The sequence below is a fragment of the Phaseolus vulgaris genome, chromosome 10 (assembly GCF_051622355.1).
Source record: "Phaseolus vulgaris cultivar YP4 chromosome 10, ASM5162235v1, whole genome shotgun sequence".
Taxonomy (NCBI): domain Eukaryota; kingdom Viridiplantae; phylum Streptophyta; class Magnoliopsida; order Fabales; family Fabaceae; genus Phaseolus; species Phaseolus vulgaris.
The window spans coordinates 27,392,219-27,464,307 of record NC_143507.1 but is presented as its reverse complement, the minus strand read 5'-3'; the positions used below and the strand labels follow the sequence as shown (position 1 = coordinate 27,464,307).

Below are 72,089 nucleotides of genomic sequence, written 5' to 3'. Positions count from 1 at the left end.
GTGTTTCTTCAGATGAAGCCAATAAAATTATATGGCAATGCCATAATTCAGCATATGGAGGACATTTTAATGGGGAAAAAACAGCTGCAAAAATTTTTCAATCAGGTTTTTTATGGCCTTCGTTGTTTAAAGATACACATGCATTAGTAAAAAGATGTGATAGGTGTCAAAGGACATGAAGCATTTCTAGAAGACATGAGATGCCATTACAAAATATTCAAGAAATTGAAGTCTTTGATTGTTGAGGCATTGATTTTATAGGGCCTTTGCCATCTTCTTTTTCAAATGAATATATACTAGTGGCAGTTGAGTATGTTTCTAGATGGGTGGAAGCAATTCCAACACAACATGCAAATTCCAAGACAATCATCAAATTTCTTAAAAGGAATATTTTTTTGCAGATTTGGCACTCCAAGAGTATTGATAAGTGACGGTGGGTCTCATTTTTGTAATACCCAATTGAAGAAAGTGTTAGAGCATTATGGGGTTAGTCATAAAGTAGCATCAGCCTACCACCCACAGACAAATGGGCAAGCAGAAGTTTCTAACAGAGAAATCAAGAAAATATTAGAGAAAACAGTGGTTGCATCAAGGAAAGATTGGTCAATCAAAATTGATGAAGCTCTGTGGGCGTATAGAACGGCATTTAAAACTCCTACTGGCCTTTCCCCATTTCAGCTGATTTATGGGAAAGCCTGTCACCTTCCGGTGGAATTAGAGCATAAAGCATATTGGGCATTAAAAACACTAAATTTAGATGCTAAAGCAGCTGGGGAAAAGAGAAAACTGCAAATCCATGAACTTGAAGAGATGAGGTTAAACGCATATAGTTCCTCAAAGCTTTATAAGGAACGCACAAAGAAATATCATGACAAGAAGATTGTGAAAAGAAATTTTTACCCTGGGCAATCTGTGCTTTTATTTAACTCTAGATTGAAACTTTTTCCTGGAAAGTTAAAATCTAAATGGTCAGGTCCTTATGTTGTGAAAGAGGTAAAGCCTTATGGAGCAATAAGTTAGAAGAACCAAAATCACACAGAAGTTGGGTTGTAAATGGTCAGAGGGTAAAACCTTACTTGGGTAATGAACAGGAAAAACTCACTACGGTAATTCTTTTAGATGACCCATAAAAACATAGGCGTCAAGCGATATGACGTTAAAAGAGCGCTTACTGGGAGGCAACCCAGTCCACATTTTAGTTTTATGTTGTTTTATTACCTTTGCTGATTTTATATAAAAAATAAAAAATAAAATCCTATATGCCTCCTAATCATTTTGCAGGTTATGTATTTTTGACCAGGGGACAAGTTCTATTATTCAGGGGACAGATCCAACAAATGAAGCCAGACTATAGATAAAGATTTTATCAAAAAGCTGGATGACTTCTTAAGAAGAGAGAATTGAGCAAAAATATGGTTTTATCTTTCTAATTCTCTTTTCTTTTCAGTTATTTGAATTTTGTCTTATTTTATTTATTTTATTTTTCAGTTATTTTGTTTTCTGTTTATTTGCTTATTTGTTTAGTTTGTTTTTATTGTTTATTTTGAATAAATTTCCTGTTTTGTTAGTTTTAAGTCTTGAATTATCTTTCTTGAATAAATTTCAGTTTTAATTTGTTTGTTTTCTAGTTTGTTTATTTTTTCAAAGAAAAAAAAAGAACTAAAATATTAATTTTGAATTGTGGAAAAAAGAATTTGTGTTTAAATATTAAATAGTGAGATGAATTAGACATAGGTTAGAAAAGAAAATATGATTGAATCCCTATTCAAATGTAGTTCAAATTATGATACATGAAAATTTAATAGGATGATTGATTAGGACAGATAATGACAAGACAAAAAGTAATGAGACCATTTAAACCAAGTGAGTGTGTGAACCATAAACAGTTTTGAGAGTTTTACTGATGAATTGACAGTTGTGGTTGCTTAATTTTTATTTTTGTTGCATCATAAAAGAGCATGAAGATGATTGAGGCATTTGTTTGTGATAATTAGGAGCCAGGGCCAAAAAGCCAACCTTTATATTAGAATTCCATTTTTTTTATATCCCCTTTGGGCCAAGAAATTTTTTGTTAATATTGCACCTTAACCTTTATTGATATAATTTCCTACCCTTTAGCATGTTTAAGGAAGGAGAACATAGATGCAATACATATAGAAAAGGGAATGGTTGGTTCTGATTGTGAAAGTCAAAAGGTTGAAAATAGGAAGAATCTTTTCCTATTATTGAAAAGAAAAAAAAAAGGAATAGAAGAAGAAAAAGAAATAGAAAAGAAAGATAGAAATTTTTTTATGAAAATCATGAAAAGTCAGAAAGAAAATGAGGGAAAAGGTGACATCGTAAGAAAGTGGTAATTAGATAACATATATGTTCTCTATAATTGAATTGTAGTTATGTTCTTTGATCCTGCCTGTTGACTAGAACGTTGGAACTTGCCTCGTCAAACTTGGATCAACGTGTGCACTGCTTCAATCTCCGTCCCTCGTCGCGATCCACCTCAAGAACCTGCAAAAGAACAGAGCGGCGCCGCTGCGGCCGATCGCACTCCAACGCCCAAGTCAGTGACCGAACCACCAAATACTAAGAGCAAAAACACTCAAGAACTCTCAAGGAACCGTGCAATGTTCTCTCTCACAGTATGCTCAAGAACTCGCAAGCGTAAAGAGTATAATCTGAACGTGCCTACCTCGAAAGTTCGTTGAGAAACCCTTAAATACCTGGTCACTTTCTCTCTCCTGGCAGTTACAGACCTGGACACGTGGCTCGCATCCAGTCGTACACGTTTTCATTACGGCTCCTTGACATGGGCGCTGCTTCTGACTCTCTTCTGGCTAAGTTACTTATGCATGGTACTGCCCAGTGCATAGCTAACTTGGGAGCGCGATCTCTACTGGAATTGGCGAGTTAGGGTGCCTTCGTACACCTTCCCTGTGGTCTCGCCGACCGCCTTCATAATCTGCACCACCTTCATCTTCGGCGATGTGCTTGCTCTGGCGATCTCCAATCACTTGGTCGCCTGAGTTTACACCTGGCGACTTCATCTTCAACTGGGCGATCGCCGGTCCTGGTATGCTGGAGATCGGAGCACGCCAACTTAATAACTGGCGACTACACGAGCCCCTCGACTTCCTTCCCTTCTGCAAATCTGGCGCCTTGTCAACACGCCTACACTGTAGCTTGGTGCCACGTCATCACTTCCGATTACCAGGGCGGTACACAAGCCCCCCAGTCTTAAGCGAAGACTTGTCCAGCGAAAAGACTAAAAGAGTCACGCCAATACCGATCTATGTGGCACTGACACAGAATTCCAAGCGGTTGTACTTTCTGCTTCTCTGACGCTCCACCAAACCCCTCACCCATCGCTCGACACGTGGCTTCATCAACGGTTACCTTCAGTTAACGTTTGCGCTTCCCAAACCCATTTCGAAAAACCCTTAAAATCACTTTTGCTTCACTGTTCCATCACTTTCTTCGTATTCTCAGACGCTCCAACTCTCTTCTGCAAAAAAGCTCTCAGCGTTCTTCAACATTCTGAATCACCAACATCTTTCATCGCCTTCCCGATCATAAAAAGGTACTTCCTTTCCTTCTTCTGCTGGTTTTTCCTGCATTTTAACCAATTCGCATCATCCTTTAACTGCCTGGTGCATACGTTGTGGGTTGTTTTTGCTATTTCTCCTTCTTCGTAACTTAGGGCTTCGTTAACGTTCACAACGAACCCTTCTGCTTCGTTTACACAACTTTATTCAAGAAGGTGAAACTCAGGTTTCCCTTCACTCGCTTTGAGAGGGAGCTTCTCACCGAGCTCAACATCGCCGCCGCCCAGCTCCATCCCAACAGCTGGGCGTTTGTGCGGGCGTTCCAAGTCATGTGCGACCACTTAGGGCTGCCAGCGTCGGTGGATGTTTTCTTGTTTCTTTTTGAAGCCAAGCACCCAGGAGACCGCCTGTGGGTAAGCTTGAATGGGATTGCTGGGAGGTCGATCCTCTCCATCTTCCAGCAATCCTATAAAGACTAGAAGGGAAAGTTCGTCCAGGTGCGCCCGAACGACAGGGACGCTTCCTTGCTCGACGGTTTCCCCTTGTACTGGGTAAACAAGGGGAACAAAGAGTCCAAAAGCAGCTTCAGGAGACCCAGAAGTCCTGATAGCATGGGTGCTTTGGACAGAGATCTCTGCTTCTTTTGGAAGAGTGTGGCGGACGCCAACATCACCTTCCTCACCACCACCCTCATCTGCTTCAAGTTCTTCGAGGACCAACTCGAAATTCGAATAGGTTAGAACATTTAAGTTCTTGCTCTAATACTGCTTCTGTTAACTATTTCTGGGCGTCTTGTGCGTTGTGCGCAAGACTTTGGTTTTACTCTTCTGCACTATTTGTCTGCTTTGTTGCATACTGTCTTATGCATTTATTTCCTTTCTGAGCTAACCCATGCATTTTCGCTCTATGCAGATAACATGTTGGGCCGGGGCAAGCTCGCTGAATTGAGGGCGCTCGCCCGAACCCACGGGTTGGCAACGGGCTCCCAAACAGTGCCAAACTCTGTGGTGGAGATCGCCGCTGCTCAAGGCAGATCGCCACCCAGGGGCCCAGCTCCTTCCGATGTCCAAACCGTCGCCCAACGCAAGAAGCTTGTCCTCAGGAAACCCAAGAGGAAAGCCCCCCAGGTAGTCCACGAGGAGGAGGAGGAAGACGACGAGGCAACTGAAGATGGCCTTGTCACAAAAAGCAAGAGGGTGGCACCTTCTTCACCATCTGCACCACCCCCTCTTCCAACATCAACGCCTCCATCTACGCCTGCTCCTCCTCCATCATCTCCACCCCAACCAGCTCCTGCCTCACCAGTCCAAGCCATTCCATTGGCAACTGCGCCACCTGCGGTTGAGGCCCCCGAGCAAAACTTCATGGAGGACCCCCCAAGCGCCTCCACGCCTTTTGTATCAGCTGGAGGGGGTCCTCCTTCAAATGCCTCAACCGCCAACGTCGCACCAATCGGGGATGAGGTTGCCCACAACTCTCCAATTCTAATTACCGAATCCCCGACGTCGCCACCACGCCCAGAAGCGCCTGCTGAACAACCAACTAAAGAGGGTGGCGGCGAAAACCAACAGCAAACCCTCCCGGTGCCTCCAACAGCAAACCTCTCTCTTGAGGTCACAAGGATGTGGGAGCCTTTCTCTGCCAAGTTGAAGATGATGGCAGAAGACTTCCCCACCATTATCTCTAGAGCTGTGGAGAGCTCCACCAGGAAGCTCCAGGACGACCTCTACGCCCTTCGAACCGAAAACAGCACTATAAGAATCGAGGCGGAAAAGTTGTCCTGCAATCTGACACTCGCGGAGATTGAACACTCCCGAGTAGAAGACGCAATGAGCACCGAGCTCCGGGTGGCGCGCAAGGAAGCTACCGATCTCCGCCATAAGGTACAACTCTTGGCTCAAGAGAAAATCGAGCTGGAGAGCAAGATTGTGCCTTATCGCGTCAAGGTGGCTGACCTGGAGGCCCTCATAAAAACTGACGCCGCCAAGGTGAAGAAACTGGAGCAAAGGTCAGCCGACCGAGAGGTCTTCCTTGGAAAGGTGGAGAAAGCGAGGGATGACGCCATGGCTGAGCTTGCCGAAGCCAACAAGGAAAAAGGGGAGATTGCTGCTGAACTGGGCCAGGTGCAAGCAGAATCCAAGAAGGTTGTTGAAGACCTTCTCCAAGCTCAAGAAACCAACGAAAAACTCAAGAAGCAAGTTGAAGAGCTGGAGCAGCAGAACAAGGGGCTGAAGGAACAAACTGAAGAACTCAAGAAGCAGATTGAAGAACTTAATCTGAGTTCTGCCCAAATTCTGGCTGCTGGATTCGAGGTTGCACGGGAACAGTTCGCCTGCTTGTTCCCCGATCTGGATCTCAGCATGGTGTCCCTTGACAACGAGGTAGAGGATGGGAAAGTGGTTCCCGCTGAAGACTGATCAATTCCCTCCATCCACTACCTTTATGCTTTTCTCTTTGTATATAATTTGTAATAAACTTCATATTTTCTTGCACATGCGTTCTGAACTGACATTTACTTTTAATGACAAAGTCTTGGCATTCCTTCTCATAACCTCTTTAGCTGCTTTAACTTTTCTTGCACAACTTTCTTCAAGAAATTAACTTAGCGATTTTGTAAGCGCGAGCATATACTTAACTGCTTCGAACCACTTCGACTTCAAATAATAATCACTTTAACAACTTGTAATCTTAAGGCAATGAACCTTAGCGTAAAATCACTCTTCAAGCAGCGAACTTTAACTCAACTACTGGCTTAAAACATCGCTTCACCCGATCTGCTTCATCAAATCGGGTCTTTAACTTTCTCGCCACTGTTTGAACTTTTCCTGGTCGCCAAAGACTCTTGGCGATATCAGCTTCTTTCTGGCTTCACCTTGGCTATTGTTCTTTTATCTGGGGGTAGAGGCGCCTTTCGGATCCTTCTCTACCTTCCTGAACTTCAGAACAAAAGACCGGGTGGCTAGGCGTTCTCTTCGAACCTACCTTAACCACCTTCCAAACTTCTTCCGCCCTTTACACCATACCTGAACTCGTTCGAGACGAGAAGGATTTTATCTTGCCTGAACTCGCTCATAGGCGAGAAGGTCTTTAACTCGCCTGAACTCGCTCATAGGCGAGAAGGTCTTTAAATCGTGCCTCTACATTGCCCCAGGGGTTACATCTCCTCCCCCCCAGAAACACTGAGGACTTTTGTTGGTGCCTCTACATTGCCCCAGGGGTTACATCTTCTCGCCCCCAGAAACACTGAGGACTTTTCACTGGTGCCTCTACATTGCCCCAGGGGTTACATCTTCTCGCCCCCAGAAACACTGAGGACTTTTTACTCTTCCTCGCCTGCACTCGCTCGACGGCGAGGAGGTCTTTATCTCGCCTCAGGACGCGCGAGGGCGTTGAGGTCTTTTAACTGGTGCCTCCGATTGCCGAAAGACGATGAGGACTTTAACTTTAACTTGTGCCTCCGATCGCCGAAAGACGATGAGGACTTAAAACTTTAACTTACGCCTCCGATCGCCGAAAGACGATGAGGACTTAAAACTTTTTAGAAAGCATGCAATATATCTTTACTTGCCTTAAATCACATATAAGTGACAAGGTCTTTCTTCAAAACTTTCTGAAAACAACAAGCACGCAATCTAAAACACCTTTGAACTTCGAAAACTCTTCTTTTATTGGGTAGCCTCATTAAAAACCCTCCTTAGGGAAAAAAGAGTGCCCCCTTCAAACTGTTTTAACAGAGACATTGTAATATAACTTTTGTGTTTGTCTTTACTTACAAAGCTTCTTAACTGTAATACAACTTCAGGTGCGTGGCGTTCCAAGTGCGAGGAATCGCCCCTCCTTCCAATGTCTCTAAGCGGTAGGCGCCGTTCCCGAGCGCCTCGGTTATTCGGAACGGCCCCGTCCACTTGGGCGACAGTTTATTCTCCATCTCGTACTGGTGGGCTTTCCTCATCACCAGGTCGCCTTCTCTAAACTGTCTCGGCATCACCTTCGAGTTGTATCTTCGTTCAATCCTTCTCTTCACCGCCTCAGCTTTCAATCTCGCCTCTTCCCTGACCTCATCCAGTAGATCCAGGTTCAGCCTTCTCTCTTCATTCGAGTCTTCCTCTACGAAGTTCTGGAATCTCGGCGAGCTCTCCTGAATTTCTACTGGAATCATTGCATCACACCCATAGACCAAGCTGAACGGGGTCTCATGGGTTCCTGACTGTTCGGTGGTGTGGTACGCCCAGACTATACGGGGTACCTCCTCAGCCCAGCTTCCTTTGGCTTTCTCTAGCCTTCTCTTCAATCCTCTCAGCAACACCCGATTAGCTGACTCTACTTGGCCATTTGTCTGAGGGTGCTCGACGGATGCAAACACTTGTTGAATTCCCACCCCTTCGCACAGCTTCTTCAACAGGTGACTTGCAAACTGAGTCCCGTTGTCCGACACCAGGCGCTTGGGCACACCAAACCGGCACACAATGTTCTTCCACACGAAACCTTCGATCTTGTGTGCGGTGATCTGGGCCACTGGTTCTGCTTCGATCCACTTGGTGAAATATTCAATCGCCACCACCAAGTACTTCATCTGCCTGATCGCCTGCGGGAATGGTCCCAGGATGTCGATTCCCCAAGTATGAAACGGCCAAGGGCTGTAAATCGACTTCAACTCCTCGGGAGGCGCCTTGTGCTAATCGGCGTGCTGTTGGCATTGTTTGCAACACTGCGCATACTTCTTGCAGTCTTCTCTCATCGTTGGCCAGTAGTAACCTGCACGGAGGGTCCTTGCAGCCAGAGCTCGACCCCCGACGTGGCTTCCGCATATACCTTCATGGAGCTCTGCCATAATCCTCGTGCATTTCTCACCATACACACATTCCAAGAGTGGGTGAGTGAACCCAAACCTGTACAACTCGCCATCGATCATCGTGTACTTGCTAGAATTTTTCTTTACCTTCCTAGCTTCTGTCGGATCCAGTGGGAGAAGGCCATCTGCCAGGCACCGCTTGTACTGTGTTATCCAGGTGTCTGGCTCATGGATAGCGCAGACCTGCGTCATGTTCACCTTCTCTCCTCGACATGCTCTAATTCTCGGCGATCTCAAAGTTTCTTGCGTCAGGGACTTATGACTTCTCGCTGCTTTCTCCGTCGACTTGCTTATCTGAAGAACCAGGTGATCTGCTACAAATGCTTTTGGCGTCTTCAAAGTTTCTTGAATCATCGTCCTCTGCCTACCCCCCTTGCCTGAACTGGCGAGCTTAGCTAGCAAGTCAGCTCGGGCATTCTGCTCTCTGGGCACATGCACTACTTCAAAGGAGGCAAAGGAACTCTTCAATTCCTGCACATACTCCAGGTAAGCCGCCATTTGTGGATCTTTAGCCTGGAACTCGCCTGTTACTTGACCTGTGACTAGCAGCGAGTCACTCTTAGCCATCAACACCCTGGCTCCCATCTCTTTGGCCAGCAAAATCCCGGCGATCAGCGCCTCATATTCTGCTTGATTGTTATTGGCTTTGAAGGCAAACCTCAAAGATTGTTCGATCAGCACGCCGTTGGGTCCTTCCAAAATGACTCCAGCACCGCTACCCTGCTGGTTCGACGATCCATCCACTGAAAGCACCCAGCGGAAGTCGTCCCGTTCAACTCGTGTCGCCTCGGATGAGAGCTCGACCACGAAATCTGCAAAGATTTGCCCCTTGATCGGGCCTCGGGGCTCATACTTAATATCAAACTCTGACAATTCTACTGCCCACTTCACCATCCTTCCCGCAACGTCAGGCTTCTTCAAGACCTTCTGATGTGATTCCAATAGCCACATAGAACAAGATTCTTGACATTTTTAGGAATCACCTTGAGCTGGAAAATATAGAGGCACTTTTCTTAGAGTTGGATCATGGTTCTAAGACAAGAACTCACCAATAACTAGTACCAAATCCCAAACTCATTTGGATGAACCAAATATTGTCAAATTGAATCAACAAAGATATTAAAACTGGAATTGACCGAACAGAATTGAACAATTGATCAAATGAACCGAACCAAAACAGAAATTAAAAACAAAAACAGAACATAGTGCTGGAAAATAGAAAAACCGAAACTAAACAACTCAAGAACACAAGGCAACATGAACAATTGAAGAAGAAGAAAGGAAGGAGAAGAGAATGCTCATGAAGATGGAAGGAGGATGGATGATCTCGCCACTAGAAATGTGGAATGCTCCTAGATGAGAGTGATGACGCCACTTGAGGACTCCATTGATCCATCAAGATAAGACTAGAGAAGAAGGCTCCAAAAGCTCTCCAAAGGTCACTCAAAATTTGAGTAGAGTTTTCTTAGATTAATTCCAATCTGAATTTTACAAAGAGAGCACCTCTATTTATAGCCTAAGGTGCTGAAATGTAAGCTACACAAATTCAAAAAACTCCCTCCCAAAAAGCTTCTAGAATTTGCGCCTAAAACAAAGCATGAGGAAGGTGTGATCCTTTCTCTCACTTTGGCACCTCCTTATTTACTCCTACACCTATCTACTAACACCCCCCCCCTAAGACTCTTAACTAAAGACTAAAAGATGCTTTAACAATAGAGGTTTCTAATGTTTCCCTCTAAGCACCTTTCTAAACAATATTTATTTAAAACTTGGCTTTGCCCTTCATGGGATGGTCTTTGGGCTTTTGTGGACTTTGGCCTTCTTGGGCTTGGGCTTCGGCTTGGGCTTTATCTTTTGCAAAGATTAACAAGAAAAACTTTAAATGTGAAGGCAAATGATCTTGTTCTTCATTATAAAAAGCCACCTTTAGTTGATTCTCATCACCTTCTGGATGGGCAGGTCAGTCATCACCAGTATGGTGAAGCTATGGAAATAGTGGCGCAACCTCCTCGCCGAAAATACCACAGCCAGCGCAGCCTTTTCCAGGGCCTGATATCTCGTTTCGGGGCCCTGCAACACCTTACTAACAAAATAAATAGGCTTCTGAACCTGATCTTGATCCTGGGCGAGCACCGCACTCACCGCCCTCTCAGTTATAGCAAAATACAACCTGAGAGGGGTTCCCACCATCGGTTTACACAAAACCGGCGGGCTCGCCAGATACTCCTTCAGCTTGACGAAGGCTTCCTCGCACTCCTTCGTCCAAGCAAACTTGTTATTGCGCCTTAAGCACTGAAAATAGGGATGGCCCTTCTCTCCGCTAGCTGACACGAAGCGAGACAGGGCTGCCATCCGACCTGTTAATTGTTGAACCTCCTTCACCGTAGCTGGGCTCCTCATCGCCAAGATGGCGGCACACTTATCTAGGTTGGCTTCTATTCCTCTTTCAGTCAAGAGAAATCCCAGGAATTTTCCAGCCTCCACGCCAAAGATGCATTTCTCTGGATTCAGCTTCAGTCTGAACTTGGCGATCGTCGTGAACAATTCTTCCAAGTCTGCAACGTGCTTGGTTTTTTCCGGCGAGGTCACGACCATGTCATCGACGTATGCTTGCACGTTCCTTCCCAGCATCGGTGCAAGTACTCGATCCATCAACCTCTGGTACGTGGCCCCCGCGTTCTTCAGCCCAAACGGCATCACCTTGTAGCAGTAGCACGATCTCTCCGTCATGAAGGCTGTCTTCTCTTCGTCCATGGGATGCATCTTGATCTGATTATACCCCGAGAAGGCATCCAGGAAGCTCAACAACTTACACCCTGCAGCACTATCTACCAGGGCGCCTATGCTTGGTAAAGGATATGAATCCTTTGGGCAAGCCTTGTTCAGATCAGTGAAATCGACGCACATGCGCCATTTCCCATTACTCTTCTTCACCAGCACGACATTTGCCAACCATTCAGGGTACTGAACTTCCCTGATGTGGCCTGCAGCGAGGAGTTTCTGTGTTTCGTCCCTGATCGCCTGCCTCCTCTCCTCGTTGAACTTTCTTCTTCTTTGTCGCACTGGTCTCACCAAGTTGTCCATCGCCAGATGATGGCACAAGAAGTCGGGATCAATCCCGGGCATGTCCGAAGTGGACCATGCAAACGCATCCAGATGTCGCTCTATCACCTTGGCGATCTGGTCCTGGAGCTCAACCTCCAGGGATCTTCCCAGCTTGAAGATTTTTCCCCCGATTTCTCTCTCGAGCCACTGCTCGACGGGTTTTGGTCTGGTTTCTCTGGCGATCACCGCCCTGGCGATTCCCAGTTCCCTCGCTTCCTCAGGGCGATTCCTTGCCTCTTCCTCCTCCAGACCAGCGTTCCCCTCCCCCAGCTCAGCGTCCACCATCTCCACGTCCCTTCCGGCGGTCTCTTCTGTTACCGTCGATCTGGGCTTCACACCAGGAGGCGGGGTGGTCGTTACGTAACTCACCGATCTTTTGTTTTTCAGGCTATTCTCATAGCACTTCTTCGCTTCTTTCTGATCGGATTTGATGGTGATCACCACCCCCTCCATAGACGGCAACTTCACCTTCATGTGCCGGGTCGACGGTATGGCACCTATCCTGTTGAGCGTGGGTCTTCCCAACAGGATGTTGTATGCTGAAGGAGCGTTTACAATAAGGTATTTGATTTTCTCCGTTCTTGAACCTGCCACATCTGTAAACGTTGTCCTCAATTCTATGTACCCCCTGACCTCCACCTGGTCACCAGCGAAACCATACAAACACCCTCCATAGGGCCTCAGCTGGTCAAGGGGCAGCTCCAGCTGCGTGAAAGTCGACCAGAACATCACGTCTGCCGAGCTTCCTTGGTCCACCAGTACCCTGTGGACCTTTCTTCCTGCTGTTATCAACGAAATTACTATGGGATCGTTGTCATGAGGCACAACATCCCGGAGATCTTGCTTGGTGAATGTAATATCCACTTCCGGCGAGTGGTCTTCAAACATATCCACCGTCATCACAGACCTCGCGTACCTCTTCCTCTGTGATGCGGTGCATCCACCTCCTGAGAAACCCCCTGCAATGGTGTGGATTTCCCCGTGCGTGGGCATCTCGTGCTGCTGAGCCTCAGCACCTGCAGGCTGGGAGCTCGACGCTCCCCCCGTCCTCCTATCCAGCAGATAGTGATTTAGGAAGCCGCTCTTAACCAGATCGTCGAGCTGGTATCCTAAAGCCAAGCACGAATCCACTGTATGGCCAAAGCCCTGGTGAAACTCACACCAGGCGTCTGGCTTGGGTCCCAGCACCTTGTCGCCCACCTTCTCTGGCGCCTTCAACCTAGCAGATATATTGGGAATGGCGATCAGGTCCGCCAATCCCATGACAAACTTGTGCTTAGTCGGGCGATTGTATTCCCGGCGTGCCGGTTGCTGGCGTCCTTGGCCCCTGCCCTTGTTCTTCCTTGGATCATAAGGATGGCGAGTCCTCTGATCCCTCCTGGCCGCCGCTGTCTCCAGCACCCTCTGTGGCTGGATCCTGGTCTGGGCGCGTGGCCTAGTGGGAGCCACGCTTCCTCTCTTCTCGGCGACTTCACTCTCGTCGGCGATGTGGGCCACCGCAAGTCGCCTAACCTCAGCAAACGTGGCGGGGTGAGCCCTGATCAAAGCCTCGCAGAATGGTCCCGGCAGCACGCCCTTCTTAAATGCATAAACCAGCACTTCCTCATCCTTGGCCGGCGATCTGACCATCTGCGCTCCAAAACGATTTAAGTAGTCCCTGAGGGACTCTCCCTGATATTGCCTTATATCAAACAAATCATAAGACACCCTGGGCGGTGCCTTATTCACGATGTACTGCTCGACAAAAATCTTCGAGAACTGCTGGAAATTGGTAATGTGACCGTTAGGCAGGCTCACAAACCACTCCAACACCGTTCCCTGGAGTGTGCTCACGAACATCTTGCAGTATACGGCGTCTGACCCTCCTGACAGCATCATCTGCGTATGGAAGGTGGTTAGATGAGCCTCAGGATCCTCCACGTCGGTAAAAACAGCCTTAACAGGTACCACACTCGTAGGAATAGGCGTGTCAGTGATCGCCTGAACGAAAGGCATGGGGAAAACACGAGGCGGCGTTGACGGCGCGACCTCCTCAGCAACGGGACGCCCTTGCTGCTCCTGAAGAGCTTGACGCAGCTCCTCGGTCACCTTGCTGAGCTCATCATTCCTGGCCCGAGAGGCGGCCAGGTCCTCATGCATTCTCGCCTGTTCTATGCGCGAGGCTTCCACAGTTGCCTGCAACGAGCGCATAATCTCCACCATCTGCGCCATGGTCATGGCGGCGGCGCCTTCAGCAGCGACGGGCGCAACTGGACTTGAACGATTGCTTCTCATTTTTCTCATGAAACTTGACGAATCACAGAATGCAACGAACAACACTTCCTTCAGCGATGATCAACTCAGCGATCGATCGGTCGGAACCTCGCAAAACTTCGCAAGAAACTCAAGAACACTGAAAACCTCCACAGAAACCTGCAACTCCACCAGAAACCACCGCTTCTTCCACGGAAAACCAAACAAACCAAAGAACTCAAAACTTCACCGAACAAAATTCGCGCAGTCCGCAGAGAACCTCACTTCACCGAACAAAACCTCAAACGAACGGTGGAAAACGTGAAAACACCGAGCAAAACTAGATGAACAGTGAACTACGGTTGCACCAGCACACAACCAGACAGAAAATTACGAAAACCTCCAAGAACTCACGCTGCGGATGGGAACAAGTTTTACACGGCCCCACGGTGGGTGCCTGATGATCCTGCCTGTTGACCAGAACGTTGGAACTTGCCTCGTCAAACTTGGATCGACGTGTGCACCGCTTCAACCTCCGTCCCTCGTCGCGATCCACCTCAAGAACCTGCAAAAGAACAGAGCGGCGCCGCTGCGGCCGATCGCACTCCAACGCCCAAGTCAGTGACCGAACCACCAAATACTAAGAGCAAAAACACTCAAGAACTCTCAAGGAACCGTGCAATGTTCTCTCTCACAGTATGCTCAAGAACTCGCAAGCGTAAATAGTATAATCTGAACGTGCCTACCTCGAAAGTTCGTTGAGAAACCCTTAAATACCTGGTCACTTTCTCTCTCCTGGCAGTTACAGACCTGGACACGTGGCTCGCATCCAGTCGTACACGTTTTCATTACAGCTCCTTGACTTGGGCGCTGCTTCTGACTCTCTTCTGGCTAAGTTACTTATGCATGGTACTGCCCAGTGCATAGCTAACTTGGGAGCGCCATCTCTACTGGAATTGGCGAGTTAGGGTGCCTTCGTACACCTTCCCTGTGGTCTCGCCGGCCGCCTTCATAATCTGCACCACCTTCATCTTCGGCGATGTGCTTGCTTTGGCGATCTCCAATCACTTGGTCGCCTGAGTTTACACCTGGCGACTTCATCTTCAACTGGGCGATCGCCGGTCCTGGTATGATGGAGATCGGAGCACGCCAACTTAATATCTGGCGACTACACGAGCCCCTCGACTTCCTTCCCTTCTGCAAATCTGGCGCCTTGTCAACACACCTACACTGTAGCTTGGTGCCACGTCATCACTTCCGACTACCAGGGCGGTACGTTCTTCTTCTTTAATATGTGTGCATTTTGTTATCTAAGAAAAACCAATATTTTTGGGAAGCCCAACCTCATTACAACCCTGGAAAAGACCTCAAGATTTATGTTTCTAATATGTTTGTGATTTGTTATGATTCAGTGAAAATAGAGAGAAACACTTACCCGTGAGCATATGAGAAGATATTCCTTGATGAATTGTCATTTATTTGTTTTGATTTGATCCTGGAAATTGAATGTGTCTATATTTTTCTATATTTGAATTTGGAAGCATCATAAATTTCTAATTTGATTTGTTGTTTAGTGAATTAAACTGTTTGATATTTAAATTCAAATATATTCATTTACTTTGCTTGAGGACAAGCAAGATTCTAAGTTGGGGAGAGTGATAAGTGTCTAATTTAAGTAATATTTCATATTAAAATATAAACACTTATGAGGATTTATTGCTAATTTACATATAAAATAATCCCTAATTTATGAATTTATACCTTTTTACATTTTTATGATCTTTATTTGATTAAAAGTATTTTATTCCCAAATTTGGTGTTAATTGCAGATTTTTAGGGACGATTGAAGATTTGGAATAAAGGAGAATAATTTGAGCTAAAAAAAACAGTTGGAAGGTCCCAGAATGGAAAAATATGCAAATAAAGATTGGGCCTTTTTTATGTTTTATCATTTAGCCCATTAGGGCGACACAGCAAGCCACCTAACCCTAGAAAATTAGGATAAATAGGGGGCTAGAGGTTCAATCCTAGTGTGCGAGATTGAGAGGAAAACACCATAGAGTGAATTGTAACCCAATTGGGAGAATGGAAGGTGATAGAAGTATGTGTGGCTAATTCTACCCTTTGGGATTGGGAGTAATCTGCTCAAACTCTTATGTATTGAGGTGATATCTTATATATTAATATTCAGTTCTTGATTGATTATTGGTATTGTTGTTTTACTTTTAATTTTCCGTGACAAATTGAGAATCTTAAATCTAACCGGGAGGTATTTTTAGGGTTCGGACCTAAACAACAATACTTAACATATTTGAGTGCTAGGAATAGACTTGAAATGTTAATTGCTATTAAATGTCTGAGCTTCGTTTTAAGTTGTTCTTATAATTATGCGAGGGATCGATAGTTAGGGAACATTCTTAAGGATTTTATATGCGAGGAATCGATATAGATGTACGGGCATCAATTTCAATCAAAGAACTTAATATTGACATGCTAATCAAAATACATGAGAGTGAGAGAGATGAAACCTAATCCCTATTTTTCCAATTGAAACAACTAATTCTTTGTCTGTTTTCATTGCCAACACAACCACTTTCAATACACTTTTAATTGTTTTGTTCTATATTTAGCGATTATTGTACTTGATAATTCACTGTTCCTTGTGGGATAGATATACATCCTTAGGGACAATTATTACTTCTGACAAAGCGGTGCACTTGCCGTAAAAAGTCATCACATACTCTTGCAGCTCCACAACATCCCTAATATCGTAGTTCAGTCCATTCATAAACCTAGCCATGATTGCTTCGTTTTCTTCATTCATTCTAGCTCTAATCATGGTTACCTCCATCTCTTTAAAATACTCTTCCACACTTTTATTTCCTTGAGTCATTCTCTGGAGCTTGAGTTGCAAATCCCTATTGTAGCTTGCTCGAATATATCTCGTCCTCATAATCCTTTTCATTTCTGTCCAAAATTCTACCATGGGTTCTTCATATCTAGTTATGTCCCTTTATCTTCATTCCAATCTTCATCGCCGTTGTGAATACCTGAAATAGAGAGACAAATGGGCGCCCTTGTGGCCGTTTGCACTCCGACGCTCAAGTCAGTAATGGCAGAAAATACCGTTGCACCTCTATAACAGAACACCACAAACACCGTGTTCAAGGAAGCGTGTAACTGAATCGTAACTGAATTCTCTCTCGTTCTCAGATTACTTGTGTGCAAAGTGTGAAAACGTACCTTAGCCCGCTAGCGACGAGAGCTTATATACCTTTCCGGTGCTTCTGCCAGGTGTCTTCCTCTGACTTAAGCATATCTCTGCATAGGTGACCTTACGACACTGTAACCCAACTTGGGAAAATCCCAGTAAGAAAGACCTTGGAGGATGTCCGCATCACTTAATTAGTTATCCCATTAAGAGAAATTCAAACTTATATTTGTTTATGTAAAATATTTTTTTCTAGAAGTGTTAATTATAAGAATAATAATTATATATCTCCCCCAAGTGTTTCTTTATTAATTTTCTTGATAATTTATAAAATAACCCTTTTTGAAAGCTAAAATTATTTAATATCTTAGAAATTAAAAAATTCTAATATGATTTTGATTTGATAAAAAGAAAATATAAAACTGCACAATGTAGATTTATGATAACTAAACTGGTGTAAACATAAATGAGCTGCATGGCAATTGAATTGAGAAACGACGGAATTGATACTTCATTGCTGATAAAAAAATTAAACTTCATTTAGTGAAGAAGCAAAGACGGTGGTTTTTGTTGATGCACGTGTGTATGTCTGTGCGTGTATGTATACATGGGTTAGCGATTTAATTGATTACTGATGCTTCTGTGTCAGTGTGACGCTGTGCTGGGTATGCACAGCCAAACTCACCAAAACGAAAACATCTAATGATCCACATCACGTGCCTGTCAAAAAATATAACACGTATAATAATAAAATAATAAGAATAATAATAATTATTATTATCAATTTTCCTATAGACTCGGGAATCACGGGTTTTGTTTCTCTTCCCTGCTTATTTAGTTTATTAATTTAGTAATTTAAATTTATTCTGTGTTAGTAGTTTTACACAAGAACTATTTAATTAAAATTATTTTCTGAAACTCTGTTTTTTGTATGATAGAATTTCCCTTTTGTTTTGCTTCTCTCTGAATGAGTTGTAAGCAGGAGACAGGTCTCAAGAGATATCATTGTTTATTGTTTGCCATCACTACGATTGGTACATTGGAACTTACGGTAAGCATGCATACTATTTGAAGTTTGTTTTATGGGTGTTTCTATATAATGTTTTCATATTTTATATGGAAGACCATACTATATAGCTTTTGTTAAATCTATACCAGCACAGTATAATGGTACTATGCTGTTATTTGTATTCCTGAACTTACTCTATGGTACCGCGTCATTTCAGATAAAAAGATGAATGTTTTCTTTTACAAAAGCTTTTCATCAATGTAGGGATTATTGTAGAAATTAGGATGGAGATGGTTTGAGATTACAAGTAGACTAAACATAAAGTCAATCTAATATATAAGGAGAGATAATTATCACCTTATTAAGTTTATTTAGTAAAATTAAATTAAACTTTAACTTACTTTTTAATATAGTATTAATAATTACAGTGAAGTTTGTTTAACTTTTTCTTCTTTAACCATTCATATATATATATATATGAGAAAGTGTGTTTAAAATTTTGCTTCAATTAGAAAAATCAATCTATATTATATAACTTAAACAATCACTAGTGCAAAATGTAAAAGCAACTACTATTTATTTAATGCATTTTCATAGTCAGACGCGTAATCTTTTAAAACGTGTTGGCATTTTTTAAATTAAGTTTATTTACGAATGCGGCTGTTTGTAATAGTCTCATTCTTAAATGAAAGCATATGATTTAAGAATGTGGTTATTACAAATATTCGCATTCTTAAATCATTTTTTACCGTAACTCTGAAGCGCACCACTTACGCTTTTATACTTTCTTTCTCTTTTTTCTTTTCGCGTTTGCTCTGTTCCTGCTCTTTTGTTCCTCTCTTCTTGTGTGATCTTCTTTTTGTTGTCGTGTCATTGTAAGTTTGTTCGAGCTCTGTATCTTCTTCACCAATGGTTTATAAATCTTTTTCGTTTTCTCTTACATTGTTTGTTTTCTTGTATTGCTTGAAGTATTGTTTCATTTCCTTCGCACTCCTTGTGTGTGTTTTTCTTTGCTCGGTTGTTGCTGCCGCCGTTGTTGTTGTTGGTCTCGTGCCACTCTTCACCAACTTTGCCTTGACGCACAAGGTTGGGTGTTTTAATTTTTCTGAAATTTTTAAATGTTATTAATTTTGATCCTGCCGGTTGACTTAGAGCAAGAGCGTTGCCTCGTCACGAACTCCCTCACCAGCTTGACACCACGTGCCCTCCAAGTCCACACCACAGATAGCCTCTCTGGGAACCTGAAAACACAAGGTGGCGCCTCTGCGGCCGGTGGCGCTCCAACGCTCAAGTCAGTAACAAGAACACCCAAAAATTGAGAGAAAACTATACTCTGTAGAACCGTACTAAAGTGCACTCAACCCAAAACAACGAGCCGTAATGAAAACGTACCTCTGCAAATTCTGTTAAGTTTACCTTTATAGCTAGGTTTTTTCTCTTTCCAGGCAGTTACGCTTTGGACGCGTGGCTCGCATCCAACAGTGCACGTGTCACCATCTGGGCTGGGGTAGCAGGTAGTACCCAGCCCTACACGTGTCATCATCTGACCTAGGATAACTCGAGCGTCATTTCTCTATTGCATCCAACCCTACACGTGTCATTATCTGGGTTGGAGTAACAGGTAGCATCCAACCTTACACGTGTCGTCATCTGGGTTGGGGTAACTTGAGCGTTATTTCTGTGTAGTAACCAGTCGCGCGGCTAAGTCTCCTACTCAATGAGTAATCTAGCATGTAATATGCTCTGGAACACCACCTGACAAGGCGAGTATCGGATGCAACAAAGTGCACCATCTCTGTGATATTGCTTGTCGCAAGTGGCACCTTCCTTATTGCTACGCCATGTGATCCTGCCAGTTGACTTAGTGCAAGAGCGTTGCCTCGTCACGAACTCCCTCACCAGCTTGACACCACGTGCCCTCCAAGTCCACACCACAGATAGCCTCTCTGGGAACCTGAAAACACAAGGTGGCGCCTCTGCGGCCGGTGGCGCTCCAACGCTCAAGTCAGTAACAAGAACACCCAAAAATTGAGAGAAAACTATACTCTGTAGAACCGTACTAAAGTGCACTCAACCCAAAACAACGAGCCGTAATGAAAACGTACCTCTGCAAATTCTGTTAAGTTTACCTTTATAGCTAGGTTTTTTCTCTCTCCAGGCAGTTACGCTTTGGACGCGTGGCTCGCATCCAACCGTGCACGTGTCAAAATCTGGGCTGGGGTAGCAGGTAGTACCCAGCCCTACAAGTGTCATCATCTGTGCTAGGATAACTCGAGCGTCATTTCTCTATTGCATCCAACCCTACACGTGTCATTATCTAGGTTGGAGTAACAGGTAGCATCCAACCTTACACGTGTCGTCATCTGGGTTGGGGTAACTTGAGCGTTATTTCTGTGTAGTAACCAGTCGCGCGGCTAAGTCTCCTACTCAAGGAGTAATCTAGCATGTAATACGCTCTGGAACACCACCTGACAAGGCGAGTATCAGATGCAACAAAGTGCACCATCTCTGTGATATCGCTTGTCGCAAGTGGCACCTTCCTTATTGCTACGCCATGTGATCCTGCCGGTTGACTTAGCGCAAGAGCGTTGCCTCGTCACGGTCTTCCTCACCAGCTTGACACCACGTGCCCTCCAAGTCCACACCACAGATAGCCTCTCTGAGAACTTGAAAAACACACGGTGGCACCTCTGCGGCCGGTGGCGCTCCGACGCTCAAGTCAGTGACAAGAACACCCAAAAACCTGAGAGAAAATATGCTCTGTAGGACCGTACTGAAAAGCACACGACCCTAGCAGAATGAGCCCTAATGAAAACGTACCTCTGCAAATTCTGTTAAGGTTACCTTTATAGCTAGGTTTTTTCTCTCTCCAAGCCGTTATGCTTTTGGACGCGTGGCTCGCATCCAGCCCTGCACGTGTCGCCATCTGGGCTGGGATGGCATGTAGCACCCAGCCCTACACGTGTCATCACCTGGGTTGGAGCAACCTGAACGTCACTTTTGTATAGTAGCCAGTCGCGCGGCTAAGTCCTCAACTCAAGGAGTAAACTAACACGCAACATGCTCTAGAGCACCACTCGACAAGGCGAGTATCGAGTGCAGCAAAGTGCACCATCTCTGTGATATCGCTTGTCTCTAATGACACCCTCCTTACCGCTGCGCCATGCGTGTTCTGGCTGAGGAAACCTTGCCATCAACGATTGTCCACTCTGGGAATCCCGTCGCTAATAGGCGAGCTGTCCCCTCAACCCAAACACCCTTCACGCCCCATGCTGGCGCAACAATCGCCTCACTGGAGTTGTACACTTGAACTTACACCTTTGGGCCTTCACCAGCTTCAATCTGAGCTTGTCGGAAGATCTGGCAACGTGCTTCCTGCGGCGACGTCGAGCTACACGATCGCCAATCGCCAAATACGTTGATGACGAGCTAACCTGGCGACAACCGGGCATGTTCATCGCAGAACGCCAGTTCCATGAACCGGCGACCACGCTGACCTCTGAACCATCAATCTTTTCTTGCCTGCGTGTTCCACTGAGCACGCCCCCACCTAGGCACGTGCAAGACACGTCATCACGCCCGATGACGTGGTCAGTACACCATGCATGCTCTAACTGAGCAAACCCTGCCACCAACGAATGTCCACTCTGGGAATCCTGTCGCTGATGGGCAAGTTGTTCCCTTTAACCCACTCGACCTTCACGCCCCATGCTGGCGCAACAATCACCTTACTGAACCTACACTCTTGAACTTACTCTTCTGAACCTCCAACAACTTTAACTAAGTTTACTGGGAGATCCGGCGATGTGCTCCTTGTGGCAATGTCAGACCACCTGATCTTCCCTTATCTACCAAGTCGATGACACACAACCCCGGCGACAACCGACCATGTTTACTATAGAACGCTGGTTCCACGAATCGACGACTATGCTCACTTCTGAACTATTCATCTTTCTCTTGTCCACGTGTTCTACTGAGCACGCCCCACATAGTCACGTGCTAGACACGTCATCACACCCGATGACCTGGTCGGTACATAAGCCCCCCAGTCTTGAGCTGCGACTTGTTCAGCGAAAAGACTAAAGGGTTGAATTTTCGGCGACCTACGTGGCCGTGCGCGTTGGCGCTCATACTGTTCACTGATTTGACACTTCACCAACCCCTTCGATCATTCGACACGTGGACTTATCAACGACCATTATTCGTTGCCGTTTGCGCTTCTCGCAACGTTCGAAACTCTTAAACACTTCGCGCCACTCCACTGTTTCATTATCTTCCTCCTCACTCCAAACTCTCGAAACGCTTCAGTGAACGCTTCGAGTCCTTCAAACATCCTTTACTGAACGCTCTTCTGATCATCAAAAGGTAACATTTTTCTCACCCCCACTGATATTTGCTGCATTTTAATCGGTTTGCATCATCCATTAATTGTCTGGAGCATACGTTGTGGGATGTTTTTCTTTGCTTCGCTTTTTTCTGCGCTTAGGGTTTCTAACCCTTTCTCTGCGAGCCCCCCTTGTTCTTTCTGTCTCCTTCTTTTCTGTTGAGTCGTTCCGTTTATAAACTCTCATCTCTTCCCCTTTTCGCCTTCTTTGCAGCTCTTCTTATGGCTCGCTCCAAAGTTACACCAAACCCTCCTCCATCTCCTCAAAACCCTCCGACGAAAACTCGTAGGGCCAACCCTTCCTCCTCCCGCGACCCACCAAGGGATCCTAACGTCCCTTCGACCCAGCCAACCGCAACCAAACCCACCTCACACCGGCGCGGTTGTGAGGCCCCTCCCAAACTACAAACAACTGTACCCTTGGGCTTCTTCAACTTTGATGGGTGAGACTTCCTCCATTAACTCCAACCACGACATCCTCTGCCTCAAGAAAGGTGACCAAGCTCACCTTTCTTTCAGCAAAGAACACGATGACAAGGTATCTGTGCGTCCTTGTCCTCCCGGAGAGCCTATTTGTACTGATAACCAGGGGAGCAACAGCGACCCATTTTGCTTCGTTTACGCCACGATGTTCAAGAAAGTCAAGCTCCGATTCCCTTTCACCCGCTTCGAGAGGGAGCTTCTGACTGAGCTTGACATAGCCCCCGCCCAGCTTCATCCCAACGGCTGCGCGTTCGTCCGAGCTTACCAAATCATCTGTGCGCACTTGGGACATCCAGCTTCGGTGGATGTGTTCCTCTACCTGTTTGAGGCCAAGAACCCGGGCGAACATAGGGTTAGCCTCAATAGGGTTGCTGGGAGGTCCATCCTCTCCATCTTTCAGCAATCCTATAAGGACTGGAAAGGGAAGTTCGTGCGCGTCTGCTGCAACGACCAAGACCCTACCCTCCTCGACGGATTTCCCTTGTATTGGGTGAACAAGGGAAAGAAGGAATCTGGCTTCAGGAGGGCTAGGGGGCCATAAAAGATGGGGGAGCTCGACAAAGACTTATGCAACTTCTGGAAAGGAGTTGCCTCCTCCAACGTGACTTTGGCCACCTCCTCCATCATCACCTATGAGTTTCACGAAGGCCAACTGGATGTTCACATAGGTTTGTCTTTAAGTCCTAGCTCGAATTCGCATCACCCTGTTTTTACTTTGATGTCGCTGTTCTGATTCGCGCATAGTTTTAACTTATTCCATGCATTAACTTACACTGCTTATTTTCCTGTGCATCATCAACTCTCGAAATCTCTGTACTGGTTTGTAATTGTTGGCCTCTTTATGCAAATATGATGCTGGGGATAGGTAGGATGGCTGAGCTGCGCTCCATAGCCAAACTCCACAATCTGGCGGTGGGCTCTCAAACCGTCCCAAACTCCGTGCAGAGATCTCCGCTGCCCAAGGCCAGTCTCCGCCAGTTGGACCATCCAACGCTGCTGCTCTTCCTGCCCCTGAGCGGAAGAAAATACCACCCAAGAGGGCGAAGAGGAAGCCCCCAGGGTTGTATCGGACGACGAAGCGGATGAGAGCACCGAGGACGGGCTGATCTGCAAAAGAAAAAGGGGAGTTGCAATTGAACCACCAGCAGCTGAGGTCGCCCTTCCCGACTTCGTCGAGAACCCCCCCAGCGCCTCCACGCCCTTTGAGTCCGCTGGGGACGTTCTTGCCTCAAACACCTCGGCTGCTAAAGCTGTGCCTGAACAGCTTGCTGACACGCAAGCCTCCTCCCAAGCCGCAACAAAACTCCCCGCCTCACCACCACGCCTCGAGGCTCCCCTCGCCATCCAACCTTGCGAGGGTGGTGGTGAGCACCAACCTTCAGCTCCTCCCTCAACTCCAGGCCTTCCAGCTCCTCTCCAAGAGGCCTTGAAGTCCTTCACCGTGCATCTGAACGCCATGGTCGACGGGTGTCTTCCCCAAATCGTCGTTGAAGGGCTAAAAGACTCCTTGGACAAGTTCGAGCTTGACAACCGCGTCCATCAGGAGGTGGCGAGCACCACGAGAGCCGAAGCTGAAAAAGTCAAGTGCGACATGATGATGCAAGGCTTAGAGTTCTCGCAGCTCGAAAACGCTCTCAACAAAGAGCTCCAAAGTTTTCGTAAGGACAAGAAGGAACTGCGCCAGAAACTGCACGACAAGCTTCAGGACGCCGTCGAGCTGGAGAGCAAGCTCGTCCCTCTGAGGGAGAAAATTGCAACGCTGGAGGAGGCCCAAAAAGCCGACGCCAAAAAGATGGCCAATCTGGAGAAAAGGTCAACTGAAGGGAGACCCTTCTAGGGAAAGTCGAACAAGATCGGGACAAGGCCTCCAAAGAACTGAGCGAAACTGCTGCCGAGCTTGCCCAAGTTCGCGAAGAGAAAAGCGGGTTTAAGAAGAAGGTCGACGAGCTCGAGCTTGAAATTACCGAAGTTCGTGAAGAGAACAGTGGGTTCAAGACGAAGATCGACGAGCTTCAGCTTGAAGCTGCCCAAGTTCTTACCTTCGGCTTTGGAGCGGCTTTGGAGCAGTTCGCCTGCAAATTTCCCGATCTTGACCTTTCCGAGTTTTCGGTGTACAATGAAGTGGTGGATGGCAAGATCATGCCTCCGACTTAACTGTTGCTCCCATCTGCCACTTCAACTTTACCACTTTTGAAACTCTTGTACCTTTTGAAACTCTTGTATTTAATTTTGACTCGTATGTAATAATTTTCATTCTGCTCAAAGTGTTTGATATACATGTGTATATATATATATATGGTCTTCTAATTTATCTGTTGTGCGATCATCTGGTATGACTGGCTGGTTTTTACTCAACCCAACGCACTTCGCACAAATTGGTACTTAATTCTCTATAAATCACCTTAACTTAAACAAACGGTTAGTCTGTAGTAATAACGTTTAACACGAAGTCACTTACTTGGCAGTAAAGGCGTAAGTCTATCTTAGTATCTAAAATCTTGCTCGCCCGATCTGCCAAAGGACAAGCGTATTTCTACGTTATCGCCCAAAACTTCGCCGATCTGGCTCTTGCCGTGCGATCCTCTTTCTATTTCGATCTCAAAGCCGTGGGTTTTCGGCGACGCCATTTTCCTTTAACTGAAAACGTCCCCTGCGGGGCCACCTCATGACTTCATCTTTGCTCATCAGGAAGGAGAGCTGCCTTTTGGACCTCCCTCTGCCTTCCCCGAGTCTTTAACCTGAGATAGCTTAAACCATTGTCCCCTCATCTAGGGATAGAGCCGCCTTTCGGATCCTTCTCTACATCCCTGAGTTTTAGAACAATGATTTAGGCGGTGAGGTGTCCTCTGCGAACCTCCCCCAACCACCTTTTAACCTCTTTTTTAACTGGTCTTACTAGGTCAATATTGATGTTTCACTCAAGGGAAAAGGCGTCTTCTATCGACCTTCCTTTTTTATACTTAAGATCATTAACACCCCTGACTTTTCAGTTTCATCTTGCCTAAACTCACTCGAGGGTGAGAAGGGCTTTCTCTGGTGCCTCAACTTGCCCAGGGGTTACATCTCCTCCTCCCCCGGATGCACTGAGGGCTTTCAACTTGCCTCAATTTGCTTACGCAAAGAGGTCTTGTAATCTGCTCTTGCTTGCACTCGTTCAGGGCGAGGAGGACTTTAATCTTTTCTCGCCTGCGCTCGCTTGAGGCGAGGAGGTCTTTTTAATCTCTTTCTCGCCTACACTTGCTCAAGGCGAGGAGGTCTTTTCAATCTCTTTCTCGCCAGATGGCGATAAAAAAGTTTTATACTTGTGCCTCCGATCGCCAAGTGGCGGTGAGGACTTAAAAATCTTATGCCTGCGCCTCCGATTGCCATGCGGCGATGAGGACTTAAAACTTTAACTTGCACCTCCGGTCGCCGGGTGGCGATGAGGGTTTTAAACTTCATACTTTTAAAAACTTGTACTGGATGCATGCGATTTGAATTCACCATTGTTTAAAACTTCACAAAAGGCGATAAAGTCTTTTTCTAGAAACTTAAAGAAAGATGGGCATGCAAACTTAATAACTGGGAAACTTTGATAAACTTCGAAACCTTCTTTATTGGGTGTCCTCGTTAAAAAACCCTCCTTAGGGAAAAAGAGTGCCCCCTTGAAAAACTGTTTAAACTGAACATCTTAAACTGTTCGAGTTAATTGCTACTTACAAGGCCTTAACTGTAATAAAACTTGAGATGGGTGGCGTTCCAAGTGCGAGGAATCGCCCCTCCTTCCAGCGTCTCCAAGCGATAGGCGCCGTTCCTGAGTGCTTCGGTTATTCTAAACGGTCCTGTCCACTTGGGTGACAATTTGTTCTCCATCTCGTACTGGTGGGCCTTCCTCATCACCAAGTCACCATCTCTGAATTGCCTCGGCCTTATTTTGGAGTTGTACTTGCGCTCAACCCTTCTCTTTACTGCCTCAGCCTTCACCCGTGCTTCCTCCCTGACCTCATTCAGCAAATCCAAGTTCATTCTCCTTTCTTCGTTCGAGTCTTCCGCCACGAAGTTTTGGATTCTCGGCGAGCTCTCCTGGGTTTCAACTGGAATCATCGCGTCACACCCATACACCAAACTAAACGGGGTTTCGTGGGTTCCCGATTGCTCAGTGGTATGGTACGCCCATACTATACGAGGAACCTCTTCAGCCCAAGACCCCTTGGCCTTCTCCAACCTCCTCTTCAACCCTCTCAACAAGACCCGGTTGGCTGACTCCACTTGCCCGTTCGTTTTTGGGTGCTCCACAGAGGCAAACACCTGCTGAATCCCAACATCCCCTCACAGCTTCTTCAGCAGGTGGCTTGCAAACTGAGTCCCATTATCTGATACCAAACGCTTGGGCACGCCAAATCGGCACACGATATTCTTCCACACAAACTCTGAATCTTGTGTGCGGTGATCTCGGCTACTGGTTCCGCTTCAATCCACTTCGTGAAGTACTCGATCGCCACAACCAAATACTTCATCTGCCTGATCGCCAAAGGGAAAGGTCCCAAAATATCGATTCCCCACGTACGGAACGGCCAGGGGCTGTAAATCGACTTTAGCTCCTCCGGGGGCGCCTTGTGCCAATCGGCGTGTTGTTGGCATTGCTTACACGCTGGGCATATCTCTTGCAATCTTCCCTCATCGTGGGCCAGTAATAACCTGCACGGAGGGTCCTTGTTGCCAAAGCTCGACCCCCGATGTGACTCCCACAGATCCTCTCGTGAAGCTTAGCCATGATTCTGTCCTCTGTCAAGTCCATTGGGAGCACGCCATCCTCCATGTAGCGCTGGTAGGGCGTTATCCATGTATCTGGCTCATGGATAGCGCAAACTTGAGTCATCTTCGTCGCGCCCGTTGGATGTGCCCTAACTCTCGGCTCCTCAGAGTCTCCTGAGTCAAAGATCTATGACTCCTTTCCGTCCTTTCCATCGACCTGCATACTTGAAGAACCTGGTGATCTGCCACAAACACTCGATGTGTCTTCAAAGTTTCTTGTATAACGGTCCTCTGTCTGCCCCCCTTGCCCGAACTTGCGAGCTTGGCTAGCAAGTCAGCTCGGGCATTCTGCTCTCTTGGCACGTGCACCACTTCAAATAAGACAAAGGACCTCCTCAACTCTTGCACATACTCCACGTAAGCTGCCATCTGCGGATCTTTGGCCTGAAACTCGTCGGTTACCTGCCCAGTGACCAACAACGAATCACTCTTAGCCATCAGCACCTTCGCTCCCATTTCCTTTGCCAACAGAATGTCGGCGATCAGAGCCTCATACTCTGCTTGATTGTTGTTGGTTTTAAAAGCGAACCTCAGAGACTGCTCTATCAACACACCGTTGGGTCCTTCCAAAATAACTCTAGCCCCGCTACCCAGCCGGTTAGACGACCCATCCACTGAGAGCATCCAACGAAAATCATCCCCGGCGTTTTGCACTGTTTAAGAAGACAGCTCGACCACAAAGTCAGCGAAGATTTGCCCCTTGATCGGTCCCCGGGGCTCATACTTGATGTCAAATTCCGACAACTCCACCGCCCATTTCACCATCCTCCCAGCTACATCCGGTTTCTTCAAAACCTTCTGGATGGGTAAGTCAGTCATTACCAACACCGTAAAGCTCTGGAAGTAATAGCGCAGCCTCCTCGCCGAGAAAACAACCGCCAGAGCCGCCTTCTCTAAGGCCTGATATCTCACCTCTGGGCCCTACAACACCTTGCCAACAAAATAGATGGGTTTCTGGACCTGATCCTGATCCTGGAAAAGCACCGCGCTTATCGCCCTCTGAGTTATGGCAAAGTACAACCTGAGGGGCGTTGCCACTTGGGGTTTGCACAGAACCGGCAGGCTCGCCAAGTATTCTTTGAGCTTCACAAAAGCTTCTTCACACTCCTTCGTCTAGACAAACCTGTTATTCCTCTTCAAGCACTGGAAGTATGGGTGGCCCTTCTCTCCACTGGCGGATACGAATCAGGACAACGCGACCATCCGCCCCGTGAGCTGCTGCACCTTCTTCACAGTGGCAGGACTCCTCATCGCTAGAATGGCGGCACATTTGTCGGGGTTTGCTTCGATTCCCCTCTCCGACAAGAGAAAACCTGTTCCGTCCGGTTGACCGGGACGTCTTCGTGCACGACCTCAACTGTCAGCTAGGGACTCCTTCCCACTGGTTATCTTTAGATTCCTGCAAAAAAGAGGACAGAGAGGCGCCCTAGCGGCCGTGTGCTCTCCGACGCTCAAGTCAGCCAGCAAGAAACACCAAAACTGTTCACCTACGTCTCTGAGCACCGCGTATGGCACTCTGAAGGTGATAAAAAGAACTGTGTGTATGTGTCCTTCAGGCAAAAATATTTCCCAGTCACTTGTACGTAACCTTGAAGCACGAGCAAGCAACCAGAGAGTTCTCGTAAATTTGCCAAAAGTTCCAACCCCGTTTCCAACATTCCCCGCGCTATTTTAACCTCCCAAGCATTTAAAGCGCCTTAAAGCGCTTTTAATCACAAACGTAACGCACTCATTAAAGCGTTTAATTAGAAAACGTAGCGCATTTAAGACGTTGAAACGCTTGGGAGCCATCATAGTACCTGAACGCTCGAAACGGAAACTGTATTTAATGACTTTAATTACCTGGCACCTGACCAAGGGGTGTTTCCATTCTGATATGGCTGTTGTACACGTGGAGAGCCTCACGACGCCGTGACCCCATCTGGGGGCGCTTCTGCCCACCTAGGGACGTTTCTACGTGTGAGTCCTCCTGCTGGGAGTGCTACTGCGCTAGGGGTGACTTTTTGGGTGCCAACTCATGCCCCCAATCATCTAGTCACTTACTCTGAGAGCGTATCTGCCTTCCTCTCGTACCCTGCACCCGGTTACCCTGGGCGTGACCTTCCTCTTGGGTCGTATCTGTCCCGAAGGCGTCTCTGGGGCGGCAGGGGTACTTCACGAGTCAGGCTGCCCAACCCTGATGTTATCACTATGGCCTTGAAGCCACCTTTTCCTTCTCTTTATCATTTTCCCGAGCTATCGGGACCCGAGGCCTTCCCACAGTGTCGCTCCCTCCATGGTCTTTCCCACCCATGGGTATCGGGGAACTACACTGTAATTGCCTTGTTTTTACACTGTTTGATCTGGCGACACCCTGGCTAGGCGACGCCTTCCCCTAGGCGACGCCTTCAACTAGGCGACGCCTTGCCTCGGCGACGCTTCCTCTTGGCGATGCTGGCACTTGGCGTCTCTCCACCTAGGCGACGCCTTGCGTTGACTTTGACTCCCCAGCCGTTGACTTTGACCTTGACTTAGTCAACGCCCGGATACGGGACGGTACAAAACCTAAAAAAATTCCTGCCTCCACACCGAAAATACACTTATCAGGATTCAGTTTCAGCTTATACCTGGCTATCGTAACGAACAACTCCTCCAGATCAGCGACGTGCCCGTTCTTTTCCAGAGATGTTATGACCATGTCGTCAACATATGCCTGCACATTCCTCCCGATCATAAGGGCAAGCACCTTGTCCATTAACCTTTGGTACGTGGCCCCCGCATTCTTCAGCTCGAAGGGCATCACCTTATAGCAATAGCATGACCTTTCCGTCATGAAGACAGTCTTTTCCTCATCCATGGGATGCATTTTAATCTGGTTGTATCCTGAGAAGGCATCCAAGAAGCTGAGCAACTTACACCTTTACGCGTTGTCTACTAGAGCATCTATACTTGGCAAAGGATAAGAATCCTTTGGACAGGCCTTATTCAGATCTGTGAAGTCAACACGCATCCGCCATTTCCCACTGCTCTTCTTGAACAGAACGACATTGGCGAGCCATTATGGATATTGGATCTCCCTGATGTGGCCTGCTGCAAGGAGTTTCTGCGTTTCGTCCTTGATCGCCTGTGTCTTTTCCTCGTTGAACTTTCTCCTTCTCTGGCGGATTGGCCTGACTTGGGGATCCAATGCTAAACGATGGCATAAGAAATCGGGGTCAATCCCCGGCATGTCTGAAGCAGACCATGCAAATGCACCCATATGTCTACTTATCACCTTGGCGATTTGGTCTTGTGTCTCGCTGTCTAAGGTTTTCCCCGATTTAAACGTCTTGCCATTGATCTTCTTCTCAAGCCACTCCTCCACCGGCTGAGGCCTCTTCTCGCTGGCGATCAGCGCCCTCGCAATACCTGACTCCCTGGCGACCTCCGGGCAGGTTCTCTCTTCCTCCACCCGGGCGGCGCTTTCGGACCTCGCCTCGATATCCTCCATCGGCACATCACCCTCGACGGCCACCTCTAACCCCTTATCCACAACTCGCCAGTTTTCCCGCTCAGGCTCCATGCCAGGGGGCGGCGTTGTGGTTACGTGGCATACAGATCTCTTGTTCTTGTTGTTGTTTTCATAGCACTTCTTCGCCTCCTTTTGGTCAGAACAGATGGTGATGATCATCCCTTCCATTGATGGTAGCTTGACCTTCATGTGCCTTGTTGAAGGCACAGCTCCTGTCCTGTTGAGTGTTGGCCTTCCCAACAGGATGTTGTATGCCGACGGAGCGTTCACGACAAGATACCTGATCTTCTCTGTGCGCGAGGCCAAGCCATCTGTGAACGTCGTCCTTAACTCAATATACCCGCCGACCTCTACTTGATCACTGGCGAAACCGTACAAGTAGCCCCCATATGGCCTCACCTGGTCAGGGGATAGTTGTAACTTTTCAAAAGTCGGCCAAAACATCACATCTGCCGAGCTTCCTTGATAGACCAACACCCGATGAACAGTCCTTCCCGCCGTAACAAGCGAGATTACAATAGGGTCATTGTCGTGAGGCACGACATCCCTAAGGTCTTCCTTGGTGAATGTGATGTCCACGTCGGGCGAGTGGTCTTCAAAAACCTCCACAGACATCACCGACCTGGCGTATTTCTTTCGCTGTGATGCGGTGCACCCGCCACCCGAGAACCCACCAACTATGGTGTGGATCTCGCCGTGAATGGGTACCTCGTGCTGCTGTCCCTCGCCGCCCGCCGGTTGGGAACCTGATGATTGGCCCGCTTGCTTCTCCAGCAAGTAATCCTTCAAGAACCCACATTTGACCAACTCGGTGAGTTGGTACCCCAAAGCCAAACACGAGTTGAGAAAGTGGCCAAAGCTCTTGTGGAACTCACACCACGCGTCTGGTTTTGGTCCCAACACCTTGTCTGTTGTTTTCTCAGGCACTTTGAGCCTGGCTGCGATGTTTGGGATGGCGATCAGGTCAGCCAACCCCATCACAAATTCATACCTTGGCGGGCGATTAGTCTCTCTGGGCTTCCCGGGCCCCTTCCCCTTACTTTTCTTTGGGTCATAAGGGTGATGCATCCTCTGATCCCTCTTCCCCACCGCCGCCTCCATCACCCTCTGCGGTTGGATCCTTGTCTGGGCGCGTGGCTTAGCTGGGGCCACATTTCCCTCTTCTCGGTGACTTCGCTCTCAGCGGCGATGTGGGCCACGACACGTCGCCGGATTTCAGCGAACGTGGCGGGGTGACTCCTGATAAGCGACTCACTAAAAGGCCCAGGCAACACGCCCTTTTTGAAGGCATGTACAAACATTCCTTCATCTTTAACTGGCAAGCGGACTATTTGAGCTCTGAATCTATTCAAGAAATCCTTCAGGGACTCCCCTTGGTACTGCCTCACGTCGAACAGATCGTAAGACACCAACGGCGGTGCCTTGTTCACTATGTACTGTTCGACGAACATCTTGGAAAACTGCTGAAACGTGGTAATGTGGCCAGTAGGAAAACTAACGAACCAGTCTAGCGCTGTTCCACTGAGAGTGCTCATGAACACCTTACAGTAGACCGCGTCTGACCCCCTCGAAAGCATCATCTGAGTGTGAAATGCCGTGAGATGAGCTTCAGGGTTCTCCACATCGGTGAAAGACGCTTTCACCGCTACCGTGTTTGCAGGGACCACCGTGTCCATGATCTCCTGACAAAATGGCATGGGAAAGCTATGCGATGGGGATGGGGGTGCAGATCTGTCCCCAACCGCGCGCTCCTCCCGTCTCTGAAGAGCTTTACGAAGCTCTTCGTTGATCCTGTTGAGCTCTTCATTCCTAGCTTGTGAGGCCACTAATGCCTCGTGCATTCTTTCTTGCTCAGAACGCGATGCAACTACGTTCTCCTGCAACGTCCTCATCATCTCCATCACCTACGTCATAGACACAGCGTCCTCATCGGTTGACGGCGCGATTGAACTGGATTGCGTTGTCCTCATCCTTTCGCAGCAAACTCAGCAACTCAAAGGAACTCCAAACGATCGGTGAAAACTTCAAAAACCGACTGCAACAGCAAGCAGTCAACAGAAAACACCAAAACTTCAACAAACTCAAACTAAGGTTGGGAATCACCTTTTATACGGCCCCACGGTGGGCGTCAGATGATCCTGCCGGTTGACCTAGCGCAAGAGCGTTGCCTCGTCACGAACTCCCTCACCAGCTTGACACCATGTGCCCTCCAATTTCACACCACAGATAGCCTCTCTGAGAACCTGAAACACACAAGGTGGCGCTCCGACGCTCAAGTCAGTAACAAGAACACCCAAAAATTGAGAGAAAACTATACTTTGTAGAACCGTACTAAAGTGCACTCAACCCAAAACAATGAGCCGTAATGAAAACGTACCTCTGCAAATTCTTTTAAGTTTACCTTTATAGCCAGGTTTTTTCTCTCTCCAGGCAGTTACGCTTTGGACGCGTGGCTCGCATCCAACCCTGCACGTGTCACCATCTGGGCTGGGGTAGCAGGTAGTACCCAGCCCTACACGTGTCATCATCTGAGCTAGGATAACTCGAGCGTCATTTCTCTATTGCATCCAACCCTACACGTGTCATCATCTGAGTTGGAGTAACAGGTAGCATCCAACCCTACACGTGTCGTCATCTGGGTTGGGGTAACTTGAGCGTTATTTCTGTGTAGTAACCAATCGCGTGGCTAAGTCTCCTAATCAAGGAGTAATCTAGCATGTAATACGCTCTGGAACACCACCTGACAAGGCGAGTATCAGATGCAACAAAGTGCACCATCTCTGTGATATCGCTTGTCGCAAGTGGCACCTTCCTTATTGCTATGCCATGCATGTTCTAACTGAGGAAACCCTACCACCAACGAATGTCCACTCTGGGAATCTTGTCGCTGATGGGCAAGTTGTTCCCTTCAACCCACTCGACTTTCACACCCCATGTTGGCGCAACAATCACCTTACTGAACCTACACGCTTGAACTTACTCCTCTGAACCTCCAGCAGCTTTAACTAAGTTTACTGGGAGATCCGGCGATGTGCTCGTTGTGGCGATGTCAGACCACCTGATCTTCCCTTATCTACTACGTCGATGAGACACAACCCCGGCGACAACCGACCATGTTTACTATAGAACGCCGGTTCCACGAATCGGCGACTATGCTCACTTCTGAACTATTCATCTTTCTCTTGTCCACGTGTTCTGTTGAGCACGCCCAACATAGTCACGTGCTAGACACGTCATCACACCCGATGACCTGGTCGGTACAAATTTATTTAATTTTTATTTATTATAATTCGTATTTTTTTAAATTTATATTATTTAGTATTTATTATAATTTGTATTTATTATTTGTTAGTTGTTATTTTAGAATAGAATTATCGTGTTGGTATTGAGTCTGAGGGTGTTCGACGATCGACATTTGATACATGCTAGTATTGAGTCCGGGGGTGTTCAACCCTCAACAAACGCGTGAGATAGAACACTTATTAGAAAACACCTGAATGACTATTACAGAATATAATGGATCGAAATTGGATTAATTTTTTTCGCATAAGTGATGAGTACGAAAGAGGAGTAGAAGAATTTATACAATTTACGCAATGTAATGCAAATAATAGTGGTCATTGGAGCAAAGATGAAGTGTCTGTGTGTTAACTGTTTGAATGGAAGGATACTAGATGTTAAGATAATCAGGGAGCACCTTCTATGTGATGGATTTTTTCGATCTTATACAACTTGGAGATGGCATGGTGAATTATTAAATTTACCATGTGGGGTCCGACATGGATGATGCAGTACATGATGATGTAGATGGTGATCGAATGGAGGACATGATTCGTGATGTGGGAACTGAGTCTTTTGCATAAATGCATGGATATGAAAGTGTACCGCCCTGGTAGTCGGAAGTGATGACGTGGCACCAAGCTACAGTGTAGGCGTGTTGACAAGGCGCCAGATTTACAGAAGGGAAGGAAGTCAGGGGGCTCGTGAAGTCGCCAGTTATGAAGCTGGCGTGCTCCGATCTCTGGCATACCAGAACCGGCGATCACCAGTTGAAGATGAAGTCGCCAGATGTAAACTCAGGCGACCAAGTGATTAGAGATCGCCAGAGCAAGCACATCGCCGAAGATGAAGGCGGTGCAGATTATGAAGGCGGCCGGCGAGACCACAGGGAAGGTGTACGAAGGCACCCTAACTCGCCAATTCCAGTAGAGATCGCGCTCCCAAGTTAGCTATGCACTGGGCAGTACCATGCATAAGTGACTTAGCCAAAAGAGAGTCAGAAGCAGCGCCCAAGTCAAGGAGGCTCCCGATGATGGCACGTGTATGACTGGATGCGAGCCACGTGTCCAGGTCTGTAACTGCCAGGAGAGAGAAAGTGACCAGGTATTTAAGGGTTTCTCAACGAACTTTCGAGGTACGCACGTTCAGATTATACTCTTTACGCTTGCGAGTTCTTGAGCATACTGTGAGAGAGAACATTGCACGGCTCCTTGAGAGTTCTTGAGTCTTTTTGCTCTTAGTATTTGGTGGTTCGGTCACTGACTTGGGCGTTGGAGTGCGATCGGCCGCAGCGGCGCCGCTCTGTTCTTTTGCAGGTTCTTGAGGTGGATCTTGAAGAAGGACGGAGGTTGAAGCGGTGCACACGTCGATCCAAGTTTGACGAGGCAAGTTCCAACGTTCTGGTCAACATGCAGGATCAGGAAGTATGTCAAGCGATGCAGAAACTCCATTGTACCCTGGATCAACTAACTTCACACGGTTGTCGGCGGTGTTAAGATTGATGAATTTGAAGGCAATAAATGGATGGACTGATAAAAGCTTCAGTTGATGAAGGATATGCTTCCAAAGGGAAATAGTCTACCTAATCGTAATTATGACGCCAAAAAGATTCTTTGTTCAATAGGTATGGAGTATAAAAAGATACATGCATGTCCTAATGGTTGTATATTATATAGGAAAGATTTTGAATTGTTGAAAAGTTGTCCGAGGTGTGGGTTATCACGTTATAAGTTGAAACAAAAAGATGATGATACTATTGAAGAGATAGAAAAGCATGGACCCTCAATGAAGGTTATGTGGTATCTTCCCATCATTCCAAGGATGAAGCGTTTGTTTGCAAGCCTGAACGATGCTAAGAATCTTAGATGGGGATGCCGATGAGAGGAAATATGATGGCATGTACCGACCTCCAATTGATTCTATTCAATGGAAGAAATTTGATGATGAGTTTCCAGAGTTTGGTAAAGAATCAAGAAATATCTGACTTGGTTTAGCTACAAACGGAATGAATTCGTTTGGTAATATTAGTATGAATCACAATTGAAGTATTAGATGACATAAATGTTTATCTAAGTCCCCTAATTGAAGATTTGAAGTTAATGTGGGATCAGGGCATTGAAGTATTTGACGGATTTGCTAACGAAACTTTCAAGATGCATGCCATGTTATTTTACACCATTAATGACTTTCTGGCATATTGTAACTTATCAAGGTATAGTGTTAAGGGTCATAAAGCATGTCCAATATGCGAAGAAGACACCGCTTCTCAACAATTGAAACATGGAAGGAAGATAGTATATCTTCGGTATCGAAGGTTTCTTAAAAGTCATCATCCTTACTGAAGGTTGAAAAAAGCCTTTAATGGACACCAAGAGACTAGTAGTCCACCAACTCCATTAACTGGTGTTGAGGTTTATGAAAAGGTAAATAACATAGACCACACCTTCGGTAGGTCGGAAAAAAAGTCATTTGTGACAAACATTTGGAAGAAAAAATCAATCTATTTTTGATCTTCCGTACTGGTCCAGGTTAGAAGTTAGACATTGTATAGATGTGATGCATGTTGATAAGTGTATCGTCCCGTCCCTGGGCGTTGACCAGAAGTCAAAGTCAAACACATGGTGGGACCCCTCAAGGGACCCAGGGAAGAAAAGTCAACAGGTCGACCGCTTGAGGCATCGCCCAAGAGAGACATCGCCCGAGTAAGACGTCGCCTAAAGTAAGACATCGCCGAGGAGAGACATCGCAAGGAGGCTTCGAGCCTCGACAGTCCAGAACAGTAGAAAGGAGAAGAGAAAGGTGGCTTCAAGGCCATAAGTTTAGCACCAGAAGGGGATATCCTGACTTGTGAAGTATCCATGCCACTGTTGGGAGACCCTGGTACAGATACGACCCATGAGAGGGCCTGATGGAAACCAAGTAGAGGATGCTCTAGGCCATGAAGCCCAAGCCCAACAAGGGGCCCAAGCCCATCAAGGGGTCCAAGCCCAACAAGGGGCCCAAGCCCAACGAATTACTAGGAGCATGGCAAGAGCTTTGGGACAAGAGTATAATAAAATGGGTCTTCTTATTTCTTTTGTAGAATAGGGGTGTGAATGTAATAAAAAGGTGTAAGTAGTAAGGGAGTCTAGGGGGGAGTGTTGATAGGAGCCTAGGGGGTGCCAAACCGAATTTCATTGCATTTGTGTGCCATTTAGCTTGCATTTTCAGCACCTCTAGGCTATAAATAAAGGTGCTTAGCTTGTACAATTCAGATTGGAATTTTATAGTAGAGAGACTATACTCAATTTGGGAGAGAATTTGTGAGTTTTTGAGTCTTCCTCTTCTTTGCCTTATCTTGTGAGCTATGGTGAGCTTCAAGTGGTGGCACTCCATCACTTATCTTGGTTCAAGGTTCCAAGTGGCGTGAATGGCTTCTTCCAATCCTCAAAATCCAGCAAGCATCTTCATATAAGTGTCTTCTTTCCTTTCTTCAATTTTCCATTCGGTAGTTTCATTTCCTAATGTGCTTCCTTCATTTTCTACCGTTTACATTCTGTTTTCCAGCTTTGTTCTTTGTTTCTTTTTCGGTTCAGTAGCTAGTTTCTTAATTCTGTCCAGTTTTAATTCTTGTTCTTCTTTCCTTTTGTTTTGATTCAATTTGACAATACATGGACTTCAATATGAGTCTTGGTTGGTGCTTAGTTTTGGTGAGTTCTTGAATTTAGAACATTGATCCAATTCTAAAGTAAAGTGCCTTTCAAATCCAGCTCAAGTTGTTCCTAAGAATGTCAAGAATCATGTGTTCTTGTAGTTACATTCACATCATGTGGTATCTAGAGTCTAGGCTTGTTTTTGCTTAATTCTTGAGTTGTATGCACTTTACTTTCAAGAGCTCTTTAATTCAAGTTGTTTACCATTCTGTTTTAGGATTTATTTTGAGTTTTCTTGTTGTTTTCTTTTGTTACACCATGTGTTTGTGAAAAGGACTCTAGCACTCATTGTTCATATGAGTATGGCTGCTCTTTTGGAATGGCATTCTCCTTCCTAGAGCTGACCTTAAGCTTCCTTTCACTTGTGGTTATATCTTGTTATATGTCTTTTAATTTTGTAATCATGTCAAGTTTTGTCTTAGTCATGTTATTCCATAATTGTCATTACTTCTAGTAGTACTTTTATTGCTTTAATTGTTTCTTGCTTTGGTTTACTTTCTGTTTTTTGAGTTTATTGCTTGATCCTTTGTGCATTTTCCTTTTTAGATTTGAGTTCATGCTTGTATTTTCATTCTATACAAGTTCCTTTACACAATTTCCATTATGTCTTTGCTAGTTCATCATACTGTTTTTCATTCCTAAATAGGCTCCTCTGTTTTCTTACAAACATGCTACTGTTTTCAATTTACTGCAATTAATTGGCTCATAGGAAATTTCTGAAAATTTGGATTTACATACTTCAAAGTGTTACAAAAGCATAGAAAAAAGAATCACTCAAAAATTCCAAGTACACAAAAAATGATAAATAAAATACGAAAAGTGTACAATACTGCCGAAAAGAATACGGTAATTGGGCAGCAATTTTGAAAAAATTATTTCTCTCAATTGGCTTACTGTTTTTACCTCATTCCTAAGCCATTTTTGAGTTAAGACATTGAAGTTTCTGTGGTTAATTTTTCACATTCCAGTTCGCTTTCAATCGGTACAGTTAAATCTGTAAACATAGCACAGTTTGCTTTAAAAAAAAAAAAAAAATTTCCAGTAGCTGTTTTCTGTTTTCTTTAATCTACTCTAGCACTTTTCTTTAGGACTCTTTTTGTGTGCCTTCTTTATTCATTGAGTTCCTTATTTTTCTTGATTGTCTTTCATTCATATTCTTTCAAGTTTGTCATACATTACTCTCTGTTTTTGGTTTAGCTTTTATTGTTTACACCTTTTTCTTGCTTGTCTTTTTGTTCTTCTTAAAAGTTGTGTGGAGACTTGTTCTTAAGTAAGTTGGTTTGCTGTAACATATTTCACTTGAAGCTACTCCATTTCACAAGCAAGGCTTGGTTGAGGACAGAATATTTTCTTGGAGTGGTTTGAGTGCTTTCTTGGGCATTTTTCCAGCAACCTATATCTCACTGTTTTTAATTGTTTAACAAGTTTCTTTCACTGTTTTGTTTTCTGTTTTTGTGTATTTTCTGCTCATGGCTCATTTCTCTAGTGGAGAGTCCTCCAAACCGTGCTCACCACAAAAGGCAGCCCTTTATGAGGACTTAAAGAATGCCAAACAATCCAATGCTCACTATCTTGAGGTGATAAGGAAGATGGAAGCACGGCTCCAAAGTTTGGAGTTAAACCGAGAGGAAATGCATCAAAGCCGTGAGCAAAGAACTCCTCCTCCTAGTCGGCATTCTTCAAGGCACTCCCATGGTTATTATGAAGACAATCCAAGGCCAAGACATCATCACCATGAAGAGAGGCGCCAACATGTGGCTGGCCCTTGTTCTCCAAATGTAAAACTTCCTAGTTTTAGTGGTGATAGTGATCCCAATGTATACTTAGGATGGGAGGCTAAGGTGGACCAAATTTTTGATGTAAATGGGGTTAGGGATGAGCATAGGGTTAAGTTAGCTTCTTTAGAATTTTTGGACTTTGCCATGCAATGGTGGCATCAATACCTCATGGACATTGACCTACACAAGAGGCCGCCCGTGGTCTCTTGGAACGATTTGAAAGCATGTTTACGCGCTAGATTCGTACCCCCCCACTTTAGGAAAGACCTTATGTTGAAACTCCAACGGTTTCATCAAGGCGCGCTAAATGTGGATGATTACTTTAAACAACTAGACACGCTTTTAATTCGAGTTAATATGGATGAGAGTGAGGAGGCTAAGATAGCTAGGTTTGTGAGTGGACTTCGAAGGGATATTCAAGACGTGGTAGAGTTACAAGAATATTCTTCTTTGGAAAATGTGGTGCACCTTGCTAGCAAAATTGAAAATCAACTTGCAAGGAAAAATGCTTTCAAAAATTCTTCTAAAGATAACTACTACCACTCTTCTTGGAAAAATAAAAACTCTTTTTCAAACATCCCTTCTAAGGACTCTACTTTCAAACCTGAGAGTCTAAGCCTTCCACTTCCAATGCTAGGCCTAAATCACCACAAAAATCGTCTAGTAAGAAGTGTTTTAAATGTTTAAGCTATGGACATATTGCTTCTAATTGCCCTACTAAACGAACTATGTATATGCATGATGGGGTAGATAGTAGTGAGCATGGGTCCGAATCTTCTAGACATTCCTCACCTTCTAGATTCCCAAGTGAAAGTGAAAGTGAAAGCCCACATGAGGGTGACCTATTAGTAATAAGACGCATGCTTGGACAAGTGTTAAAACCTTTTGATGAAACTCAAACAGAAAATATTTTTCATTCAAGGTGTCTTATTAATGATAGAGTTTGCTCTTTGATTGTGGATGGAGGGAGTTGTGCAAATGTGGCAAGCACGAGAGTGGTAGACAAACTTGGATTGCCTACCATCTCTCATGCCAAGCCCTACAAGTTACAATGGTTGAGTGAGGTGGGTGAGATAGTGGTGAACAAACAAGTCCTCATTACATTTTCCATTGGCAAATATAAAGATGAGGTCTTGTGTGATGTTGTTCCAATGGAAGCTACTCATATCCTTTTAGGTAGGCCATGGCAATTTGATAGAAAAAATTTTCATGATGGCTTTACCAACAAAATTTCTTTTAACTTCCATGGACACAAAGTCATTCTCAAGTCTCTCTCTCCAAAGGAGGTACATGAGGACCAAGTCAAAATGAGAGAAAAGAGAGAGAAAGAAAAAGAAATTAAAAATTCCAAGAGAAGCCTTCTCATATCTTCCCAACAAGTTGAAAAGGTAATAGTTACTCACAAGCCTATTTTTTTAGCTATTCCTAGACCTATTGAATATGAGTCGGCTAAGGATAGTCCCACATGTTTGGACCATTTGGTAAAGGAATATGAAGATATGTTTCAAGATCCTTCTAAAGGCTTACCACCTCTAAGAGGGATTGAACACCAAATAGACTTCATGCCCGGGGTTTCTTTACCAAATCGCCCTGCATATAGGACCAATCCCCAAGAGACCAAAGAAATTCAAAGACAAGTTGAGGATTTATTAGCTAAGGGGTGGGTACAAGATAGCATGAGCCCATGTGCTATGCCTGTCATACTTGTCCCTAAAAAGGATGGGACATGGAGGATGTGTACGGATTGTCGCGCTATAAATAACATCACCATCAAATATAGGCATCCCATTCCTAGGTTAGATGACTTGTTGGATGAATTACATGGGTCTAAAATATTTTCCAAAATTGATCTTAAGAGTGGTTACAATCAAATTCGAATTAAACATGGTGATGAATGGAAAACCGCTTTTAAGACCAAATCTGGTTTATATGAGTGGTTGGTCATGCCTTTTGGCTTGACTAATGCTCCTAGTACCTTCATGCGACTCATGCATCATGTTTTAAGAGCATTCATTGGCAAGTTTGTTGTGGTTTACTTTGATGATATTCTTATATATAGCTTGTCCTTAGAAGATCATGAGTCACATGTTAGACAAGTTCTAGAAACCCTTAGGAAGGAGAAGTTGTATGCTAACCATGCTAAATGTTTCTTTGCATTAGATCATATAGACTTCCTAGGGTTTGTGGTTAGTCATAAAGGGGTGCATGTAGATCAAACAAAAGTTGCAGCAATTCAACATTGGCCTACACCCACCAATGTCAATGAAGTACGAAGCTTTCATGGCCTTGCTAGTTTTTATAGGAGGTTTGTGAAAGACTTTAGTACAATTGCCGCACCTTTAAATGCCATAGTAAAGAAGGATGTGGTTTTTAAGTGGGGACAAGAGCAAGAAAACGCTTTTCAAACTTTGAAGGATAAATTAACTAAAGCCCCCATTCTAGCCCTTCCTAACTTTGCTAAGACATTTGAAATAGAGTGTGATGCCTCTAATATAGGCATTGGGGCCGTCCTCCTTCAAGAAGGACACCCCATCGCTTATTTTAGTGAGAAACTCAAAGGGAGTCATCTCAATTACTCCACTTATGATAAAGAACTTTATGCTCTTGTTAGAGCTTTGCAAAATTGGCAACATTATCTTTTTCCAAAGGAATTTGTGATTCATAGTGATCATGAGTCCCTTAAATATTTGAAAAGCCAAAGCAAGCTTAATAAGAGACATGCTAAGTGGGTGGAGTTTATTGAGCAATTTCCTTATGTGATCAAACATAAACAAGGTAAAATTAATGTAGTGACCGATGCTCTTTCACGAAGATATACCTTGTTAAATGTTTTAAATGTTCAATATTTAGGTTTTGATCACATAAAGGAACTTTATCATGATGACTTAGACTTCTCTCTAATCTATCAAGAGTGTTCCAAGGGAGGTCACAAAGACTTTTTCTTACATAATGGTTTTCTTTTCAAAGGAAAAAGACTTTGTGTTCCCCAAGGATCCATTAGACAATCTCTTGTTAGAGAGGCTCATGAGGGTGGGCTTATGGGACATTTTGGGGTAGCTAAGACCTTAGAAACATTGCATGAACATTTCTTTTGGCCTCACATGCACAAATCCGTACATACCTTCTGTGATAGATGTATAGCATGTAGGAAGGCTAAATCTAAGGTCCAACCCCATGGTTTATATACCCCTCTTCCTATCCCTACAATGCCTTGGGTTGATATTTCTATGGATTTTATCTTAGGACTACCCAAGACATCGAAGGGTAAGGATTCCATCTTTGTGGTAGTGGACCGTTTTTCTAAAATGGCTCATTTTATTCCATGCCACAAAGTGGATGATGCATGCCATATTGCAAATCTCTTCTTCAAGGAAGTTGTTCGTTTGCATGGACTTCCTAGAAGTATAGTATCTGATAGGGATTCTAAGTTCTTAAGTCACTTTTGGCGGACCTTATGGGGGAAACTTGGCACCAAACTTCTGTTTTCTACTACCTGCCACCCCCAAACTGATGGTCACACCGAAGTGGTTAATAGAACTTTGGGTCAATTATTAAGATGCTTTATTTCCGGGAATCCAAAGGCTTGGGAGGATTTACTACCTCATGTTGAATTTGCCTATAATAGAGTAGTGAATTCCACCACTAACCATTCTCCTTTTGAGGTTGTTTATGGGTTTAATCCCCTCACACCTCTAGATCTTCTTCCCATTCCTGTCCTTGATGAGGTTCTATGCAAAGACGGTTTTGAAAAGGCATCTTTTGTTAAAGATTTGCATAACCGCATCAAGTTACAAATTGAGAAGAAAGTTGGTAAGTATGCTGACACTGCCAACCAAAGGAGAAAGGCATTAATCTTTGAGCCCGGTGATTGGGTTTGGCTTCATTTGAGAAAGGATAGATTTCCTTCTCTAAGGAAGTCCAAACTTATGCCTCGTGGTGATGGCCCTTTCCAAGTCATCAAGAGGATTAATGATAATGCCTATGAGTTAGATATGCCCTCTACTTATCTTGGTAGTAATTCTTTCAATGTTACTGATCTCACTCCTTTTGCTGCAGGTTTCCCAAATTCGTGGACGAATTCTCTCCAACCCGGGGAGTATGATGGAAACCAAGTAGAGGATGCTCTAGGCCATGAAGCCCAAGCCCAACAAGGGGCCCAAGCCCATCATGGGGTCCAAGCCCAACAAGGGGCCCAAGCCCAACGAATTACTAGGAGCATGGCAAGAGCTTTGGGACAAGAGTATAATAAAATGGGTCTTCTTATTTCTTTTGTAGAATAGGGGTGTGAATGTAATAAAAAGGTGTAAGTAGTAAGGGAGTCTAGGGGGAAGTGTAGATAGGAGCCTAGGGGGTGCCAAACCGAATTTCATTGCATTTGTGTGCCATTTAGCTTGCATTTTCAGCACCTCTAGGCTATAAATAAAGGTGCTTAGCTTGTACAATTCAGATTGGAATTTTATAGTAGAGAGACTATACTCAATTTGGGAGAGAATTTGTGAGTTTTTGAGTCTTCCTCTTCTTTGCCTTATCTTGTGAGCTATGGTGAGCTTCAAGTGGTGGCACTCCATCACTTATCTTGGTTCAAGGTTCCAAGTGGCGTGAATGGCTTCTTCCAATCCTCAAAATCCAGCAAGCATCTTCATATAAGTGTCTTCTTTCCTTTCTTCAATTTTCCATTCGGTAGTTTCATTTCCTAATGTGCTTCCTTCATTTTCTACCGTTTACATTCTGTTTTCCAGCTTTGTTCTTTGTTTCTTTTTCGGTTCAGTAGCTAGTTTCTTAATTCTGTCCAGTTTTAATTCTTGTTCTTCTTTCCTTTTGTTTTGATTCAATTTGACAATACATGGACTTCAATATGAGTCTTGGTTGGTGCTTAGTTTTGGTGAGTTCTTGAATTTAGAACATTGATCCAATTCTAAAGTAAAGTGCCTTTCAAATCCAGCTCAAGTTGTTCCTAAGAATGTCAAGAATCAAGTGTTCTTGTAGTTACATTCACATCAGGGCCATAACCAGGGGAGAACCACGTGCACGGTACGAGAGAAAAGTAGATACACCCCAGGGCAAGTAACTAGTGATTGGGGCGCATGAGTTGGCCCCGGAAAGCCCACGTGGCATAAGCACTTCGAAGGAGAGAAGGCCCACACAATGAAATAACCCTAAGTTGGGTTGCGGCGCTGTGGGACCCTCTGCGCAGAATAACGATCAAGTCAGAAGAGCACGTGGCAATACGCACGTGCTCATTAAACGTTTTAGTGAAAGTTTGCCAAGGTACGCGCTAATTCAATTACGTATTAAATGTTTCAAGGCACATTTTTATACATATCCAATGCGCCTTAACGCGTTATTAATAATGGATGTGTATAAAAAGGGGCCTTGGTACGTTCGATGGGGATCAGAATCTTAACGTAATACACACAGATACACAGAGAAAACCCTAGTTGTCTTCGCGACGCACTCACAGTGAGCACAAGGCAATTAGGGCAACACAGTTCTGGTTACCCAGTTTTAGTGATTCAGCACAGTTATTTTCGACCACCTCCCAAGAGTGTGTCACCTTTGATGTTTCTCGCTAGCTGACTTCATCGTCGAAGTGCAAACGGCCGCGAGGGCGCCCCTTTGTTTACTTATTTCAGGTACTCACAGACGGAGCAAAGCGAAGGTGCCTTAGCTCGCAGGGACAGGCCACGCATAAAGACAACCCAGGTCAACGGGCGGGAACAATAAGAATGTATGTGATAGCTTAATTGGTACACTTCGTAACATTAATGGGAAGACGAAGGATGGTCTAAATGCTCGTTTAGATTTGATTGAGATGAACATACGAGATGAGTTGGAACCCATAGAAATGGGTAAGTGTACATATTTGCCCCCATCCTATTACACCATGTCAAAAGATGAAAAAACAAGTTTGAATAGCGTAGTGTCAATGCAAGATTTGAAGTTAATTGGGTTGAAGTCTCATGATTGCCACATCTTGATGCAACAGTTGTTGTCGGTAGCTATTCATGGGATCTTACCAAAAAATGTTAGACATACCATAACTCGTTTGTGCTCATTTTTCTCTTCCATCTATTGTAAAGTCATTGATTGAAACATGATCTGGGAGGATGTTCAGGTAAGTTGTACATTATTGTTGTTATCATATAATGTTTTTCAATATTCATTGATTAATTTTAATTTGATGATATTATTTTTGCATGCAAATTTTGAAATCTCTAATGTGGAATCGCTTTGATCAAAGATTATATCCAATATCGGACTTCAATTCCGTCAGTTTAAGTCAACACTGACGACGAAATATATTTTTGCAAGCTTAAAGGAGAAAATCCTTGTTTAAAGTACAAACATATTGATGAAGAGACATGATGTCTTTTTGTTCAAAGCCGTGAATGTGAAGCTTGGAAGGTAAGTGAAGTTACTTAACTATTTTATTTATATAAAATTAATAACTTAATATTATTTAATTCACTTTGTTTATTTCATTTATGACAAGATCGTCGGAAGAAAGTTTAATAACTTCCAGGATGATGCCAGCTCCGTTACCTTGTTGATTAGAGGATCCATCTGCATAGAGCACCCATCGAAAGTTGGATTCTTCCTGGTGTGCGTCTGCCGATGAGAGTTATACCACAAAATCAGCATAAACTTGGCCTTTGATACGACTTCTGGGCTCGTACTGTATATCGAACTCTGATAGTTCTACTTCCCAACGTACCATTCTTCCTGCAATGTCCGGCTTCTGTAAGACCTTGCGGATAGGCAGGTTTGTCATCACCACTACAGTAAAGCTCTGAAAGTAGTGGCGGAGTCTCCTCGCTGAGAACACCACTGCTAGGGTTGCCTTATCTAGGGCCTGGTACCTCACCTCAGGCCCCTGCAATACCTTGCTCACAAAGTATATTGGCTTTTGCACTTGGTCCTGTTCCTGCATGAGGACCGAACTGATCACCCGATCGGTGACCGTAAAGTATAGGCGGAGTGGTGCACCCAGCTGCGGTTTGCATAACACTAGGGACTGGCCAGATACTCCTTCAACTTAAGGAACGCCTCTTCGCACTCTCTGGTCCAGATGAACCTACTGTTCCTCCTCAGGCACAAGAAATAGGGGCTCGAGTTGTAACTTGTTTCAGTGAAGAGGCTAAGTGATCGTTTGTGGCGACCTACGTGGCACTGGGTGATAGGACATGAACAGTGCACCGAAGTGACATCTCACCACACTTTTTTATCAGCGTACACGTGGCAAGATCAACGGCTAAGGCTCGTTGCCGCTTGAGTTAGAATATATGTCCTTAAACGAGAGGGGGGTGAATTGTTTAAGAGGGATTTTCGCAAACTTTGTAGTTATAATGAAAATCAATGTTGAATTACAGAGAAAATAATCAAGGAAACAAAAACCCAAAACTGTTTTAAGATGATATCAGAAAAACAATCGGTTGTTTTGTCGAAACAATCGGTTGTTTTTATCAGCAATTAATAAAAACAACTTAAAAAAAATATATGTGAGATCAGATTTATACTGGTTCACTCTTACACCAAGAGCTACATCCAATCCCCAGAAACCACTGGGTAATCCACTATGCAATCAAAACCAGATTACACACATCACACACCAAAGTAGTGACCTTGAACCCCTCAAGAAACACACTACCTTTGGCAAACCACACCAAGAATGTTGATCTTGAACACCTCAAAAACACACAACACTCCTTGGAAACACAACTACAGAAATACAGTAATCAAGGAAGAAGGGAATAAAATACACCTAGGTATTACAAAGTTTGAAGTTCAGAATTACAACCTGTTCCGTCCGGTTGACTGGGACGTCTTCGTGCGCGACCTCAACCGTCAGCTAGGGACTCCTTCCCACTGGTTACCTGTGGATTCCTGCAAAAAGAGGACAAAGAGGCGCCCTAGCGGCCGTTTGCACTCCGACGCTCAAGTCAGCCAGCAAGAAACACCAAAACTGTGCACCTCCGTCTCTGAGCACAGCATATGGCACTCTGAAGGTGGTGAAAAGAACTATGTATTGTGTGTGTGTTTTCTCCCTCAGGCAAAGATCTTTTCCCAGTCCCTTGTACGTAACCTCAAGGCACGAGCAAGCAACTAGAGAGTTTCTGGTAAATTTGCCAAAAGTTCGAACCCTGTTTCCAACATTCTCAGCGCTATTTAAACTACCCAATCATTTAAAGCGCCTTAAAGCACCTTTAATTACAAATGTAACGCACTCAATCAGCGTATCTAATTAGAAAACGTAGTGCATTTAAGACGTTGAAACGCTTGGGAGCCATTATAGTACCTGAATGCTCGAAACGGAAACTGTATTGAATGACTTTAATTACCTGGCACCTGACTAAAGGGTGTTTCTATTCTGACATGGCTGTCGCACACGTGGAGGGCCTCACGACGCCGTGACCCCATCTGGGGGCGTTTCTGCCCATCTGGGGACGTTTCTACGTGTGAGTCCTCCTGCTTGGGAGTGCTACTGCGCTAGGGGTGACTTTTTGGGTGCCAACTCATGCCCCCAATCATCTAGTCACTTACTTTGAGAGCGTATCTGCCTTCCTCTCGTACCCTGCACCCGGCTACCCTGGGCGTGACCTTTCTCTTGAGTCGTATCTGTCCCAAAGGCGTCTCTGGGGCGGCAGGGTACTTCACGAGTCAGGCTGCCCTACACTGGTGCTATCACTATGGCCTTGAAGCCACCTTTTCCTTCTCTTTATCGCTGCCCCGAGTTATCGGGACCTGAGGCCTTCCCACGACGTCGCTCCCTCCATGGTCTTTCCTACCCATGGGTATCGGGGAACTAGACTGTGATTGCCTTGCTTTAGTACTGTTTGATCTGGCGACGCCCTGGTTGGGCGACGCCTTCACCTAGGCGACGCCTTGCCTTGGCGACGCCTCTTCTTGGTGACGCTGGCACTTAGCGTCTCTTCACCTAGGCAACGCCTTGTGTTGACTTTGACCCCTGGTGTTGACTTTGACCTTGACTTAGTCAACGCCCGGGTACGGGACGGTACACAAGCCCCCCAGTCTTCAGCAGAAGACTTGTCTTCAGCGTAAAGACTAAGGCCTCGCCCACGCCGTCCACGTGGCATCCTGATGACGTGTCGCTTCCTGCTGACTCAACAATTCTCGAATTATTGACGTGACGCTCTCTGAACCATAGGAGCGCTCTTAAGGACTGATTGGACATCCTCTGAAACGGGGATGATAACACCTTTTGGGGCTACCCTTGATCGCGCGCCACATAGCCCATCGCACGGCCAGCCTCTAGAGACCTTTGCGTTTCCCTTGGGCGATTGATCCTTTGACACGTGGCACGATCTCACGTCTCTTAGTTAGCGCCTCTTGGGTTGCAAAATGTAACGTTTAAGTTACCCCCAAACCCCGCGCTCACCCCACTGTTACATTCATTCCCTCCGCGTCTCTGCACTATTCGTCGTCTTCAAACCCCTTTTCTCTGCAATTGTTGTTCTCTCCTTCCTGTGCTCTTCTTCCGCCTTCACTTTGATAGCAAAGGTATGATTTTCGAATACTCACGACTCTTCCCTTTCGTCGCATTGTATGATTTATTGAACTGCCTGGGACTGTTGACATTCATGCATTACTGCGTTCTTCCGCTTCTCCTTCCTTCTCTGTTCCCTTCTCCTTCTTTCTGGGTTTTCTCGCGTGGGTGATGTTTCCTGGGATTCACTCCCCTTCCTGTCATGGCTACACTTGTTAAAACCTTTTTCCTCTCTTCTTTCTCCAGCTATTTATTTACACCATGACGCGCACGAACGCGGAGCCTGATTCCTCCCCAAAGACCCCCAAGTCCAACTACAAAGCCTACTACCCATGGGCCCCCGACGAGCTCTTGAACGAGTGTACCAGCCTCACTACCTTCCAGGACCTGGAAGCTCACCGTGGGGATCCCCATTTGTATAACTTTAACGCTTTCTGTCGCACTCACGACGCCCACATATCCGTCTGTCCCGGCAGGCCTGGGGAACCTGTTTGTTTGGATGACAGACCTAGAAAGGGGAAACCCTTCTTCTTCATGTACTAGACCATGTTCAAACGTGTAGGAGTGCGTCTCCCCCTCACCCCCTTTGAAAGAGAACTCCTCACCGAAATTAATACCGCCCCCGCCCAGCTCCACCCCAACAACTGGGCATTTGTAAGGGGTTTTCAAATTCTTTGCGGACACCTGGGCATCCTCCCTTCCGTAGACGTTTTCCTGCATTTCTTTGAGGTGAAAAAGCAGGGGAAAAGCTTCTGGGTAAGCTTTTCCGGGATCGCAGGCAGAATCCTCCTCTCCCTCTTCCAAAACTCTTACAAAAACTGGAAGGGGAAATTCTTTAGAGTGTGCAGTGCCAAGCACGACCCCACAGCCTTGGACGACTTTCCCCTCTATTGGACGGAGCGCCCTAAGCGGCTTAGGGCCAAAGCCCTGGAAGAGCTATCTCCTGCTGACAGGGAAGTAAGCAAGGCCTTTGCTGGGCTGGGGATCGTTTTTGATACTTTGAAGCTTGTTGCTAGCGAATACAATGCTCACGCCCTGACAACATACTTTGGTAAGGAGACTTTTCCCTCGTCCCCTTTGCTGTGAACACCCTGCTACCGGATGTTTGTTCCCACTACTTCCTCCCCTGTTTCTCATGGTGCCATGTTACTTGCATCTCACGCCTCTATGCGTTTTGTAATTTTGTATAGTTGCTTTGGCCTTGATTCCTGCTGCTTGGTCTATTTTGATGTAGGATCGGTGATGGACGCCTCCAAAAGGATGATGCTGGCGAAAGCGATGAAGGAGGCTCGTGCTGTCAAAGCGGGCGCCTCCTCCGCCCCTGCTGCTGATCTGATCCCCCCACCAACTCTGCCACCGCCACCGCCACCACCAATCACCACCGAGGCTCCCCTAGGCTCAACTCCGTCATCTCCACATAGCCCCGAGGCGCTTCAGACTCCCGGCTCTCCTCTGCCCATCGCTGTCGTTCCTCTAGCCGTGGCCTCATCGCCAGCTCCCACCCCCCTTGACAAAGGGAAGAGGGTGTTGGAGATTCTCTCCGATGACGAAGACTCTGATGATGGGCTAGTCTTCAAGAGGAGGAAATCTGCGCGGGTTCCTCTTCTGCCAGAGGCATCGCCCCAGGGAGGGAACTCCTTCATGGACAACCCTCCAAGTTCGACCTCACTTCCCCCCACAACAGTCCAAGAGGAAGGGGGCGAAGGCGCCGAATCTGCCCCGCCTCCGCCACCGGCAGAACTCTCTGCTTCCCCTGCTCCCGTCGCTGCCGCCCCCGATCTCATCGCCATCCCTCCTCCAATCATGCATCTGATGAGGGGCTTCAGTGGCGGGACTATGCCAGAGGGCACCGACAAGAAGGAAGGCATGCCTTTCTACTTGGGGGCCTTCTTGGCGGTGGCCCTTGAATGGCGCGCCCAGGCCAGGAATGCTGTCCTGCAAACTCAAACTCTCCAGGCCCTGGAAACAAAGGTAACTGCTTTGGAGGAGGAGAAGAAAACCGTGGGATGCCAGAACGAAACTTACCAAACCTCCCTGAAGCAGGCGCAAGAGTCCAAAGCAGAAGCTGGGAGACAACTGGCAGAGGCATTGGAGCTCCAGGCTGACTTTTATACTCGGGAAGTCGCCCTCCAAGTTCAGTTAACGGGCCTTCAAGAATTGGTTGAAGCTGACGCAGAAGTTCAAAAGGACTTGAAGCACCGTTGCTGTGAGCAGGCTGACGAGATGGAGCGGATGGAGGGGGAAATGGCCACCGAGGCCAAGGCTGTGGGCCTTCTCCAGGCTGACTACGACAAACTACAGGTCGAGGTCAGTCGGCTTCGCGTGGAAAAGGAGGCTTTGGAGAAGCAGGTAGCCTCTGGGGACGCCGCCATTGAGGCGCTAGAGAAGGACAAAAAGGCCCTCATCCAGGAGATGGCGGGTACTTTCGAGGAGGGATTCCAAGAAGCTTTGGCTCAAGCAGTCTGCACGAATTCGGGGATTGACATTTCCAGCTGCGATTCACTCACCACATTGTTGATGGAAAGGTCGTGCCCTTGGAGATAGACGATTGAGCCGCCACCCTCAATCATCAGCCCATTCCTTTATACTTGTTTTAACCTTCTCTGACAAATTTGTAATTCTTTGAATCATCTGCACTCTTGCTACAACTCTGGAATTTTGTTATGATTACTTTCGTGTCCTCGCGACATAGAATTCTGCCTGTGTGATTTTATTCTCATCCTTTGCCTTCTTGTGCCTTGGTTGTTTTGCTTGCATTATACTCGCTTCTTTCACTTCGTTGGGCGGCCTTGTAGACCTGGGAAAGGTCACGCGCCAATGCCCACGCCCATGGAGAGGCCCACCTAATGGAGCCGTATCGTCCACGGGGTGTCTCTAACACCAAAACGGTCCTTCCCTTGATCCTTAACGCCCGACGCCCACGCCTAAGGAGAGGCCTGCTACAGCAGCGCCGTGTCGTCCTCGGGTGTCTGAAACACCGAGTGTTTTGGAAGGGGGGGGGGGGGGTCGTTCCCTCCATGGTCTTTCCTTCCCATAGGTATCGGGGAACGCCCTGTCAGTGATTCGCTGGCGTTTTGGCGGTCTCATCTCCCTCCACAGTTTTTCCTACCTGTGGGTATCGGGGAGGTGACGCCAGTAACTAGCTTTGCCCTCTTCGACTTCGTCTCTCTCCACAGTCTTTCCTACCTGTGGGTATCGGGGAGGCGACCTCGCTGATATTTTGGTGGGCGACGCCCGCGACGTCTCACGTTGGCGTCGTCCTTTATGTCTTTCCAGGCGACGCCTCGGGCGTCTCATGCTAGTGTCGCCTTGGGCGTCGTCCTTACCTTGGCATTGACCTTGACCTCGGCCTTGGTCGACGCCTGGGACAGCGAAGAGCTCAAGGTTCTCCCCATGCCATCCACGTGGCGCTTCTTGTATGGCTGATGGGACGTTCAGTCATTCGACTTGATCCACCTGGCGCTCCTTGTATGGCTGATGGGACGTTCAGTCATTCGATTTGATCCTGACTCCTACTGTGCCCCTGATCCACTTTCGACGGCGCATCGTACCACTGGGCATTCTGTCGATACGACGTGTTCTGAGTTTAACCAGGGATGCCAGGACCACCCTTCCATCTGCTGCCACGTGGCTCGATCGTGCGGTGCATCCATTCGCGTCGTTTGGTGCTCTAACCGCTTTATTTAACTCTTCAAACTCTGAAACTATTCTCATCATTTCTGCACCCTTCGTAACCTACTTACACTCTCTCTTCTTGCACCCTTTCTTCTTGCACCCTTTCTCTTCTCACGAAGGGTTCTTCCAGCATTCGCTCCCCTCGCTCGACTCTTGCATTTCCGGCGGGCCATATGCCTTTGACAATCCTGGATCTTGTTAAAGAATGTCCTCTCATGCTACCTCCCCAGGGTCAGTCCCAAGGACCTGTACCCTTGGGCTTCGAGTGAACTTCTTGACGAATGTTCATGCTTACTCGCTACCAGGGCCATAAGGGAACACAAAGGGGATTCATGTTCCTATGATCACCGGGCCTTCGCGAGGAGGCATGACGACGACATCGCTGTGCTCCCTTGCACTCTAGGGGAGCCAGTATGTGGAGACGAACGGGCCAACGAAGGGGTCCCCTTCTTTTACCTTTACCAGGTGGTTTTCAAGACCATCGGCGTGCGCCTGCCCTTCTCCCGGTTCGAGAAGGAACTGCTGACGGAGATCAATGTCGCTCCGGCACAGTTATACCCCAACAGCTGGGCCTTTGTCAAAGCCTTCGACATCCTCTTCGGGTTTCTGGGTTGTACGCCCTCGGTTGACCTCTTTCTTCACTTCTTTGAGGTGAAGAGGCAGAGGCACAACCTCTGGGTAACTCTCAGTAACGTCCCGGGAGAGTTCTCCTCACACCCTTCCAAAACTCGTTCACCGGGTGGAAAGGCCGGTTCTTCAAAATCTGCTGCACTGACCTTGTTCCCGACGCTCTGGATGGGTTTCCGCTGTACTGGTGAGAGAGGCGAGGGCCCTCAAAACCAAACCCTTCAAGAAGCTGGCTCCAAGTGATCAAATAGCTTGCCGGATTCTTGCTGAGGCGGGAGGTTTTGACTCTGCCACTTTGATCAGCTTGGAGTTCAACGCTGGAACTCTCGAAAAGTACATATGTAAGAGTCACTGCCCTAGAGACTTCGGCCTCTATTGCTTTCTAACTGTGCATGTCTTGCTTCATGGTGTCTCTGACACATCCATCTCCCTTGGTGCAGGTTCGAAAATAAACCAAGAGAGGAGGACACGACTTACTCGAGCTCTGCGGGCTGGGATCAGGGTTTCGTCTTCCTCCAGTGCTGACTCCGATGGCCCCTGAAAAGTGGCTCTTTTGTGATTTGCATGAGTTGTAATATTTGCCTTATTTGCGCTACTCCCATTGTATCGAACATTGCTTGTAACATCAACTTTTCTATATCATACTTGATTTTTTTTGCAACGTCGCTTTACTCTGCATACGTTTCGCATATTGTGCGCTTTTCCTTCGTCATGTTCCTCAACGGCGCTTGCCTTCATCTAGGCGACGCCTTCACCTGGGCGACGCCTTCTTTCTTGGCGACGCCTTCACCTAGGTGACGCCTTTATCTAGGCGACGCCTCACATTACTTCAAACGGAGAAAGATAAAGGCTGAAAACCAAGGCACTTCTTTTTCTCGAACTGGTTTTACCTTTTATTTGGGTGACCTCATTAAAAAACCCCTGAGAGGGAAAAAGAGCGTCTCCTTCAACTAAATTGTTACATAACTGCTTACATAAGTCAACTGAAATAAAATTTTAAGTTGGCTGCATTCCAGCTGCGCGGGATAGGACCTCCATCCAAAGTCTCTAGGCTGTACGAACCGTTGCCCTTAGCCTCAGTAACTCTGAAGGGTCCGGTCCACTTGGGAGACAGCTTATTCTCCAACTCGTATGGGTGAGCTTTCCTCATCACTAGGTCGCCGATCTGAAACTGTCGCGGCTTTACCTTAGAGCTATATTGCCGCTCTACTCTTCTCTTCATCGCTTCAGCTTTTATTCTGGCTTCTTCCCTGGCCTCGTCTAGTAGATCCAGGTTTACCCGCCTTTCTTCATTGGATTCCTCCACCACAAAGTTTTGAAAACGTGGTGAGCTTTCATGTATTTCTACCGGAATCATCGCGTCCGACCCGTACACCAAACTGAAAGGCGTCTCCATAGTAGAGGATTGGGGTGTGGTGTGGTATGCCCATACGATCCTTGGTACCTCTTCCGCCCACGCCCCTTTGGCTTTCTCTAACCTTCTTTTTAACCCCCTCAGCAGAACTCTGTTTGCTGACTCCATTTGTCCGTTGGTCTGGGGGTGTTCAACCGATGCGAACACTTGTTTGATTCCTACCTCAGCGCACAAATTTCTCAACTGCTGACTAGCAAACTGGGTCCCGTTATCGGATATCAAGCGCCTAGGTACGCCAAAGCGGCACACAATGTTCTTCCACACAAAATGTTGTACCTTGTGCGCAGTGATCTGTGCTACGGGCTCTGCCTCTATCCACTTGGTGAAGTATTCGATGGCCACAATCAAATACTTCATCTGCCTGATTGCCAGTGGGAACGGGCCCAGGATGTCGATTCCCCATGTATGGAAAGGCCACGGGCTGTATATGAATCGCAATTCTTCTGGCGGCGCCTTGTGCCAGTCGGCGTGCATTTGGCATTGCCTGCACCGCTGGGCGTGTCATGCGCAATCCTCTTTTACTGTTGGCCAGAAGAAACCTGTGCGTATTACCTTGGAGGCTAGGGACCTTCCCCCTACGTGGCTCCCGCAGATGCCTTCGTGTAGCTCCGCCATTATCCTGGTGCACTCGTCGCCACTTACGCACGTTAAGATAGGGTGAGTGAAACCATGCCTGAACAACACCCCATCCACCAGGGTATACCTTGCGGCGTTTCTTTTGACCTTTTTACCCTCTTCAGGCTCTACTGGGAGAGCCCCAACCGCCAGGTATCGCTTGTAGGGCGTCATCCAGGTGTCTCCCTCGGTCAAAACGCATACCTGCATCTGCTCTCCCTCGGGCACATCCGCGTACGTGCTGATGCGGGGCGCCCTCTGCGTATCTTGGGTCAAAGAGCAATGACTCCTCGGCCTCCCCTTGTTGTATAAATCTGGAGGACATCCACCCTGTTGTCTTCCACGAATCTACGCGGAGCTTTGAGAGTCTCTTGGATCACTGTCCTCTGTCTACCCCCCTTGCCTGAGCTGGCCAGCTTTGCAAGCAGGTCAGCTCTGGCATTCTGCTCCCTCGGGACATGTATCAGCTCAAAAGCGTTGAATGCTCCCTTCAACAACTGGACGTATTTCAGATACGCCGCCATCTCTGGGTCCTTCGCCTGGAACTCACCCGACACCTGCCCCGTAATTAGCTGGGAGTCGCTTTTCACCAGGAGGTTTTGCGCGCCCATCTCCTTGGCCAGAAGCACTCCTGCTATCAGGGCTTCGTATTCTGCCTGATTGTTACTTGCCTTGAAGGCGAAGCGCAGGGCCTGCTCAATCAGTATGCCGTTGGGTCCCTCCAAGACTATTCCCACTCCGCTCCCTTGTTGGTTGGAAGAGCCATCAACCGAGAGCAGCCACTGCGAGCCCACTTCCACCTCTTGCTCACCTCCGGGCGAAAGTTCTGCTATAAAATCTGCGTACACCTGCCCTTTGATGGATCCTCTAGGCTCATACTGGATGTCGAATTCTGACAGTTCCACCGCCTAGCGCATCATTCTTCCCGCCACATCAGGCTTCTGCAGCACCTTCTGTATAGGGAGGTTTGTCATCACCACCACCGTGAAGCTGTGGAAGTAATGACGGAGCCTCCTGGCAGAAAACACTACCGCTAGCGCTGCCTTCTCCAGCGCTTGGTATCTCGTCTCAACTCCTTGTAATGCCTTGCTTACAAAATAGATGGGCTTTTGACTCTGGTCCTGCTCCTGGACTAACACAGAGCTGATAGCCCGCTCCGTTACAGTAAAATATAACCGGAGGGGCACGCCTGTTACCGGTTTGCAGAGGACCGGTGGCGTCGCCAGGTACTCCTTTAACTTAATGAAAGCCGCTTCGCATTCATCAGTCCATGCAAAGCGACTGTTTCTCTTGAGGCACTAGAAATAGGGATGCCCCTTCTCTCCGCCGGCGGAAACAAACCTTGAGAGCGCCGCCATCCGCCCTGTCAACTGTTGTACCTCTTTTACCGACGTCGGGCTTCGCATGGCGATAATCGCTGCGCATTTGTCGGGGTTCGCCTCTATCCCCCTCTCTGTGAGCATAAAACCCAAGAATTTACCGGCCTCTACCCCGAAAACACACTTCTCAGGGTTTAACTTGAGGCGGTACTTGGATATCGTGACGAACAACTCCTCCAGATCCGCCATGTGCTGCGCCCTATCCTGCGACGCCACCACCATGTCGTCTACATAGGCGTACACATTCCTCCCGAGCATGGGCGCCAGGACCTTGTCCATTAACCTCTGGTACGTGGCGCCAGCGTTTTTCAGCCCAAAAGGCATCACCTTATAGTAGTAACTGCAAGTCTCAGTCATGAATGCAGTTTTGTTCTCATCTCTTGGGTGCATCTTGATCTGGTTGTACCCTGAGAAGGCGTCCAGGAAACTCAGCACCTTGCTGCCGGACGCACTGTCTACCAAGGCGTCGATGCTGAGCAGCAGGTACGAGTCCTCACGGTGGGCGCCAAATGTTCCGTCCGGTTGACTGGGACGTCTTCGTGCGCGACCTCAACCGTCAGCTAGGGACTCCTTCCCACTGGTTACCTGTGGATTCCTGCAAAAAGAGGACAAAGAGGCGCCCTAGCGGCCGTTTGCACTCCGACGCTCAAGTCAGCCAGCAAGAAACACCAAAACTGTGCACCTCCGTCTCTGAGCACCGCATATGGCACTCTGTAGGTGGTGAAAAGAACTGTGTATTGTGTGTGTGTTTTCTCCCTCAGGCAAAGATCTTTTCCCAGTCCCTTGTACGTAACCTCAACGCACGAGCAAGCAACTAGAGAGTTTCTGGTAAATTTGCCAAAAGTTAGAACCCTGTTTCCAACATTCTCAGCGCTATTTAAACTACCCAAGCATTTAAAGCGCCTTAAAGCGCCTTTAATTACAAATGTAACGCACTCAATCAGCGTATCTAATTAGAAAACGTAGCGCATTTAAGACGTTGAAACGCTTGGGAGCCATTTTAGTACCTAAATGCTCGAAACGGAAACTGTATTGAATGACTTTAATTACCTGGCACCTGACTAAAGGGTGTTTCTATTCTGACATGGCTGTCGCACACGTGGAGGGCCTCACGACGCCGTGACCCCATCTGGGGGCGTTTCTGCCCATCTGGGGACGTTTCTACGTGTGAGTCCTCCTGCTTGGGAGTGCTACTGCGCTAGGGGTGACTTTTTGGGTGCCAACTCATGCCCCCAATCATCTAGTCACTTACTTTGAGAGCGTATCTGCCTTCCTCTCGTATCCTGCACCCGGCTACCCTGGGCGTGACCTTCCTCTTGAGTCGTATCTGTCCCAAAGGCGTCTCTGGGGCGGCAGGGTACTTCACGAGTCAGGCTGCCCTACACTGGTGCTATCACTATGGCCTTGAAGCCACCTTTTCCTTCTCTTTATCGCTGCCCCGAGTTATCGGGACCTGAGGCCTTCCCACGGCGTCGCTCCCTCCATGGTCTTTCCTAACCATGGGTATCGGGGAACTACACTGTGATTGCCTTGCTTTAGTACTGTTTGGTCTGACGACGCCCTGGTTGGGCGACGCCTTCACCTAGGCGACGCCTTGCCTTGGTGACGCCTCTTCTTGGTGACGCTGGCACTTAGCGTCTCTTCACCTAGGCAACGCCTTGTGTTGACTTTGACCCCTGGTGTTGACTTTGACCTTGACTTAGTCAACGCCCGGGTACGGGACGGTACACAACCCAATCCTATTCCACACACTTAAGAATGATCCAAAGCTCTTTCAAATCTTGGTAAAACTGTTTTGATAAACTCTTTCTCTTACTCCAAGATTAGGAGCATAAAACCACATTTAATAAAGGAGCTAAGTTAGTTAGGATCATTTAAAACATATTAAAACCGCTTAACAAAATTTTGTTAAGGTTTTCAAGAAAACAATCGGTTGTTTTGTCGTAACAATCGATTGTTTTGGTTTGACAGCAAAGTCAACCAATTTTTCAAAAACTGCTAAGGTAAAACAACCTGTTGAAATTTTGACAGCTTTTTAGAAAACACATATTTTTAAAAGGTTAAAGATTCAAATGAACTTGGATCAACTTAAGGAGTGAATTAACAAGTTTCAAACAACTAGACAACACACGCACACCTAGCAGCAAGGTCTTCAAGCTTTCCTCTTGGATTTGGAGACATCAAAGCATCTTGTTCAACAGCTTGCGCTTCCTCGTATACGTTTAAACCCTTCAAACCCGTACGCTCCTTCACTGTTTCATTACTTAGCATTTCTTATTTTCAAAACGCTCTCTCTTCCTCTTCGAACACTTCCACCTTCGAACCCTAACTTATTCAAAGGTATGCCTTTTACTCCATGATTACCCCTGCTTTATGATTTCGACGCTCATAGCATGCTATAACTGTTCTGGGACTATTTATATTTCTGCACTTTATGTTTTCTGCTCTTCATTTTCACGTCTCTGTTTTTTCTGGTTTTCCTAAGTCGCGCCATCTTCCTCTTCTAAACCTATGTTTTTTTCTTCCTTTTCTCCTTTCCTTCCTTAGCTTTCCCTTTCGAGATGGCTCGAACCAAACCTACACTAAACCCACCTCCCTCCATCAACTATCAATCGCTTTATCGTTGACCTCCTGATAGCCTTCTCGCTGAAACCTCTCAAATTATCGTGGCCCCTGCCCAGCTGCATCCCAACAATTGGGCTTTTGTCAAGGCCTTTGCCATCCTTTGCAACCACTTTGGCCATACGCCTTCAGTGGACGTCATCTTGTACTTCTTTGAAGCAAAGAATCCTAGAAAGAAGCAGTGGATGAGCTTCAATGGAGTCGATGGGAGAGTTCTTCTAACTCTCTTTCGGCAGTCTTACAAGGGCTTCAAGAGGAAGTTCTTCAAGATAGGGTGCAGCAAGTTTGATCCCACCCTGTTGGATGGGTTCTCACTCTATTGGGTGGAGAAACCAGGGCTCAAGAAGCCTAGGAGCCTCAAGGACTTGACCCCGCCCGACCGTGAGGTGTACAAGTTCCTTTCCAGCTTGGGCGTGGTGTTCAGCACCGCTGAGTTGATCAAGCTTGAGTACAACCCCAAGTTTCTCAAATCTTACATTGGTACTTGCCTTCTCTTCCTTCTGCCTTTACTTGTCTTTACTTGCATGCTGTGTTGGTTCACTTTCTTATGCCTTGTTGTTTTCTCATGTAGACATGGTGCTCAATGCGGAAAATAGGAGGTTGCTAGTTAAGGTAGCCCTCAAACGCAAAGCTGCCCCTGACCCATCTGATGCCGACGCCTCGGCTCCTGTTGATTCCCCCCTGCGACTATCTCTGCCCCAAGCCCTTCTGCTCCAGCCCCGGTGGATCATAGGCAGAAAGGGGTAGTGGAGGTCACTGCCTCTGAGGACGAGGACACCTGTCCTGGCCTCGTCTTCAAGAGGAAATGAACTAATGATGTCGCGGTCCCAGCGCACTCATCCTCAGATGACCGCGCTCCCTCCTTCAGAATATCCTCCAAGTGCTTCTTCCCCTTGTGACATCATGGTGCACGAGGGCAGGAGGAGAGTGCCCTTGGAGGTGACTCTGGCGCGCCTCCTGCTACAAAACTGCTTGCCTTCCTCCAACAGACCCTTCAATCCTTCCAAGATCGGGAGATGATGGAGAGCCTGGGCGAAGACCCCCTGCAAGGGTGTGCAGCCAAAGGCCTTGGGGAGTTCCTCGTCGCATCCAGTCTCGCCATGACCAAAGTGCAAGAATTCCAGACTGAGATGCAGGAGTTGAGGGAGGCAACAAGTCAAGACGCACTCCGGATCAAGAAGCTCACACAACGTGAAACCGCAATGCATCTGGAGGTGTCAGACCTTTGCCAAACTGACAAGGAGACCAAGAGGCTTCTGTTTTGAGAAGTCCCAGGAGACCTTGAGTGCTCATTCGAAGGTCTTGTCTCTCCAGAATGAGGTTATTGACTTGCAGGAGAAGGCTGAGGAGTCGCAGGGTAAGATGGTCAGGTTGGAGGAAAGGGCGACCTAGCGGGAGGTGCGGCTTGGCCAGCTGTTGGGAGAGCTAGTCCGCAAGGACGAACTCTTCAATCAGACCAAGGAGGAGCTCACCAACGACGTTGTTGATTATGTGGCTGGGTTTGAGGATGCCATGGCCCAGGTTGCCTGCGCGCATCCTGGGGTGGATCTTTCTTAAACCGGTTTGTCAAAGAAGGTCGTTGATGGGCCACTAGCCAATGCCAAGGAGTGACTCACTTCGTATTTGTAATGATTTAACTGCTTGATGAACAATTCAATGACTTAAACATATGCTTCTTTATTTATAAAATCTGCTTTCCATATAATCTTGTTCCCTTCTTTTTGTTTAGCTGCTTTTCCTGACTTGCTTAGTCTAACAATGCTTTAGGGCCTCTTTGTCTTAGGTAGCAAGCTTCTTTACCGCTCGCTTGACTTTAGTCTTTCTTCGTCATCTCAGGGTAGAGGCAATGCTTACCCAAGCTCTTACTTCGCCCTATCCTTTGCCAAACAAAGGTAAGGGAGATGTTGCCCTTAACATTGACTCATAAGGTCAAGGGAGATCTTTAACTAGGTACCGCGCCACTCTCAACCTTGTCTTACAAGACAAGGAAGACCTCGGCTGGGAACCATACTGCTCTCGACCTTGTCTTACAAGACGAGGGAGAGATTCACTTTGCTGAACTCAACCTTTCCACGCAGGGATAAGGGAGACGTATAACTGGAACCCATACTAACCTTACCTTACAATACAAGGAAGAGGTTCTTCTGTCTGTCCTCGCCCTAGCCGTATAGAGGCAGGGGAGGATTTTAACTAGCAACTGTTTTGTTCTTGACCTTGGCGTTCCCACACAAGAGGGAGGCTCACTAAGAACCATTCTATTCCCAGTCTTGGTGTTTCTAAACCAAGGGAGATGCTCATTTTACTGACCTCGTCCTTATCGTATAAAGGCAAGGGAGGGTTTCTCTGGTGAACCATACTGTTCTCAGCCTTGGTGAACTCACACAAGAGGGAGGCTCACTTAGGAACCGTACTATTCCCAATCTTGGTGTATCAAACCAAGGGAGAGGTTCGTTTTACTGACCTCGCACTAACTGTACAAAGGTAGGGGAGGATTTTGACTGGTGAACCATACTGCCTCGACCTAGGCGTTCCCACGCAAAAGGGAGGCTCACTAAGAACCATACTATTCCCAATCTTAGTGTTTCTAACCCAAGGGAGAGGTTCACTAACTGACCTCGCCCTAACTGTACAAAGGTAGGGGAGGATTTTGACTAGTGAACCATACTGTCTTGACCTTGGCGTTCCCACACAAGAGGAAGGCTCACTAAGAACCATACTATTCCCAATCTTGCTGTTTCTAACCCAAGGGAGAGCTTTGCTAACTGACCTCGCCCAAACTGTACAAAGGTAGGGGAGGATTTTAATTGGGGGAACCTTCTGTCTCGACCTTGGCGTTTACACGTAAGATTGAGGCTCACTAAGAACCATGTTGTTCCCAATCTTAGTGTTTCTAACACAAGGGAGAGGTTCGTTACTGCACTGTACAAAATACTTACAAGTATATCTCTTTCACTGAATAACTTAAATTTTATTGGGTGACCTCATTAAAAAACCCTGATAAGGGAAAAAGAGTTTCCCCTAGAACTGTGTACAATGCCATAACTTAACTAAAATAAAACTTAAGGTTGTTTGCGTTCCATATACGAGGGATTTCTCCACCTTCTAAAGTCTTGAGCCTGTATGCTCCATTCCCAAGGGCCTCTATGACACGAAAGGGACCAGTCCATTTGGGAGACAACTTGTTTTCTAACTGGTTTAGGTGGGCATTTCGCATCACCAGGTCGGTGATCTGGAACTGCCGAGGTCTCATCTTGGAGCTATACCTGTACTCCACCTTTCCTTTCAAGGCTTCTGCCTTGATCCTTGCTTCTTCCCTGGCTTCATCCAGTAGATCGAGGTTCACCTTTCTTGCTTTGTTGGATTCTTCAGCCACAAAGTTCTGAAAACGTGGTGAGCTCTCCTGGATTTCTATAAGAATCATCGCGTCTGAACCATACACCAGGCTAAAGGGTGTTTCTTTGGTAGCGGACTGAGGAGTGGTTTGGCAACCCACACAATTCTTGGAACCTCTTCTGCCCAAAGAGTGTTTCTTTGGCTTTCTCCAGACTTCTCTTCAGACCTCTGAGTAGAACTTTGTTGGCAGACTTGACCTGCCAGTTTGTCTTGGGGTGTTCAACTGATGCAAACACCTTCTTTATTCCCAGCTCTTTACACAGCTTGCCCAACTGCTGGCTTGCAAACTGGGTGCCATTATCGGACACCAACCGCTTCGGGACCCTGAAGCGGCATACTATGTTCTTCCACACAAAGTGTTGGACCTTCTGGGTTGTGATCTGCGCTACTGGCTCAACCTTTATCCACTTTGTGAAGTACTCAATGGCAACCACAAGGTCCTTCATTTGCCGCATTGCTAAAGGAAATGGTCCCAGAATGTTCATTGTGCCAGTCAACATGTTGCTAGCACTACTTGCACCGTTGTGCATACCTCGTGCAGTCTTCCCTCGTAGTTTGCCAATAATATCCTGCACGAACAGCCTTCGACGAGAGAGCTCGACCACCGATGTGACTCCCGCATATCCCTTCGTAAATTTCTGCCATAATGCGCGAGCACCGCTCACCATGTACACATATCAGGGTAGCGTGAGTACACCCGTGTCTGAACAAATTCCCGTCGATCAGGGTGTATTTGCTCAAGTTCTTTTGGACTACTCTAGCCTCTATGCGTTCCAGTGGGAGTATCCCATCAGCCAAGTAGCATTGGTAGGGCATCATCCAGGTTTCTCCTCCTTCGACTAGGCAAACTTGCATTGACTCTTCCCCTGGTAACGCGTATGTGCTTATTCTGGGCATTTTCAGGGTTTCCTGAGCCAACGACCAGTGACTTCTCTTCACACCTTCTGAAGTGCTTATCTTCTGGACTTCCACATTGATGTTTGAGGTGGTTTGAGGTGTCCTCAGGGTCTCCTGTATAAGTGTCCTCTATCTGCCCCTCTTTCTTTGAACTGGCGAGCTTTGCTAGCAATTTAGCTTGGGCATTCTGTTCTCGAGGGACATGTACTAACGTGACCACCATGAAAGTCTCCTTTAGAATCTGGACATACTGTAGGTATGCGACCATCTAGGGATCCTTGGCCTGGTACTCTCCTGTAACCTGACCCGTTACTAACAGGGAGTCACTCTTTGCTATCAAACTCTTTGCCCCCATCACCTTGGCTAGCACCATTCCAGCTATCAGGGCCTCATACTCCACCTGGTTATTGCTGGCCTTGAAAGCAAACCGCAGGACCTGCTCGATCAACAACCCATTTGGTCCTTCCAAGATGACACCAGCCCCACTCCTCTGTTGGTTAGAGGACCATCTACGAAGAGGACCCACCTGAAATCTGCTCCTTCTTGGTGCGTGGCTTTTGAGAAGAGTTCTACCACGAAGTCAACATAAACTTGGCCTTTGATAAGTCCTCTGGGTTCATACTGCACATCAAACTCTGATAGTTCCACCACCCAACGCACCATTTATCCTGCCACATCAGGCTTCTGTAAGACCTTGCGAATGGGCAAGTTTATCATCACGATCACGGTGAAGCTCTGAAAGTAGTGGCGATGTCTTCGCGCTGAAAACACTACTACCAAAGTTGCCTTCTCTATGGCCTGGTACCTCACCTCAGGCCCTTGCAACACTTTACTCGCGAAGTATATCGGTCTTTGTACCTGATCCTGCTCCTGGACAAGGACCGAATTGATCGCCCGATCTATGACTGCGAAGTACAATCGAAGCAGGGTGTGGCTTGCACAATACTGGGGAGCTAGCCAAGTACTCCTTTAACTTGAGGAATGACTCCTCACACTCCTTGGTCCAGATGAACCTGCTATTTCTCTTAAGGCATTGGAAATAGGGATGCCCCTTATCTCCCCCTGCTGACACGAATCTAGACAGAGCGATCATCCGCCCTGTCAACTGTTGCACTTCCTTCACTGAGATCGGGCTACGCATAGCTATGATTGTAGCGCAATTCTCAGGGTTAGCCTCTATCCCACGCTCAGTGAGCAGGAACCCTAGGAACTTGCCTGCCTCTACCCCGAACACGCATTTTTCAGGGTTGAACTTCAACCTGTATTTAGATATTATAGTAAATAGCTCTTCCAAATCAACGACGTGTTGGCCCTTCACCCGGGAGGTGACCACCATGTCCTCCACGTACGCCATGGGTGCAAGTACTTTGTCCATCAGTCGTTGGTAGGTTGCCCCTGAATTTTTAAGCCCAAAAGGCATCACTTTGTAACAGTAACAGGAGAGCTCCATCATGAATGTCGTCTTGCACTCGTCCCTGGGATGCATGTGGATCTGGTTGTACCCCGAGAAGGCATCCAGGAAACTAAGGAGCTTGCACCCTAAGGCGCTGTATACCAAGGCGTCGATGCTAGGCAGCTGGTAGGAGTCCTTTGGACCGGCTTTCTTGAGATTTGTGAAGTCCATACACATCCTCCACTTCCCGTTGGCCTTCTTGACCAACACTACGTTCGCCATTCACTCTGGGTATTAGATCTCCCTGATGTGGCCAACGCTCAGTAGCTTCTAGGTCTCTTCTCTGATGACCTGTCGCCTGTCTTTATTGAACTTTCTCCGTCTCTAGCGGAAAGGTCGGACTTTGGGTCCATGGTGAGACGATGACACAGAAAATCAGGATCAATGCCAGGCATGTCTGAGGCTGACCATGTGAAAGCATCCATGTTCCGTGCTATGACCTCGACAATCTGGTCCTTTGCTTCCTAGCCTAAAGATCTGCCAAACTTGAACTTCTTACCCCCGATCTCCCTCTCCAGCACTTCTGTACCGTCCCGTATCCGGGCGTTGACTAAGTTAAGGTCAAAGTCAACACCAACAGTCAAAGTCAACACCAGGAGTCAAAGTCAACACAAGGCGTTGCCTAGGTGAAGAGACGCCAAGTGCCAGCGTCGTCAAGAAGAGGCGTCACCAAGGCAAGGCGTCACCTAGGTGAAGGCGTCGCCCAACCGGGGCGTCGCCAGATCAAACATTACTAAAGCGAGGCAATCACAGTGTGGTTCCCTGATACCCATGGGTAGGAAAGACCATGGAGGGAGCGACGTCGTGGGGAGGCCTCAGGTCCCGATGATCCGGGAGAGTGATAAAGAGAAGAGAAAGGTGGCTTCAAGGCCATAGTAACAACACCAGTGTAGGGCAGCCTGACTCGTGAAGTACCCCTGCCGCCCCAGAGACGCCTTGGGACAGATACGACTCAAGAGGAAGGTCAAGTCCAGGGTAGCCGGGTGCAGGGTACGAGAGGAAGGCAGATACGCTCTCAAAGTGAGTGACTAGATGATTGGGGGCACGAGTTGGCACCCAAAAAGTCACCCCTTGCGCAGTAGCACTCCCAGGCAGGAGGACTCACACGTAGAAACGTCCCCAGATGGGCAGAAACGCCCCAGATGGGGTCATGACGTCGTGAGGCCCTCCACGTGTACGACAGCCAGGTCAGAATAGAAACACCCTTTAGTCAGGTACCAGGTAATTAAAGTCATTCAATGCAGTTTTCGTTTCGAGCGTTCAGGTACTATAATGGCTCTCAAGCGTTTCAACGTCTTAAATGCGCTATGTTTTCAAATTAGACGCCTTAATTGAGCGCGTTACGTTCGTGATTAAAAGCGCTTTAAGGCGCTTTAAATGCTTGGGTAGTTTAAATAGCGCTGAGAATGTTGGGAACGGGGTTCGAAAGTTTTGGCAAATTTTCCCATAATACACTCCAGTTGCTTGCTCGAAGTCGTGAGGCTACGCACAAGGGACTGGAAAAGAGGTTGTTTGCCAGAGTGAGAATATACACACAATACACAGTTCTTTTTACCACCTTTAGAGTGCCATACACGGTGCTCAGATACGGAGGTGCACAGTTTTGGTGTTTCTTGCCAGCTGACTTGAGCGTCGGAGTGCAAACGGCCGCTAGGGCGCCCCTTTGTCCTCTTTTTTGCAGGAATCCACAGGTAACCAGTGGGAAGGAATCCCTAGCTGACGATTGAGGTCGCGCACAAAGACGTCACAGGTCAACCGGACGGAACAACTTCCTCTGCAGGCTCGAGTCGTCTCTCCCATGTGATCTCGAGACAGGTGACCCCTTATTCCCTTGGAGGTTGGGTGGTGACTGAGCATACTCCTCTCTTTGTCTTGAGGTTGTTCTCATAGCACCTCTTGGCCTCCTTCTGATCAGACTTCATGGTGATCACGACTTCTTCAAGGGAAGGCAACTTCATCTTCATATGCCTTGACAAGGTCACTGCTCCAATCCTGTTCAAAGCAGGTCTGCCCAAAAGAATGTTATAGGCTGAAGGAGCATTAACGACAAGATACCCGATGTTGGCGGTGCGGGACGTTGCGCCATCAGTGAAGGTTGTCCTCAATTCTGTGTGCCCCCGCACTTCCACCTGATCTCCTGGGAAACCGTACAGACATCCAACGTAAGGCCTCAATTAGTCAGGGGACATCTGCAACTTGTTGAAGGTCGACCAGAACATCACGTCGGTCGAGCTTCCTTGATTAACTAAGACGCAGTGTACCTTTCTGCCCGTTCTCACTACTGAAATCACCACAAGGTCATTGTCATGTGGGACTATGTATTGCAAGTCAGTCTTGGTGAAGACAAGGTCGGGCTTGGGCTGGTCCGATCTATGCGCTTCTATTGTCATGACTCCTCTGGCGTATTTCTTACGTTGAGAGGCGGTACACCCTCCTCTCGAGAATCCTCCAGCGATGGTGTTGATCTCTCCATGTATGGGCACCTCGTGGCCTTGATCTCCTGTTGGGTCCGTTGTTGTCAGGGCCCCTTGCAGCTCGTGTAGGTAGTTTTTCAAGAAACCGCCTCTTACCAGTTCATCCAACTGGAACCCCAATGTTAGACAGTTGTATAGGTTATGGCCAATGGCTTGTTGGAACTCGCACCAAATGTTTTTACTGGGACCTAGCCTCTTATCGGTCTTTGGTGGAGACTTTAGTTTGCTGGCCACGTCCGGGATGGCAATCAGCTCCTTAAGGTCCACTCAAAAATTGTCTCTGGGTGGGGTGTTCTCTCTCATGTGTCCCCTGGTTTTGGGCTTCCTTGCTTCGTACGATGGTTGTGCTCCTAATGCCTTCTTCTCCGTCGTGGCCTCATGCACTCTCATGGGCTGAGGACGACCTGTTCCCCGAAACGCTACTGCTTTTTTCTGTGACCCGATCCTCTGCGACGATGTGTGCCACAGCTCGACGCCTGATCTCGCAAAACGTCTATAGGCAGCATCTTATTAGTGAGTCACTGAAGGGTCCTGGGAGCACTCCTTTGGTGAAGTCGTGCACCGTCATGGCTTCATCCTTAGAGTGTAGTTTCACCTTTTGTACCCCAAACCTATTTAAGAACTCTTTCAATGACTCACCCTAGTATTGCCTTACGTCAAAGAGATCGTAAGAGATTAAAGGGGGAGCGCGGTTGATAATGTATTGTTCTATGAACAGCGTTGTGACTTGATTAAGCGAAGTAATATGTCCATCAGGGAGACTGACGAACCAGTCCAACGCTGCGCCTGCCAGTATGCTCATGAATAGCTTACAGTACACAGCATCGGAGCCTCTTGAAAGCATCATCTGGGTGTGGAACGCTGTGATATGCGCCTCTGGGTCCTCTACACCTATGAAGGTGACCTTCGGCCCCATGAACGTGGCTGGTATCACAGTTTCCATGATCACCTGAGAAAACGACATGGGGTGAGCCCTAACTAGCAGGGGCAGGGATCGCACATCCATGGTGCGTTCTCCTACATTCTGCAAATTCCTGCGCATTTCCTCATTGGTTCTGCGCAACTCTTCGTTGTTTGCATGTGACGCGGCCAGGTCGACCTGGAAACGATCCTGATCAACCTTGGACGCTGCTACCACCTCCTGAAGGGCACGTATGGTCTCCATGGATTGTTGCATGGCGATCTTGTCCCCTCTTGCGGATGCAACAGATCCTTGTCTGGCGCTCCTCATATTGCTAGGTGATTCTTAGCACGATTATGGATGGGACCTAGTTTTATCGGGCTCCACGGTGGACGCCAAATGTTCTCGCTGGTTGACTTGGTAGCCGGTTGACTCTAACAACAGCTTCAGGCCCCGCCTGTCTCCTCCTTCTCTCGAGCTTCTTTAGGTTGAAGAACTCTTTACCTGTAGAGACAAAAGGGCGCCCTTACGACCGTTTGTACTCTGACGCTCAAGTCAGTAAGGGCTAAAGAAACAGTAATGTGTGTAAAGCAGTTTTAGTCTTAGAAACGGCGTACGTTGCTAGGGTTCTTACCACCCTCTTTATAGGTTGTATCTAGGGTTACTTTTGTGATGTTCCCACGTCTCTTGGTGGGCTTAGGGTTCTTGGGAGAATGTCCTTGCACCACTATTACACAATCTTAGAGTAATCTGGTGCATAGGACTTCCATTTACTAGAGTGCATATACCTAACAGCATAGCCGCCAGGGTACCTACTCATGTACCAGCGCTGCGGCATCATCTGTTTTGTAGGTGCCCTAAGTATTCACGTGCATGCATGCAGTCTTTCCTTGGAAACCCTAACCCTAACAGGCCTTAGCGCCTCCAAGGAACACTTGTTTGTGCCGTACCTGAATGTACCATACACACCCCATGTATGATCCTCTCGTGACTTAGGTCTTTTTGGTATCTAGGTGTTAACTCATACTTGTTAGAATGTATGGCTTTAAACTAGAGGGGGGGGGGGGTAAATTGTTTAAAGAGGGTTTTCACAAACTTTTTAAGCTAGAATGAAATTCTTTGCAAGAAACCAGATTAGGAATTCAGTTAGCCAAGAAACAAAGCTCAAAACAGTAAAGCAATAGAAAAACAATTGGTTGTTTCGTAGAAACAATCGATTGTTTATACCAGTAAAAATAACAACAACTGAAATTAAAGAGTTTAAGGAAGAGAGAGATGCACAAACAGTTTATACTGGTTCACTCTTAAACCAAGAGCTACATCCAGTTTCCCATAAACCACTGGGGAATCCACTAGGTAATCAAAACCAGATTACATACACACACTACCAAAGAAGTGACCTTGATCCCCTCAAGAAACACACTTCCTTTGGCTCAGCACACACACCAAGAATGTTGATCTTGACAACTTGAAGAGCACACAACCCTTCTTGGCTTTACAAAACCAAAATGTACACAATTTTCAGAACGAATTACACTTGTTACAGAATCAACTCAAATTAATACAGATGTAATCCCATTCCACTTCTCTCTTGAATAACCAAAGGTTAAAGTGAAAACTCAAATGTTTGAAAAACTCTTTGAAAAACTCAAATTTGTTTTTCTTTCTTGTTGTTTGTTATAAAACATTAACAAACTATTTATAGTATTAAAAGAATGGTCAAAGCATTTAAAGCAGGAGTGTATTCGGTTATAAAAACGTTTAAGGCTCACTTAACTAACAAAACTGATTCTGTTAGAGTTTTCAAACAAACAATCGGTTGAAAGAGCGAATCAATCGGTTGTTTTGGTTTGACAACAAGTCAACCATCCAAAACAGTTTTCAAACTTTTTCAAAAACACCTAAGTATAAAACAATCGGTTGTTTCGACAAAACAACAGTTGTTTTTCACTTAGTTTGAAAAACACTTTAAACTTAAAAGATTTGAAAACACTTAAGCTTTAGATTCAACAAAGAGTGGATTAAAAAGATAAACTATCCCAGATCCTATTCTAAAACACATCAGCAACTTCAAGCAACTCCAGCCTTCCATCAAACGCTAGGATTTGGATTCTTCACAGCTTTGATCACACTTGATTCAACAATACTGTTTGTGGGGCCCAGCTTATGTGGCCCATTATTATTGTTGAACCACCGACGACCGATGTCCGATGTCTTTCACTGCGCTGATGTCCGATGTCTTTCTCTGGCGCCGATGACCGAGGTCTTGGCCAGTACACTTCTCAACATGAATTACATCTATACAATATCTAACTTCTAAGCTCGACCAGTCGGAAGATCAAAGAAGATTGATTTTTTCTTCCAAATATTTGTCACAAATGACTTTTTTTTTACTTATCGAAGGTGTGGTCTATGTTATTTACCTTTTCGTAAACCTCAACACCAGTCAATGGAGTTGGTGGACTACTAGTCTCTTGATGTCCAATAAGGCTTTTTTCAACCTCCGGTAAGGATGATAAGGCTTTTTTCAACCTCTGGTAAGGATGAGGACTTCTAAGAAACCTCTGATGCCAAAGATATATTGTCTTCCTTCAATGTTTTTCAATTTTTGAGAAGCGGTGTCTTCTTCGCATATTGGACATGCTTTATGACCCTTAACACTATACCCTGATAAGTTACCATATGCCGGAAAGTCATTGATGGTGCAAAATAACATGGCATGCATCTTGAAAGTTTCATTAGTAAATCCGTCAAATACTTCAACACCTTGATCCTACATTAACTTCAAATCTTCAATTAGGGGACTTAGATAAACATCTATGTCATTTCCTAGCTGTTTCGGATCGGATATCATCATAAACAACATCATGTATTTTCGCTTCATGCACAATCCAAGAGGTAAGTTGTAAATAACTAGTAAAACAGGCCATGAATTGTGATTCGTACTCATATTACCAAACGGGTTTGTTCCGTCTGTAGCTAAACCAAGTCAGATATTTCTTTATTCTTTACCAAACTCTGGAAACTCATCATCAAATTTCTTCCATTGAATAAAGTCAGCTGGATGTCGATACATGCCATCACATTTCCTCTCATCTGCATGCCATCTAAGATTCTTAGCATCGTTTGGGTTTGCAAACAAACGCTTCATCCTTTCAATGATAGGAAGATACCACATAATCTTCATTGGGGGTCTATGTTTTTCTATCTCTTCATTAGTATCCTCATCTTTTTGTTTAAACTTATAACGTGATAACCCACTCCTCGGACAACTTTCCAACAATTC

The 72,089-nt window shown here is 46.5% G+C and overlaps 1 pseudogene; it reads left to right on the top strand.

The window, feature by feature from the left end:
* The window catches only part of LOC137816630 (uncharacterized), a 4,350-nt pseudogene extending 3,220 nt beyond the window's left edge, over positions 1-1,130 (top strand).
* The last annotated feature ends 70,959 nt before the right edge of the window (positions 1,131-72,089 follow it).